Source organism: Tripterygium wilfordii, chromosome 22 (genome assembly GCF_013401445.1).
Source record: "Tripterygium wilfordii isolate XIE 37 chromosome 22, ASM1340144v1, whole genome shotgun sequence".
In the NCBI taxonomy this organism is placed as follows: domain Eukaryota; kingdom Viridiplantae; phylum Streptophyta; class Magnoliopsida; order Celastrales; family Celastraceae; genus Tripterygium; species Tripterygium wilfordii.
In genome coordinates this window covers 7,592,701-7,664,789 of record NC_052253.1, presented here as the reverse complement: position 1 = coordinate 7,664,789, position 72,089 = coordinate 7,592,701, and the positions used below count along the sequence as shown (strand labels likewise).

General features: G+C 37.0%; 1 protein-coding gene, 1 non-coding gene and 1 pseudogene across 2 annotated transcripts; all 3 read left to right on the top strand.

The window, feature by feature from the left end:
* Positions 1 to 14,479: 14,479 nt before the first annotated feature.
* Positions 14,480 to 14,584, top strand: LOC119992346. The gene has a single exon (XR_005466350.1). It is a non-coding gene; the product is annotated as a small nucleolar RNA R71 (small nucleolar RNA).
* A 22,140-nt stretch (positions 14,585 to 36,724) lies between these two features.
* Positions 36,725 to 47,832, top strand: LOC119992009 (annotated as a pseudogene).
* Positions 47,833 to 54,046: 6,214 nt separating this feature from the next.
* LOC119991985 (protein BIG GRAIN 1-like B) lies at positions 54,047 to 55,572 on the top strand. The gene has a single exon (XM_038838553.1). It carries the CDS (start codon positions 54,331 to 54,333, stop codon positions 55,456 to 55,458), a length of 1,128 nt encoding a protein of 375 aa, XP_038694481.1. The 5' UTR covers positions 54,047 to 54,330; the 3' UTR covers positions 55,459 to 55,572.
* Positions 55,573 to 72,089: the final 16,517 nt, after the last annotated feature.

Here is a 72,089-nt window from a genome sequence, read left to right as displayed (position 1 = left end):
GAGACCGGAAGGATAGGCCTAAGGTTGCAAGAATCCATAGAAAACATAAGTTGAATGAACCATAGAAATATAGGTTTATGACTTATGCAATTGTTAAGTGATTTCCATTGATCTTAATGGGTTTACAATGTACTAATCCGAGTGTTAGGAATAACCCGGATTTATATTGAAAACACATTCGATGTATCTAGGAATAGAACATTGAATAGAGTGGGAAATTGATTGTCAACAACTAATTTGAGAATTGAGAGTTAATGAATCAATTGAGTTCAATTGGATGAGAGGTGGTGAAATTAGGAACCCTAGTGCTTAACCTTCTTGGAAATTAAATTGTTATTTGTGGTTGGTTAATTGTTAAAAATTGTTACTTACTTAGTCATCTTTTAAGTACTTGTTAGCATTACATAAACTATAATCAACAATTCGCATTGCCAATTAGTGTAATAGTTGTTTGAATTGACTTTGAATTTGAATTTGTCAAAATATCCTCGTGAGAACGATACTCTACTCATCCTTTATTACTTGTGCGATTTGTCCGCTTGCGAATAATTTCACAACAAAGGGCATATTCAAAAGTGTGCTTTTACTTTATTTTTTTAAATGATGAATCCATCGAACAGTTTCCACACGCTTAAAATCAATGTGTTTATGCTTTTATACACTCTCATTAAAGAATTCTCCATGCCAAAACCATGTGTAATAATGAGAAAAATGTCTCTTATAGTTTATGCCCTTATCTAAAATTTGATTTTGTTTGTTTGTCAACAAGACTGGAGAAGACCATGACTGAAATCGTCGAGTTGTTGAACCAGTCTTAAATGCACTCGCGGCTATAACCAACTACAACCCTAATGACCAGAACGATGATCGAAGCTATGATCCGGATAAGCAAAATAAAAGGCCCACCATAAAAAGATGAAAATCATAAACTCGAGTCCAGAAGAAGAAAGAATAATGATGAATAAGGGACCCCTATACTGAAGGTTAGTAAAAGCAACCCCTAATGTCACCTCGAGAATGCCAGAAAACGTACACATGACTGCATCAAAATATAAGATCACATCAATAAAAATGAGTCTCGAGTAAAGGCTATCGTTCGAGTAGAAACTCGGACATATAATTGGAGGTATCTGAATAAACTACTAAACGACAATTATTGGACTGTAGTTGAAGTCTTATAGTAAAAAATAAATATGGTCAACCCCTCACATGAGTGCCTCAGAAAACTGGTGCAATCACCACCCAAAGGAACAATCAACGGCCGACTCCAGCCCTCAACCTTCAATTAAGCGATTATAAATGCGGTCAAAAGTTTGCAGTCGAAGCAAAATGTAGTATGTCTCTGGCAAAAGTGCATTAGAAAATCGAGACAATATTTAGTCAGAAGTCGATTCTAGTCCATAACATGCAATTCAAGGTACGCTTCCATCCTTTTGCTCTTACATCCCGCATCTCCCTTGTTTCTATTGAACCCTTTCAACATTCTCCAATAACATTCGCCCTTCCGAAAAAGCCTCTAAATTATCTTTCTTACCTCTTCTGCTTCCACTTAGTCAAACATGTATTGGGTGTGTTGGCAATGCTTGTGATTCATTCTTTTTAAGAAAAAAGGGAAAGCGCGATAATAATACTGGCAATAAAAATGCTTTAAGTTCACTAACACAAGTTTGAGGAGTCAAAGAGGCTCCCATAATAACCTATTGTGAAGGAAGAAAGGGGGAATTTTATAGATGAATTTGACAATCCTCGATTGAAGTCAGACACATTGAATGAGGACCCCATTGACGAATTTCCCTCACATTCATACTAGAAGAGGAAGGATATCCTTGGCGCTTACCAGGTACCATTACCCACAAGCACATTTGCATTCACACACGTGTTTGTCGCATTATTATGTTTACTTGTTCTGATGTCGTTAGTTTAGTGGATTAGTAGCGAATTCTATTATTTCTGTGATGGCCTAAGCTTTATCTCTGCGCGGGCTTGTACCTATTTCTTCTCTATCTAATAGAGTCCCAATTCGTTCAAAAATGACGCGCCAAGCCCAAGACAAGGAAAGCTGTTGGTTGCTAAAACTAATTTAGACATGCAGCGGAAGCTTTCTAGGATCGTCTTAGCATAGGTACAAATCAAAATTTTAACGAACGATGCTCTACAAACCATATGTACCCCACGGCCCAAGTATGTTCGCCTAGCATGCTTCTAAAAATTATTTTGTTACAAATAATATTTTTAACATGGCATACAAACATATGAGATCTAGTTTTAATCTTAGTAAATAGTTCTAACATGCTTCTAGGTTTATATCCATATAAAAATAATTCTATATCGAATCACACATTCATGGGATCAAGGGGGTTTAGAAAACTACCAACCTCTTCAATATCAAGATCCTATGCTTTCTTCTTTTCCTGAATGCACGAACCACCGTCTTGTTCTCTACCAATTTGGAACGCCTACGTTGTTTCCTTAATATTCCCCTTAATCTCCGTACGAACAAGCAAAGCAAAGATCACCAATTGGTGGTAAACCAAAAGGATCAAACACACGGTCACCACATGGGATTGTCTCTCGGCCAATACTTTTCTCTCTTTTTAGTTTAACTTAGCCGAGTGTGCCTCATGTGTGCTTCTCAATAGTAGCACATATTTTGAGAGCACAAAGAGTAGTATTTATACTTAAAGAAAACGAGGCTCTTTCTTAGGTTTAGGATTACTAGTCCAATAAGGAATTAGGAAAGAAACAATATTAGATTCCTCTTGTGGAGTAAATTACTACACACTCCAAATGTACAGTTCTAGAAGATTGGCAGCTCCTAGACAAAAGAATCTTATCCAGAAGCAGTTTATCCGACAGTTCAGTTACCGACAGTTATCACGAGCAGTTACAAGGAGAGGTTACCAGAGGCAGTTAAATTGTCTTAAGAATTGTCATAACTGCATCAACTGACAAATCCCAAGCCTACAAATACATATCATTCCACATTTGTAAGAATCATCGAGACTCAACTCTAATGTTGTCACTTTCTTGAATCTTTCTACTTTATACACATTTTATACCTCGGTGTAAATTTAGCATCGACAATTGGCGCGTATGTGGGAATTTTTTTTAATATAAGCCATGTCTCAAGAAGCGGAAGTATCATGACAGGAGGAACTGCCTCATCCAGAAGAGGAGAGGACTCGGCATAGTCATGATGAAATAGAAGAGCAAATTCCAAATGAATTTGAATTGGAATTGGAAGAAGCCCTCCTTAAGGTAGAATAAGATTTGCTAAAGCGACAAGAGCATGCTCAAGCTCTAAGGGAAAGACTCCAAACCATGAGGAGAAAGGGAAAGCGTTTAGCTAGTGAAATCCAGAGTGTTGTCCTAGGCGAAAGGGATGCAGATCCAAAGCGTGTTCGGGAGCAAGATAGTGGGAGCACTGGGAGGTCTCATTGGAGGAGGGGACCAGTTATCGAAAGGAGAAGGCATACTCCATCTCCAAGGGGTGCAAGGAACAAATCCCCGCAACCGTCTAGGAGAATAAGGCGCCGAAGCCTTTCCCCAAGAATTCTAATGAAGAAAGACACTGGGGAGGTCTTATGGAGTGCTCAGAAGAAAGCTGAGCAAAGCCTTAGAAAGATGACTTCACACCCTTTGTGCGGGCTCTACGACTGGAAGATCAACCAAACAAGTTTTCACCCCCAGCGTTTGCAGTCTATGATGGAAAAATAGATCATGTAGTACATATTTCAGCCTACACTCATAAGATGGCTCTTTGGGCAGGACGAGACGGACTCATGTGCAAAATGTTTCCATCAAGCCTCGGGACAACAGCCATGAAATGGTTCCACTAACTTCCAGAGAACTCAGTTTCATCTTAGAGGGAGTTAGCACGGATTTTCGTAGCAAGATTCATAGCAAATAGTCGCGATCCAGCAACATTGGATACGCTGTTTGCTTTACATCTGAGGAGAGGAGAATCACTCAGGGTTTACGCTGCCAGGCATTCAGATACCTATGCGGATATAGAAGATTGTGATGAAAGGACCGCAGTGGCTACTTTTCACCTCGGGCTTCCTCGTGATTATAAATTGCGAGAGAGTTTGACGATGGCTCCGCCCAAGAGTATGAAAGAAGACAAACAGAGGGATCGGCAGTTTGCTTCTCTGGAAGGGACAAAAAAGGAAAGTAAGAAGTTTGAAAAGAAGAAGGGGAACGAAAAAGACTCAAAGAAGGATCCAAAGGGTAAAAACAATATTTAAGGACCCAATTTTCTGAATTCTGCCTCAGATAGCGGACAAGCCGTATTTTTGACGGCCAAATAAGATGTCAGGGGATCCGTCCACTCGAAACCAGTCCAAATGGTGTTCCTATCATAGAGACAAAGGCCATAGGACAGAAGATTGCAGAGAGTTCAAACGACATTTGGAAGAATTGGTTCAGCTGGGGTATCTTAAGGAATTTATTGACAACGAGAAAACCGCTGCCGAAAAGAAAGCAGACACTCAGTCAAAGGAGCGGGGAGAACCTTCACACTACGTGGTTAATTTTATTGATGCAATGGTACCGGATGCACAACTTGGTGATGAGATAAGGCGAACGGAGTATAAGAGGGTCCGACACCAACAAGAGGTAATGCAGATGGACTTTAATCCCCATTTGGGAACCAAGAGACCGAGGGAGGCAACTACAATCACTTTCACCAAGGAAGATGCAACAGGAGTGATCTTTCCTCATAATGATGCTCTTGTGATCTCCCTGCAAATCGGAGCAGCGACAGTGAAGCGAATGATGGTAGACCAAGGAAGTTCCGTAGAGATCATGTATTATTCACTCTTCCAGAAGTTAGGGAAAACTCATGCAGATTTGATTCCTGTTCCGACACATTTGGTGGGACTAATGCAACCCCAGTTTGGCTGCTCGGAATGATAAGAATGCCAGTCACAGCAGGACCAAGAACAGTTGAGGTGGATTTCCTTGTTATAGATCTACCCTCGACGTATAATGCAATCATGGGCAGGACTTGACTTCACTTAATGGAGGTTGTTCCCTCATCTTTTCATCAGATGCTCAAATTCCCCTTCAGGGACAAAGTGGTGGAAATAAGAGGAGACCAAGCTGCCTCAAAAGAGTGTTTTATGACAAAAGCAAAGCAAGCAGGAAGAATAATGATGATGGAAGAAGAGGCTCCAGTCCTAGAGGAAGTTGGAAAGGAGCCGGCAACCAAGTCGATGAAGGAGCTAAGAAGGTTCAAGTTACACCAGAAAATCCTGACAGATACTTTTTGGTTGGGACTAGCTTGCCTATACCAGAGAAGGAATCCTTAATTGGGATGTTAAGGAGAAATATTGGGGTGTTTGCGTGGACTCCCTATAAGATGCCAGGGGTGGATCCGGAATTGGCAATCCATACAGAGGTCGTGATTAAGGAGGTAGAAAACTTGCTGGAAGCTAATGCCATAAGGGAAGTACAATATCCCGAATGGCTCTCAAACATAGTGGTGGTCCGAAAGTAGAATGGAAAATGGAGAGTCTGTGTTGATTTCACTGATTTGAACAAAGCATGTCCAAAGGATTTGTTCCTGCTTCCTAAAATCGATCAATTGGTGGATATGACATCAGGAATGGCAAGGATGAGCTTCCTGGACGCATACCGAGGGGACCATCAAATCCCAATGCATCCGTCTGATCAGGAGAAGACTTCGTTCATCACCCCAAAAGGAATATTCTGTTACCAAGTAATGCCTTTCGGATTAAAAAATGCAGGTGTCACATTTCAGAGGATGGTGACAAAACTCTTTGGACCTTTGATTGGCAAGGCCATGGAAGTTTACATAGATGACATGGTGGTCAAAAGCAAATTTCAACAAGACCATTTGATGCACTTTCAGGAGGTGTTTGATGTTTTAAAGAGAAATAACCTACAGCTCAATGCTGGCAAATGCGCTTTTGGAGTTAGTACGGGTAAATTCCTGGGCCATCTCATTACACAAAGGGGAATTGAGGCCAACCCAGCGTAGATCAAGGCCATTCAATGCTTGGAACGACCCACCAAGGTGAAGGAGATACATAAATTAACTGGAATGGCGGCGGCACTTAACAGGTTGATCAGTATATCCTCAGACAGATTCAGGCCTTTCTTTTGACTGCTTAAGTCAGGGAGAGCTTTCCTATGGGATGATGAATGCAAGGCGACTTTTCTTGGGTTTAAGAGTTACTTGCAAAAACCCCAACTATTAGCAACTCCCAAGGAATGAGACATGCTTCAACTATACATGGCAGTGTCAGATCATGCCATCAGCGTCGTAATCCTGAGAGAAGAAAGGAAGGTCCAGTACCCAATCTACTATGTAAGCAAGATAATGCTAGATGCTGAATCAAGGTACTCGCCCCTGGAAAAGCTTCTCTTGGCATTGGTAATGGCTTCTAGGAAGTTGAACCATTATTTCCAGGCATACCCAGTGGAAGTGGTGACAGAATATCCATCGAAGACCTTATTAGGAAAAGCAGACATGTCTGGAAGGGTTGCCAAATGGTCAGTCGAATTGGCTCAGAATGATTTACAGTTCATCCCAAGAACTGTCATTAAAGCTCAGGTTTTGGCTGATTTTGTTGCTGAGTTCACCACGGAGCAACGGCCTAAAGAAGCCAACCAGATATGGAAAGTACAGGTAACTCCTTCGCATCTTTGGGAGTTGCAGGTTGATGGTTCTTCAACAAGATGAGGATCCGGTGCAGGAATTATGCTCATAGCACCGGAAGGAAAAGTGTTTGAGATGGCTATACGATTAGGGTTCCCAGCAACAAATAATGAAGTAGAGTATGAAGCCCTGTTTCAAGGAGTCCAGAATGCTCTAATACTTGGAGCAAAGGAGTTGGTGATTTATTCAGACTCTCAATTGGTAGTCAATTAACTCACTGGACTCTACAATGCCAGGACAGCAACCATGGCAGCTTACATGGACAAAACTAAACAGTTGCTCGACCAACTTCATGACTATAAGGTAATACAAATTCCAAGGGAACAGAATGACCACGTAGATGCTTTGGCTACCCTTGCGTCGGCCGACCAACTAGGGGTGAAGAGGGTTATCCAAGCACAAGTGCTTGAACAACAAAGCATAGATGAGTTGCCAGAAGAGATATGATGCGCAGAAGAGCAGACGCCTAGTTGGATGGATCCGATCGTTGCTTACTTAAAGGATGGCATTCTTCTCGAAGATAAGAAAGAAGCCAGAAAATTGGCAATCAAAGCAGCGCGCTTTTGGTTGTTTCCTGATCAGAAGCTCTATAAAAAGTCTTTCTCAGGTCCATACTTATTATGTGTTCCCCCAGGAAGAGTGGAGGACCTGTTGTTTGAGATTCATGAAGGCTCTTGTGGAGCACATGCAGTGGGAAGGACACTTGCATTTCAAGCAATCACCCAAGGCTTCTGGTGGCCGTACATGCAGAAGGATGCTTTACAGTATGTAAAAAAGTGTGAGAAGTGTCAAAAATTCGCACCAATCCCCCACCAACCGGCTGGGGATCTTTGTCCTCTTACGAGTCCGTGGCCTTTTGCCCAATGGGGAATGGATATTGTTGGACCGCTTTCGTGAGCTACTGGCAATCGAAGATTCTTAATTATCGCCACTGACTATTTCACGAAATGGATTGAGGCAAAGCCTCTGGCAGCAATCCGAGATATAGAAACAAGGAAGTTTGCTTGGGAAAATATCATAACAAGGTTTGGAATCCCTCATGCCTTGATCAGTGATAACAGAACTCAATTTTCATGTACCAGATTTAAAGAATTTTGTGGCGGATATGGGATAAAGAATCTCTATTCCACTCCTGTCTACCCACAGTGCAATGGTCAGGCAGAGGCATCCAACAAGATCATCTTAGATGGAATTAAGAAAAGGCTGGAGTCTTCCAAAGGAAGGTGGGTAGAAGAACTTCTGTTAGTATTATGGGCATACCGAACCACTCTTCGTAGGTCTACAGGAGAATCCCCATTTGTGCTTGCTTATGGAGTGGAGGCTGTCATTCCCTTGGAAATAGGGCTTCCAACTCTCCGAACGCAAATGTTTAAGGAAGGCAACAATGATCTAGCAATGGAGAGGAACCTGGATTTGCTGCAGGAAAGAAGGGATCAGGCTATGGCCCGTCTGGCTACTTACCAACAAGTGTTGTCCCAATCCTATAATTAAAATGTTAGGGCAAGAAGCTTTGAAATTGGGGACTTCGTTTTACGAAAAGTCTTATCTCAGACTAAAGACTCAACTGATGGAAAGTTGGGTCAGAACTGGGAAGGACCTTTCCAGGTCATAGCACGGGTCGGCCAAAGAGCCTACAAGCTAGTTAGGCAAGATGACAAAAGTGTCCACGGAACTTGGAATATCTCTAACCTAAGGAGATTTTATGTGTAATGCCAATTATGGCTGATTTAAGCCTTCGACAGCATGTCATCAATAAAAGAATAAGTTTCCTCTTCATCTAATTTTGCATTTAGCTACTCCTTGCTACTCCTTTAACTAAATTTACGAAAGTTTTAAGATTCAGCAGTGTAATCTGATTCTTACTCAGGCTTTAATTTTTTAAGAATATTGACTCTTGCTTCCAAGACAAGTTGGGAATCTTAGTCAAAAAATCAATCAAGTGGTTTTCACTAAGAGGCGGTTAGAAATGAGGTTAGAAGTTACTTGCGATTGGAAAAGAGGCTAGAGGTTACTTGCGGTTGGAAAGAGGGCCAGAAGTTACTGCAAAACTATCGTTCAACTGCCTCAGCAGTTATTCCACACGTCTTGGTTGTTATTCATCACAGCTCAACCGTCTTATCACTTCCACCTATAAATAGACATGAGAAAGGCACAGAGAGACGGAGAAAAAGAAAGAAACAACAATTGTTATAACAATGAATTCTTCTTCACGTCCCGCCACCAAAGAAAAGGTCTACGATGGAGAACGAGGAAGATGACGATTTGATCAATCTTAAACATCCAACAGGCGCCTCCCTCTAGAAAAAAGCTAAGTTGGAATATCAGGAGGATGAGGACATAGTCATCCTTGAGCAACCAGTAAATAATCCACCAAATCAGGCAATTGAAATCGAAGATGACGAGGATGATGAAGAATTAAAGGTTCTCGAATCATTCCTAACTAGGAATACGGAAGACCAAGCTGAGGATCTTAAGGAGCAATTACAGTATCTGAAGAGGGAGTTCCAGACTGCTAACAATTGCAACAAGGAGCTCTTAGGCACTCTGCAAACTGTTCAGCACTCACTCATCCAGCTATGTGACATGGCCTGGGTAGCAACAATGGCTCAAGATCCACAAAGGCTCTGGATGTCTCTTTTGGATCTCTCAGCCCGTGTTAAATCTATTTTAGACAGGGCGAGGGTAGTTCTAACAAGTTGGCCCATCTAAAGATTGTAATCTTTTCCCTTTTATGCAATAAATAAGGTACTTTCTGAATAAATACATGCGGAAAAAGGCTATACAAAAACAAAGCCAAAGAGGCTTTATTCAAAGAAACAGACTAAGAAAAGTCTAGGCCCAAAGGTTTTATTCATACAATTAATTAAATATATTCCTATTGTCCACTAGGATCAGTGGCCGAAGTAGTCCCAGGAGCATTGGTACCCAGGCCAATGTCATTTTCACGAAGTTTCTTTAGGCTTGGGCGAGGATGGTTAGGGGCGGGCCACTGGAAGAAGTCCTCCGACCAGGCTTCATGTTATGGAGGAATCTTGAGTGCGAGAAGTGTACAACCACGCCCAAGTCCAAAGTTTTCATTAGATTCAACAGTAAGAGTTTCCGTATATTTCTTGCAGCACTGAGCTATGCTTTCTTCAACCGCTTTCATCTTTTCTATCTCAGCTCTGGACAATTGGTTTTTGGCTTTGGAAAGCTCGCTTCGGGTCTTCTCTATCTCTTCATTGACTTCAGCAAGCTTCTCTTCAAGAATGGATTTCTCTTGCACGATCTTTTCAAACTCAGTTTGCATAGTCTTTGATTTCACTAGCTCTGCCTTTGCTTCAAAGAGTTGATGCTTCAAATCAACTATGTCGTGAAGGCACATTTGAGATCCCTGATTCAAATAAAGAAAAAGAAAAGGTTAGTACGAATTAATCCACATACACACACATATTTAATGAATAAGAGTAAGTAAGAGGAAAACCCCAAGAAGCATCTACAAGCTAAAGTCTTCACCTTGGGGAAGTTTATTAAAGAATTCTTTATCTTTATTGGAGATAGTAGAACAAAGCTTCTCAATGAAGAAAGGTGAATATCCGGCATGAAGAGACATGGGATTATCCACAAAACCTTTAAATATACTGTCGGTATTCCAAGATGAAGGACTCAAGGCGGTTCTGCCAAGAGTATAAGGTGCAAACGTAGAAGAAGAGCCATCGGCACCACTGGATACTCCAAAGGAAGGGAGATTAGGACTAAGACGAGTCCCTGAGGATGGAGAAGACAACCCCGACTTAGCCAAATAAGAGTTGGCAAATAAGGTTGAGGATCCTCCAATAGGCCGAGGAGATCCAAAGATGTTTGCCCAGGGACAAAATTTAGTCTTGGGGAGATCAGGGATGGACACGCTCCTCAGAGCTCCAAAAGACCCGCTCGGAAGAACTTCCGCAATCATATGAAATAAATGGTACGTATATAAAAGTACACATATAAAAAAAATATATATATATATATATATAAAATAATAACTAAATTAAGCAAAGGAAAACATACCTAAAGAGAAGGAATGCTCGCTGGAAGTATCCTGAAGTTCATCATCATCCTGGTCTTCCTCACTCTTACCTTCAGATTCTGATCCAACCATGGTAGGAGAAGAAGTGACGAGAAGAGTAACTGTAGCTGAAGAACACTTCCTCTTACGTTTCAATTGTCGCTGTCGAGCTGGGGGTAACTTGAAGTATTCATACGCTTCTTCAATGGATACACCATGGGGGAAAGGAACAAAACCATGATAAGAGGGTTTACAACAAATAACACTGGGGCAGATCTCCAAAATTTACCACAAGGCTGGAGCTAGCATAAGAATCATCAAGGACCTCTTGCACAGCTTCACTAAGCACATCCGGAAGTGCAGGAATATGACCTGCAATAAAAGGAAATCAATAAAAAAGATATATACATATCATAAGAAAATCACAGATCAGAACAAAGGCATACCTAGGGGTTCCCCTTTAAGAGAGGTAAAGCCGCTCCAATGCCCGGAGACGAACATGTAATCCACGTCTTTATTGGAATTTGGAAGACAATGGATTAATGCAGAATCACACTTTGGAGACAAGTAATACTTGCCATCAGAAATCTTGTTCTTGAGCACTGAATAGCAGCAGAGAAGATCGATAGTAGCAAGTTTTTTCTTCAAGAATGAATTCATTTGTATCACACCACCGATGATCCGATAAGCATTCGGAGCTAATTCTGAAGGATGAAGATCCGTATAAATGAAGAATTCCTGAAAGAGATGCGAGAATGGAATATGGATTTTGCACTCCGATAATAGGAACACGGGAACTTTGATGTACTCAGGATTGTAATCCTTATTGTCATTAAAGGGAACCCGAATGTCGAACGGAGGTAAAATCTGGTGCTTCGCTTTGAATGCAGCTAAGTTCTCTGGAGAATAAATCAAATCCTTGAGCTTACCCATGGCGAAACCTGTAAGATCCCAGATTTATAAATTAAAAAAAAATCTTCACACCATGCAGCTATTTATAGAGGATGCCAAGACTCCTAATCCAACTAGGAGATTACTTGCTGAGAGCATCCTAATCCAACTAGGAAACTACTTCCTGATAAACATGAAAAAGTCTTTAAATTTACCTTAAAATTATTTAGGTAAATAAAAGGCTGGGGGTATTTATGGAGTAAATTACTACACACTCCGAATGTACAGTTCTAGAAGATTGGCAGCTCCTAGACAAAAGAATCTTAGCCAGAAGCAGTTTATCCGACAGTTTAGTTATCGACAGGTACCACGAGCAGTTACAAGGAGAGGCTACCAGAGGCAGTTAAATCGTCTTAAGAACTGTCATAACCGCATCAACTGACAAATCTCAAGCCTATAAATACATATCATTCCACATTTGTAAGAATCATCGAGACTCAACTCCAATAAAAGATCAGACTCCATGGACATAGGCAAGTTGCCGAACCACGTAAATTCTGTGTTGTCACTTTCTTGAATCTTTCTACTTTATACACATTTTATACCTCGGTGCAAATTTAGTATCGACACCTCTAATATTGCACAAGCCACTATCAATATTAATTGTAATCGGTGCCTCCATTGCTATCCTAATGGGTCGGTAATGTCTTGCATGCATGGTTTTGGGCCTAGCTAGGAGCAATATGCAACCCTTAGGATCCATCAAACCTTATAGGACCTCTAGGTTTCCCTTAGGTCCAATCTTTCAAGAATTCAAGGCTCAAATATTATTTTGGTCCTTGGTCCATTCTTGATTTAATTTCGACTAATGTAAAATTATTTATTTTACAATCCAAATCGAAATTCCGAGACTTGTTATTTGTATTTAACAAAAATAATTTTATCTTAGGGTTATCTTTGGAAAACCAAAATCCAATAAAATTATATCTATTTGTTATACAAATTCTATTCTTATAAATATCCCAATAACCGTTGTGCTATGCTGAATTTTGCCGATCTTCTTTGAATAAGACAAGAGACTAAAATAGAGCTACCAAGGGGACTCCGTAGTACATACAAATCTAGACTCCCGAAATATTATTCTATACCTCCAAGCCCTATGACTAGGAATAATATTTCAATCCAATGTTCGTCTGACACCACCTAAACTATGGATGAACTCCCATAGATGTACGATTCTTACATCGAGGTTTTTATATTAGAAACCTTTCCCTGACCTATGAGATGTGTACGAATATATCCTCCATGCAACACCCGGTAAGTTGGAGTAAGAGTTTGTGTACTATCAAACACTCCAAAGTTCATATTTCCCCTGAGCTCTTGGTTCCTTTGTATCTATCCACTAAGCATATTAGATTGACTCGTCGATCAATCTAAATATCAACGCTTGATCTATAAGGATCACTGTGCACAGTTTTTGGGTAGATTGCACCACGGGGTTGTGAAACTTTCCGGATCATCTTGCTTGATTGGGAGCTTTCTTTGCACAATGGCACTGTATTCTTCAGTCAATTGTATCTTTTCATACTCTTTCAACCTCCACTTCTTGGATAGGATATTCTTCATGAATTTGGCATAGCTAGGAATTTGCTCTAAGGCCTCGACAAAGGGAAGGTTTACTCGAAGCTTTCTGAATACCTCCAAAAACTTGGAGAATTGATCATCCTTTTTATTGATGTTCTTTGACCTTTGAGGAAATAGAATTGGAGGCACATAAGCTTTCACTGGAGGTGTAGGAAGAGAACTATCGGGCCAATCAAGCTCAATAGTATACCGTGTCCGCACACTCTGGTCATTTTTAGACTTTTCCTCATTGACTGCATCTGGCCGATCGATCGGATTTTGCCTTGGGTGACTTTTCATCAAGGTGGTCTGATCGATCGGGAACCCCATCCGATCGATCGAAAATGGCATCTGGACAGTTTTAAACTTCTTTCTCCCCTGTTTACCTGCACTCCTCCTCCTACTACAAAATTTTTGCCTTTTCGGCATCAAGTTCAACAGCATTTTTAACGATAGTTCCATTCCTAAGAGTAATGGCAAAACATTGCTCCTTGCCTTTAGGATTTACTTTCGGTTGACTAGGCAAACCACCCTTCTCCCTAGATGAGAGGGCATTAGCAAGTTGCCTCATTTGCACCTCAAGATTCCTTATAAAACTCCTTGATTTTGAGAAATTGTGGCTTGATTTTGCAAGGTAAGATTCGTCTTTCTCATATAACGGGAAGTTTGAGTTGTAAGAGCTTCAAGACCATCGACTAGTTTACCAAGAATCTCATCAAGATCCTGCTTCTTCTCTTGGGGTTGCACTTGATGTTGAGGATTTTGCACATTTTGAGTATTGCTCCAAGAGAAGTTGAGATGATTCCTAAATCCCGGATTGTAGAAATTGGAATAAGGATCGTTGTAGGGTCAATTAAAGTTACCTCCACCAATGGCATTCACTTGCTCACTAGAGTTAGATGAAGAAGCAATAAGACACTTCCCTGTAGGACGGCGTCCACAACAATAATTGCAAGAAATGTAGGAAGATGCTTTGCATAGCATGTACCCCTTGAACTTGATTTAAAGTCAATGCATCAATCTTTTTAGCCATAATAGCCAAGGTAGACATCATCATTTCTATAGCTCCTTGCTTTGGGTTCCCCCTCACCGAGGACCAAAAGTTAGTAGTCTTCGCCACTTTATCAAGTAATTCTCGAGTCTCATCTTGATTTTTAGTCATAAATGAACCTCCAGCAGCTGCATCAATAGTTTCCTTGGTATGCATACTCAACCCATTATAGAAGGCTTGATACACCACTCATTCCAGAAGTCCATGGTTTGGGCAACTTCTAATAATGCTTTTAAAGCGCTCCCAAGCCTCATAAATGATTCAAGATCTTTTTGAGAAAAGGACATGATATCCGTCCTAATTTGCATAGCCTTGGCCGGAGGAAAGAATTTTATCAAGAATTACTCCGCCATCTCATCCCAAGTGGTGATAGAATTGGGAGGTAAGGACATCAACCACCCTTTAGCCTTATCCCTCAAAGAGAATGGGAATGACCTCAACAAGATAGCATCCTTCGAAGTTCCGTTAATCCCAAAAGTAGTGCACACATGTAAGAAAGAGCAAAGATGAACATTGGGCTCTTCATTAGGAAGACTATAGAAAACCACAGAATTAGAGATAATGTTGATGATAGCCAGCTTAATCTCAAAATTAGTGGCATTGATAGGAGGATATCGGATGCTTGAGTGAGATGTATCCCAAGTAGGTCTGGCACAATCCTTAAAAGAGCGAGGATCAAATTGTCTAGGAGGGTTTTCCACCTCTTCGCCACCGTTTCTTCCATTAGCACCTCTACCATTACCATTGCCTTCATTCACATTTAAGCCTTGCCGGGCTCACCAACATTCCTCCTTGCTTAATTGTCGCCCATGCCTTCCACTAGATTATTACTAGGCTCCTGCCTAAGATTGTGAAGTGTCCTCTTAATTTCCAAATCAAAATTAATGAATTCTGAATTGAGAGTATGTCTCCCCAAGCTCCTATAAGAGAAAGAATTTTTGCAAGAAAATAAAAACCAATTAGCACAATTTAAAACTTAATTTGACACAAACCAATTGCTTTAATCCCTGGCAACGGCGTGAAAAAATTGATATGAAATATTCGCAAGCGCACAAGTAATAAAGTGATGAGAGAGTATCGTTTCACTAGGGATGTGTTGGCAATCAAAATAAATGTCAAATTAAATAACAACTATGTAAATTGGGTACAAAGGATTTGTGGTTGGTTTTGTTTTCAACTAATCTAAATCAAATAGCAAAAGAGCAATTAAGAAGGCAATTAAGAAAACACAATTCAACACAATTGTAAACCAAGGAAGGAGAACACTAGGATACTTAATTTCACCGCACCTTATCCAATTCGACTCACTTGGTCCCTTAATCCCTAATTACTATCTCTCAATTGACAATCGGTTTCCCTAACCTCTCCAATACTCCATGTCTGGTCATACCGGAAGTGTCTCTATCTCTAATCCCTGTTATGTTTAACAATTGAACTCAAAAGACAAAGATCCATTAAGATTTATGGATTAACCATTTAACGATTGCATAGGTCATGCCCCTATATTTCTATGGTTCATGCAACCTATGTCGTCTTTGGCTAGAGGTAAATCTTAGAAATCTCCTTTCGGTTTCAATCTAGGCAACAAATCATTTAGATGGTGATCAAACATCTAAAAGCATTAAGCACACCCATAAAATTCAATAAGATAGAGAAATCAAGTAATAAGGAAGCCAAATTTATTAAATGATCAAGGTTTGACTACATTAAGACCCTAGCAAGAGAATCTAGGCACTCATGGCAAGTAAATACATCATCAAATCAAATATGGCAGTCATTGAATACAAGATAGAGAAGAAAGAAGAGAAAATCCCTGAAATCCCTTTTGTCTTGCTCCAATGGCTGCTGTCAAGAGAGAGAAAGCTCCAACCCTAGGCTCCAAGTGTGTGAATCCCCCCTCCAAAACCCTAAAAATGATTCTTTTATACCCCCTAAACCCCTAGACTGTTTCTAATACAAGTTGGTATCGTTTTGAGCTGGTCCCACACGTGTTTGGGGCGTCTTTGGGGAAGTTGATTGGACATCCTCTCTGGAAAGTTTTGAAATAAGACTAGCTGATTGATCGGATCTGGGGTCCGATCGATCGGAATTCTTCTCTGTCATTTTCTTCAAGTTCTTCAATCTTTGATCCAATTTAACTCCTTTTCATCCGATATGCTCCTATGCACCTGTAATGTGCAAATATACATTTCTTAGGCAGCATCAATCACATAATGACTCTAAACGATACACGGTTGCATGTAAAATGATGTATAATTATATGTATATAATTAGAACATCAGTCTCTCACAATAAAACATCACTGGAACAAAGCCATGATATTATTGATATTATGCAATAGATTAATAAATGGAAAACGGTTAATGGTGCAACTAAATAATGATTAAACGTCAAACAATATCCGAAAAAAACAAAAACAAAAACACCTTGCATGCAAAGCACACCAAAATGAATCATCATTAAACTTCAAGTTACATACCCAATATAATTATCATGACTTCAAGTGATAGAAATAGTATGCTAAAGGTCATTATTTTATGTAATATTCAAACTCGATTTATTTATTTGAATAAAATATATTTAACATTTAATATGAGAAAAGACATATTGGCATAAGTGTCTTTTATTCTATATGGTATATGAATTTGTGTGTGGAGTATAAGCTTGCACATAGAAGATCAATTCATAAGTTCCTATCGAATATAAGTAATCGATCACAGCTAAGACGGAATTGGACAAACCGTCGGCTTGGCTGTGGTATAGTATTTCAGTATACCTATCTTGGTTACGGAGAGCGACAAAGCTTGAACTTGCTATATCAGTACACGCGGAGTGTATTGATCAGGACTACATGTAAGTCAATTTTCTCGGTCTGACTATATGGAAAATTGTACACTCACACAGACGTTATAGAATTGTTCATATTCTTAATTTATTAAAGATTATTAGTACATGTGCATTTAATGTATGAGACTCTGATTTAATGCTTATAGGATTTGAGATTGTGTCAAAACCCTACAGGTGGATTTTAATTAATCCGACACATTCAAATAAGTTAAGCGGTAAGCTCAATGACATATTTAAAGATGTCAATTAAATATTATATGTCAGTGACATATTTAATTAACAGGTATCTGTAACTTAACGTGAGGAATTTTATGAACAAGTATAACGAAAGACTCAGATTTAATTTGAGATAAAACGGAGAGTGCAATTAGAATATTTTAGTGGAATATATTATAATTTATGAATTATAATTATGTTCATGGGTTTGGGCTGATAATTAAATTCATAGGAAGCCTATGTTTTATTTTTCCTAGTTGGTCCATATTGTAGCCCAGAAGCCCCATACTAGAAGATACAGAAAAACCAAAACGGATCGGAATTAGAAGAAGGAGAAAACCCTAGGTGTGGCCGACCCCATAAATACACACATAGTGCGTGTTTTGTTGACACAAGTTTTGAGACACCAGTTGGTCTCTATACTCTCTAATTGTCTCCACTAGTTTTTGGTTTGTGTTCTTCAGGTTCTTGGAATAAAGAGATCACCCTCTCAATTCAAGTTTGGGAATTGGTGTATACGGTGGAAGATCCACAGGTTTAAGTTTAATATCAAACTCGCTGGCTCCATCGTTCGTTCTTGATTATTAGAGATCAATTCAAAAAGATCTCAAGGTAAGTAATCTATGTGCAATTAATTGATATATGGTTTATGCTATGATGATTAAAATTGATAAGAAATTTTTTGAAACCTGTCTAGCTATCATTTATGTCTATGAGGTCCTTATACGCTTCCGCGAGTGGCATATTTCCAACATCAAGAACTATGAAGTTTTTTTTTTCTATCTAATGCACAATATAAAAATTAAGAATATCCCACAAAATAAACAATCTCAAAATTAAGAATATCCTATGAAACAAACAATCTTAAGTCTTAACATTTCTCAAAATATTTGGAATCATTTTGAATGGGGATACATATATTGCTCCAAAGATTGATGCAGATGTACCAATGCAGCAATCTTTCCGAGAACTATAATGTAACGTATTCATAATATTCATAAAACAAATGGAGAAGGAATGGCAATTCCTTTTTCTGTCACTAGGTACGAATAACAGTAACATGCTTACATATAGAAAACACTGCACTTGTTCTTACTCCCTTAATGCGCATTAAAAGTTATATATAAACAAAAGATTAGATTTTGTTATCTTATAAATATGTAAAACTTTGTGCTATATATATATATATATATATATATATATATATATATATATATATATATATATATATGTATATATAATTTTAAATATGTTCACAGCATTAAGTATAAGATATCAAAGTCACAATTTCTTCCGACTTTATAGCGCCAAAGTCAGAGGACTAAACATACCATTCATGAAACTAAGCATACCATCAACTCCTTGAAGCTCTGAACCACAGAAGATCCTGCTATTGCTTTCTATCTCCCCTACTTACAATTTATCAACAAAACTCGTTAAACCTCGTGCTTTCTACCAATAAATCTAACTACTTGCCTTCCTATTTTACTTCTTTCGAAAACCATAATTCAATCATATGACTGAAAAAATATTTTCTAAACCAAAATATTGAGAAAAGAACAATTTCAAAATTTAACTCTGTAATCTAAGCCTAGACAAAAACTCTCAGAATGACACATAAATAGAGTAATAGCATCCCTTGAACTTCCCTTGTTTTCGATCGCTTCTTTAGCAACTGAGAATACAATATTCCTTTCCCAAGATTGTTAGTCAATGTAATATGAAATCAATGTGGAAAATAAACAAATAAGAATACCACAAATTTAACGAGGAAACCCAGACTGGGAGAAAATCTCGGGTCTATGAGCGACCATCCTGTCAAAGCAATCCACTATGTGAAGAAAAGCTTACAATGTATCGTTACCTACGACTCGATCATACAACTTGACTCAGTGTATGCTTTAACCCCAAATCAACACACCAATGATGATTTGCAATTGCTCTTGGCACCTCCAAGAGACTTTGTACTCAAGAACGATCCAGGTAACTTCTGAGGTAGCCTGCATAGATTACTTCAAAACAGTGCAGTCTTGCTCTTCTTCTTCCTCTTATGGATCAGTTAGAGAAATCATCAGAGCAGCGCTCAAACACAAAACTTACACTCGCTCATAATGAATACAAACATGAATCACTCATCAGAACATCTAAGAGAGTGGAAAAACAAAACAAACAAAAACAGACTCAAAGCACAAATTATTTCTCTCAAGGTTTTTCTCTCTCAAAGCTTCGATCTTCTTCACTCCATGTTAATGTGCTTTATATAGACACCACGAACCACTTCTGATAATCTCATATGTTGATCAGGTGTTTATCTTGAAGATAATTGCTGCACGTGATTAAGATAAATACCAACACATATATATCCAATTAATAGACATTAGTTCTTATCCAACAACTAACAAACAAGGAGTCCATATCAACTTCAACTAATCCACAAAGAGTCCATATCAACTTCAATACTTTTTTCCTATCACATCTCCCGTATTAGATAATATCCAGATCAATTTTATCTACATAAAAACGTGTGCCAAATCAATACAGAGATAGAGTTCAAGCAAAACAAAAACTATAGATTCAGATCTGGTAACCTCTGAAGCTTACCAAAAGTTTACCTCAAGATTATTTCAAGTGAAGTTTAACTTATCATACAAGTGTCATATCAGTATAGGATTTTTAATCCCAACAATCTCCCCCTTGACACTTGTGTGATCAAAACACCTGCATAAACAACAAACTACCAGACAAAAAACACTTGATTGAAAACCCCCTTTATATTTGAACTCCCCCTTAATGGAACAACTCTCCCTTAAGAGGTGAACTCCCCATTAATGTAACAACCTGCAATAAACAGTGAACCAAGCAACAAGCAATAACAAAACACCAGACATCAAACCTGCAGACATATATATGCAATGCAAGAAACCACAAGCCAAACCAAAAAAACAAAATTTCAAACAAAAACAATCAAACAACCTTCAATCAACCACCAAATTCAATGTATCGAGCAAAATAACCCAAAAGAACCCAAAATTCTCCCAAATTCTCCCCCTGTTTTGGTTACACAAGGGTCAACGTTTCTCCCTATTTTGAAAAGCATGAAGAATATCAACACATTCAGCAACTTCCCTTTGTAAAGTTTTCAACTTGTGACGCGTGTCAACATGGTGATTCCCTTCACGCTCAATTCCAAAATCCACGCGCTCCATGACGTAGTCTAGATTTGAAGCAAGAACATGTTTGGATTCTGAAAGTTCAGTTAACCTGGAGGAAACAGTGGCATTCACAACATCCATAGCAGATTCGACCTTAGAGGTAACCAGAGCTTGGAGATTCTTAAATAGAGAGTTCAGTTTGGTAACCTGCTCTGTGAGCGAGGTAACCTATGTTGTTAGGAAGTAACCTGCATTGTCAGAGTCAAAATCTCTGCAGAAACCTTTGTAGATTCTGGAGCAACTAATGTAGGTACTGAAGCAGTATGAGAATCAAACACTCGAGACATCTGAGATTGACTTCTCAAAATGGTATTTGTAGTGATTGGAGGCCTAAGTGGCAGAAAATCAAGTGACATAATCACACTTTCAGACTCAAAGATATTGGTCAAAATGGCCCCATAAGGCAGTTTATAGGATCGGTTCCTATTTGACTTCACAAACATGATTTGATTGAAAATCAGGGTAGGCAAACAAATGGTTTTTCCAGTGAGAATTGCATGAAGCAAACTACAATATCTCTCTGTTAACTCACCATGATGTTTAGTAGGCAACAATGTAGAGCAGACAAACATATTCAGAAGTCTATGATTGGGTCTAAGAAACCTATGAGGTAACTTATCATTAACTATCTCAAAACCTCCTTCGCACAAATATTGATGAATGTCATTCAAAGGTGGGTCAGTAAGAGGATCAAAAACATCAAACTCAGCATCAAGAATAAGACGAATGTTCAATATCTCAGAAATTGTGACTTTTGAATGTAACACCCTGAACAAAACCAGAAATTACACCTAATTCCTCATCATCAAGTTCCCTATCTAACATATTTGCATAAAACTCCCTAACTAACAGAGGACTGGCCATACCTGTTAAGTCAGCAATGGGAGACCATGAATGAGATTCGAAGACATGGAACAAATCAGGGTCATCTAACTCAGAGAAAAGAAATTTTCATTCAGTACTAAGAGCACAGGACTCGAAGTGAGCATCAAAGAAGGCTTCGGTATCAATGGTGGAAAACCTTTCCATGGGTGGTTCTCATGGCTTCTTTGACTTCTTCGGCTTCTTCAGAGATCTCTTCGATTTTGCTGATGAAGAAGACTCTGGAATCTCCCGTTTTCTTTTGGTCATGGAACTCAACAGAAAATAGGGATTTAGCACTTGAACGGAAGAGAGATAGAGATGAAATAAGAGTGGGACAGAGAAACCAAATGGTAACTTGCTATTTGAGAGAGAGTAGGAAACTGAAAGATATATCTCTTCAATGAAACCCATTCCCACGTAACTCCTCGTTGTAGGAAACCGTGAAAGATGTATCTATTCAATGAAACTCACCCATTCCATGGACGGATTAGCCATTTAACAATAAACATATGAAAAGGTAACATCAAACAATCAATGCTATAATCATCAATTAAGAATTAAATCACATATCCCACATACTTGTTACCTCAAGCTTACTTGGAAAATCTATTCTATTTTGATCACCCCTAGTGCTTTTCTTAGGAACAAAAACCTTTGCGTGTCTAGAGGTTTTGTAAAAATGTCGACCAATTGATTTTCAGTAGCAATGTACTCAAGTTTCACACAATTGCTTTCAACAAGGTCTCGAATGAAATGATGACGAATGTCAATATGCTTAGTCCTAGAATGTTGAACAGGATTTTTAGAAATGTTAATAGCACTCATATTATCACAAAATATGGTCATACTTTCCTGTTCCAATCCGTAGTCAACGAGCATTTGTTTCATCCAAAGCAATTGAGTATAACAACTTCCAGCAGCTATGTATTCTGCTTCAGCTGTGGAGAGGGAGATGGCATTCTGCTTTTTGCTATGCCAAGCTACCAAGTTTGTACCTAAGTAGAAACATCCACCTGAAGTGCTCTTTCTATCATCGCTGCAACCTGCCCAGTCAGCATCCGAGTAACCTACTAATGACGCATTAGTATTCTTTGAATAGAAAATTTCAAAGTCTAGTGTACCATTGATGTACTTCAAGATCCTTTTCACTGCTGAAAGGTGAGATTCCTTGGGATAAGCTTGGCACCAAGCACACACGCAAACACTAAATGCAATGTCAGGCCTACTTGCAGTCAAGTAAAGTAAGCTTCCTATGATACTTCTATACAAAGTTTGATCCACAAACTTTTCAATTGTATCCTTGCTTAGCTTAATGCTCAGGCTCATAGGAGTTGGAGCTGGTTTGCTCAAGGCTACATTGAATTTCTTCACCAAGTTGCTTGCATACTTGGTTTGAGAAATGAATATCCCTTCTTGAGATTGTTTCACCTGAAAACCTAGAAAATAGGTTAAGTCACCCATCATACTCATCTCAAATTCAGATTTCATTAACTCACCAAACTCTTGTAACAAAGAAACAGAAGTGGATCCAAACACAATATCATCGATGTATATTTGAGCAACCAAAATGTGTTTGTGATCTTTCTTGACAAAGAGTGTCTTGTCAGCTGTTCCTCTTGAAAATCCTCATTTTGAAGTTGCCTTCTTGTCTTCATGGGGGCGGTTATTTCTCCAAGAATAAGATCTTGTGGATGGTTCTTCTTTACTCTTTTAGAAGGCTCAAGAACGTCTAGGGTAGACTGCTTCACTGCTTGTGTTGATGTAGGCTTTTCCAAGGTTACTTCAGTGGTTACAGTAGGTTCTGCTTGTGGAGAGGTAGCCTGCTATGAAGTTACATCAGTATCTTCAGAATCCTTTTCAACACTTGTACTTAGCTCATCATTTGACAGTTGAAATACATTTTCCTGTCCAACATCACTTTCAAACACATCATCATGTATAATAACATTTGCAGATTCCATCATCGTTTTGGTTTTGGTATTGAAAACATGATAAGCTCGACTAGTAAAGGAATATCCCATGAAAATACCTTCGTCACTTCTAGTGTCAAACTTACCAATGCTTTCCCTATCTCGAAGGATAAAGCACTTACTTTCAAATACTTTTAAAGTGTTTCACCATGGGCTTCTTTCCTTCCCAGAGTTCATAACACGTGAGTTTTGTTCCAGATCTCACATGAACTCAATTTGAGATATAGCATGAAATGTTTACTGCTTCAGCCCAAAACCTTTGTGCAACATTCTTTGCGTGTAGCATAGTTCTTGCCATTTCTTGAAGTACCCGATTCTTTCTCTCTGCAACACCATTTTACTGAAGAGTCTTTGGGGCAGAGAACTCGTGTTTGATTCCAAAATTTCTACAAAAGGCATCAAATTTAGCATTTTCAAACTCAGTTCCATGATCTGTCCTAATTTTAGTGAAATTAAAACCATCATCTCTCTTTTCATTTTCCAATAGTAGATACAAATCATAGAAGGATTCAAATGTTTCAGTTTTGTCACGCAAAAACCTTACCCAAGAGTATCTTGAAAAGTCATCTACCACAACAAGAATATACTTCTTACTTTCGAGACTTTCCACTTGGTTAGGTCCCATAAGGTCCATGTGAAGTATTTCAAAAGGTCTTGAAGAGTTTACAATACTTACCCTTTTGTGTGGTACCTTGGTTTGCTTACCTTGTTGGCATGGACCACACACACATTTTGTTGAGCCAATCCTTGGCATTCCTCGTACTACCTCCTTATTTGACAGTTTCTTCAAGTCTTGATAGTTGAGGTGCCCAAGTCTTTAATGCCACAACCTGTCTGTGGTAGAAACAACAAAAGAATTGAATGCAAAATCGCTTTGTGAACAAGGCAGAGTATTTTGAAACACACAAATGACTAATGCTGATTAAGTTGGCTTTGAGACCTTTAACATACGGAACATTTTTTAAGATGCATTCATCAGAAGCTCTTATCATGCCCTTACCTTTTATTTCAGCTTGACTACCATCACCAAAAGTTACCTTTCCACCATCGAAAAACTCAAAAGAGGTGAAAAATGATTTTTTATCGCTCATGTGTCGTGAACAGCCACTGTCCAAGGTACCAGGAATTAATTTTGAATGTAGCTAACACTGTCTGGACAAATATGCACCTTGATTCTGAACTCTTGACCCACTGTTTATTAGCTTGAGATACTTGTGTAGGCTATTTTGCTTCAGGTAGCTTCAGGGTAACCTATCCTGAGTTATATCTTCAGCTAGCGGTTGACACCTATTAAAGAAATTTTCCTTCCGTTGCACAACATTAGTCCTTCTAGACGTGTATGACATAGGTATTCCATACAATTTATGACAGTGTGGACGAATATGTCCCTTGATTCCACAATAATGACAAATGGGAATAAACCTACCTTGATCATACCTTTGTGAAAGTTGCCTCCTGTAGAAAGATTGAGGATAGAATGGTTGAGCTGTGCGACCAAATCGATAAGAATTTTCATACCTTAATGGAGGAGGTGCTCTTCCAGTTTTAGCATTCACCATATTTGGTCTATTGCACGTTTGATTTTCCTGCTCCAGGGTCCTAGAGGTGGAAGGAACAAACTTCACAAATTTTGGAGTCTTGTTTTGTGTACCCATTTGTGAACTTTCATCTATTTCGTATCCAAGTCCAAACGTCTCATTACTTGTCCTTTGCAATCAAGTATGTTCTGCAAATGATTAGAACCAGATTAAAATTTATTAACATTAGAACAAACCTTTTTCGGCATGCTTTTTCTTTTTGCTTTGGCCTCTGTAAAGTAGGCTATATCAGAGGTTACATCAAGTTTCTTCAAAGCCTCCAGCTCAGCTATTTCTTCTTTCAACTCTATGATTTCCTTTCTGGCTTCAGCTAGTTCTTGCACTAGAAGTTCCTTCTCTTTAATAGCTGTGTGTCTTTCATTTTTAGCCTTGATACCTTCCTCAACCATGTCTTCATCGGCACTCCGAAGCTCACATATATCAACAATCGAATCATCTTCTTCTGAGCTTGTTTCGGATCTTTGGTCGCTCAATGTTATTGGAAAGGCTACTGGAGTATTCTTTTCATTCTCTGATTCAGCATCAGATTCTTCTTCTATATCATCGCTCCAAGTGGTCTGATAAGCCTTCGGCTTCTTTTTCCGATTTGCACACTCTTGAGCAAAATGTCCAAATCATTTACACTCAAAGCATTGCGAAGACTTTGGATCTTTACTTTTCTTTTCAGCTTTGTACGATGAAGATTCCTCCTTCTGAAATCCTTGGAGTTCCTGTTCTTCATGAATTTCTTAAAACTCTTTGTTGACAGCAATAATTCATTAGCAGTATCATTAGAATCATTAATAGAGAGATAAGCAACATCTTTTGATTTTTTAGGTTTTAGAAAACTTGCCTCAAAAGTTTGTAGTGAGCCAACTAATTCTTCTACCTTTATTTTATCAATGTCTTTGCTTTCTTCAATTGCTGCCACCTTCATTATGAATCTTTCAGGTAGAGATCTGAGAATCTTCCTTACCACTTTGCTTGATTCAATAGGTTCTCCAAGAGTAAATGATGTATTGACAATATCACTCAACTTTGTATAGAAGTCATCAAATACCTCATTCTCCTCCATCCTTAAATTTTCGAACATAGCGGTAAGTTGTTGAAGCTTTGACCTTTTAACTGTATTGGTTCCTTTGTGTGTCACCTCCAACAGATCCTAAGCTTCTTTTGCCTTCTCACAATGTGAGATCCTGCGAAACTCAGAAATACTCAAACCAGAAAATAAAGCATTTATGGCCTTACTGTTCCAACCTGCATTTTTATGGTCGGCCTTAGTCCAATTCTCAGAAGGTTTAAGAATTTTGTTACCCTCGTCATCAATGGACTCAGGTACACTATACCCTGTCACAACTGACATCCAAACTCAATGGACTTCAAATATGCCCTCACGCGGGCTTTCCAATATGAGTAGTTTGATCCATCAAACTGTGGTACCTGATTTGTTGATCTAGATTCCATTGTTGACACCTGCTCCGATACCAATTGAGAATACAATATTCATTTCCCAAGATTGTTAGTCAATGTAATATGAAATCAATGCGGAAAATAAACAAATAAGAACACCACAAATTTAACGAGGAAACCCGGACTGAGAGAAAACTTTGGGTCTATGAGCGACCATCCTGTCAAAGCAATCCACTATGTGAAGAAAAGCTTACAATCTATCGTTACCTACGACTCGATCATACAACTTGACTCAACGTATGCTTTCACCCCAAATCAACACACCAATGATGATTTACAATTGCTCTTGGCACCTCCAAGAGACTTTGTACTCAAGAACGATCCAGGTAACTTATGAGGTAGCCTACGTAGGTTACTTCGAAACAGTGTAGTCTTGCTCTTCTTCTTCCTCTTATGGATCAATCAGAGAAATCATCAGAACAGCACTCAAACACAAAACTCACACTCTCTCATAATGAATACAGACATGAATCACTCATCAGAACATCTAAGAGAGTGGAAAAACAAAACATACTCGAAGCACAAATTATTTCTCTCAAGGTTTTTCTCTCTTAAAGCTTTGATCTTCTTCACTCCATATTAATGTGCTTTATATAGACACCACGAACCACTTCTGATAATCTCAAATGTTGATAAGGTGTTTATCTTGAAGATAATTGCTGCACATGATTAAGATAACAACCAACACATATATATCCAATTAATAGACATTAGTTCTTATCCAACAACTAACAAACAAGGAGTTCATATCAACTTCAACTAATCCACAAAGAGTCCATATCAACTTCAATACTTTGTTCCTATCACATCTCCTGTATTAGATAATATCCAGATCAATTTTATCTGAATAAAAACGTGTGCCAAATCAATACAGAGATAAAGTTCAAGCAAAACAAGAACTGTAGATTCAGATCTGGTAACCTCTGAAGCTTACCTCAAGACTATTTCAAGTGAAGTTTAACTTATCATACAAGTGTCATATCAGTATAGGATTTTTAATCTCAACAGCAACATTTGCTCTTGCCCTTTATGTTGTTCTCTTTCAATATATTCTATCTTTTCATCGTCTTCGTCATTGCCGTACATGTTTTTACCTAAATAAGAGTTGAAGATGTAGTATGTATTTACTTAAAATGTGATTTCCACCTAAGAAGGGTATATGAAAATAATTGGCCAAAAACAAAAAAAAAGGATATACCCAGGAATTAAAGCAATTGATACATCCTCACAGCATAAACAGATAGGAGGCTGTCTTAAATCGTTAAGGAAGGTGGTTTTTTTTGGCCGTAGAAGAAGAATCAGAGAACTCACCGAAGACAACATAGAGAAATTGTGAAAGAAAACAACTGCTAAAAAATATGAGCCATATTGAAACCTGTGTTTGGATTTACACCTGGGAGCTCGAAGATTACAACCTTCGTCCTTTGATTTCAATGAAAGGAAGTCAATCGTCACGAATCAGCTGCAGAATTATGAAAGAAAACTATGAGCCAAATTGAAATGTATGTTTAGATTTACACCCATGAGCTTGAAGATTATGACCTTCTTCCTCTGATTTCAATGAAAGGAAGCTGATCATCATGAATCAGTTGCAAAGTTAAACAAACCAGTAAAATCTACCACATTAAAAATAAAATCCAAAACATTTCCTCAATTACACACCTCTATACCATGTCTCCCACTATTTATCTTGTTCCGCTCCAGATCCTCAGCATTTCCACCAAAACAGGGTTAATACAAAGGAAACTAATCAAATGATAAAGAGATTGTTAAAGTTTCTACAATTATTGCAAGCATCTGCATCTGCTCCACGTTAAACCAAAGCAGGGTAAACCACAGAGTATGATAATCAAATGATAAAGGGATAGATTAAATGAATATTAAATTCAGAGTGCAACTTGTTTTGAATTAGGAAGAGTAAAGGAATAAATCATTCCGTTGAAGAGAATCAACATATCTAAAATGCCTTTTCGTTCCATCTCCGACTTCTATATCTGGCGAACAGTCACAAAGATTAGATGCGCCAATCGAAATGAGATGCTTTGGATTCTTCATTTTTGGAACTTGGCAAAGCAGCGTATCTACCCATTCAATCTGTAATTGAGTGCGTGAAGAGGAAGACGAAGCAAACTACCATTCTTAGGGAATACATTTTGTAATTAATATCTATAATTTTTTAATTCTTTGGTTTGCCTATGTAAATACGTAATGTTATTAATATGCTATTTTTATTTTTTTGGTTTTGCCTTTAATCCATGTGATTATACAAAACAAATATTTATCCAAGTGGCATTCTTTCAATTATTTTGAATGCTGATGTGGCATCATGAGGTTACTTTTTTACCTCCTTTGGGGTTCTACTTTATGGTATACTAAATGTGCACCCGTGTTTTTCTACGATTTTCCTAAAATTTGTATTGTGCAAAAGAGTCTGTTCAAAAATAAAACCAACAACAATAACAAAGTGATCATTTTATTTGGACCTCTAAATGAGCTTCCAGAGCTTAAAAGCCCTCAAATCTTTCAATTATCAAGTCCTATATCATATCCATCACTTTACCCATCAGATCACCGATTAAAGCATCTGTGTGTACTGAGAAGTTGAGGATCAAATACAATGAATTTAGACTATGATAAAGTTGTATCCATCGACCTAATATATAAAATCTGCGTTGCAAATTACAACTAAGCTTGTCGAATAGAAATTATTCCTCATCACCAACACCACAATGTTCATTCATGTTTCAACTTGAAAATACTTTTTTAAACTTGTAATGAAAAGCAAGTGTATCATAACAATACAACCCCAAACATATACAGGAATAAACATTGACAATAATATCATTATAGGTTTTGATATGAAAATATATCCACATTAATATCTTGAGGGGGGAACCAGTACACTAATCTATCGATCATTAGTACTGTTCACATTTTAGTCGTTGGATGCTTTTAAAACAATCGGATGGTTCATATTTAATGTCAAAACAAGAGATTAGCTGAAGAAAAAAATCAAAATAAAGTTTTGGTTTATCCTGGTTCTTCCCTCTTTCTTCAGGGTGAGAGATTGACCATTCTTTCTCCATTTGTATACATCTTCCCAAATGATCAACCTTACTCTTTATCATAAATGTGAATCTCGGTTCTCTCAGTCCCTTCTGATTTGTTTTATTTGCCTTCAACCTGTACATGCACACAAAACAACCCCAAACACACAAAACCATCAAATCCTCCAAAGTCCCAAACTTAACACATAAAACTCATTTGTATCTTTCAATCAATTATAACCAAAATCAAAATCGATATATTCCTTTGATTTTGGTTTATGACTTTTCTCATAGCTCCATATCCATATCGGACAATCAGTAGTCTATCTCCGATCTTGATTGTTGAACAACACGATACTGTCAGCCAATTTGATTTTGTTTTATAACTTCTTGAATCGATTTCCTCTTCGACAGGTCTTTTTGGTTTGTCATATTGTGATTTCCTGCTGCTAATCCTCGTATGGAACCCTTAGCTACTCGAGAGGAAACAAAGGTAAAGCAAGGCTTGACAAAAGAGAGGAGAGAGGAGGGTACAAATGATAAGATAATTATAGTCGTCGGATCTGTTTCTTGTGATATGAAGATCTGACGGTTAAAACATGAACAGTACTAATGACCGGTACATTAGTGTACTGGTTCCCTTCAATCTCCTGTTACAACCTTTTGTGAACTTTCAAGATCAAGATTATGCACACAAAGCAATCAATGAGAACAATGTGGGCAATCAAATGCTCCACAATATGGGGCTAAGCTGACTTCTCGGCTTAAGCATTCTTTTCCAAGGCCTACATTAAACTAGTGATAGCATTCCATGAGACTTAATAATATCATATGAACAAACGACAACATGTTTTAAGTAATTCACTACTTCATGGGTAATGTATGTACTAAAATGAATTAACAACCATAGGGCAAGGTAAAGAAAAGACAATACCTTCTAATATGCCAATCCATTAAAGTTTGAGTAAAACTTGAAATAGTAGACAAATAAAAAAATGAACTTTCAGGTTGGCCAAGTCCTACTGCTTCCATAAGGATTTGAAGTTCAACATTATGAATCTGTTGGCCAAGCTTTTGTAACACAACCCTAAGCTCCTCAAAGTTAGTAATGCCACTGTTACCAGTGCTCGTCATATTAAGGCATCATTTAAGCCAACCACTTCCTCCACTGATAAATGCTCAGCTATCACTAGGAGATTGAATTCCACAAAATTCAGTCATTAAAAGTTTCAATTGTGCAAAACCAAGGCCAATTTTGCCAAAATAAACCATTTCTCTCCAACTATTCTACAATAATTTTGGAAAATACAAAACCTAAACAGTGAGAGAAAAAATTTACCCTTAAAGCTCTTTTCTTTAGCTTGTTCATCACAAAATTTGTTTTAGTCATGCTCTCATAGTCTCACTCAGTGAGTCATTTGGAGCCTTCTTAGCATTTTGTAGCCGAGGATGGTCTGAAAATAAGAGTCATGACTATTTGTAAAGGAGGAGCAATGAATCTATATACAAAAAAATGTCAGTTCAAAATATCAAATGTTACTAAGGGACTTCCTAAGCTAATAGCCATCGCTGAAGCTCTTCAAGCTTCTTTTTCTTTAGGCTCTTAGCATTATCATATACTTTTGGCCATGGGTCCCTCTTGAAATGCAATGGGGTGGGATATGCTCAAACTCTTAATACAAATATGCATTGCAATACCTAGTTTAATGCATGCAGACAACCCAAATATCATAACTATTTATCTGTTCCATGTAACGCCCCGACCCGGAATGCGTTATTTTTGGTATCGTCTAAATCAAACCACAAATTAATTCAATCATCACACCACCGAAAATTTTTGATAGCACCTCCCCGTATTACGGAAGATGCCAACCTAGAGTAAACGCGCAACAATATCATAAATATATTCACAACCTAGGCAAGGCCTCAGGCCATCTAACAATTCATATCACAGATAAATTCTCAAGTCTAAGCAGGGCCTCAGGCCACCTAACAATCAAATATACATTCTCCACACACAATAACATATATAATCAACAACCAACGCAAGGAGCAATCCTGCAAGCATAAGCAATCATTAGGACACAAAGTCTACAAACCCGGTCCAGGAGTCCCGATCACACGGAACACCCTCCCAACCGTCCATCCAACCATCTAATTGGGGTATCACACAACATGTCTCAACCAAGAAAATAGGTACGACAAAATACTAATAACCTAATCAAATTTTTAGAGCCATCTAGTCCTATTACTCTCCAGGGGTCTATCCATGTCACGCACGCTCCTCCTAATCTACAACCCTGGTACCGGAACTAGACTCACCTACGAGGAGGGAATAAGGAACAGAAAAGGGTGAGCGAAAGGCTAGTAGGGAATAATAAAGAGTGAGTGAATAATATAAGACTGAAATATTAAAGAAAGACACAAATGCAATAATATGATATCTAACATCATGTACACCAAAAGACAAATAGATAACCATGCCATACGAGACCCTAACTTGGCCCACCGGCATCCCTATATATATCAGGACCTGAACAGCCCAACGACATCATCGCATGGTGCTTTGAGCACATATGGAATCCTGACTCGACCCACCGACATTCCTGTACTCATATGAACCCTGAACAGCCCATCGGCATTCCACATTTTACATCAATCAAACCTTGGAGATATATGGGTCCATACCAGACATCTACCATACAACTACAATGCATGTTCAACATGGCTATGCAATAGGGTATACATACAACCTATATATATATACTACTACATGATGTATGTTCAAGAATAATTCATGCTTAATGGAAGATTGAACAAGTAGGGTACGCAATATAACTCAAGTCATACAACAAAGAAATCACAAAGTGGGGTTGCTCTCCCTTAGGTGCAATTAAGGCGAGAACGAAATCATAATGAACAATGAGAAAAGGTAAACGTTCTTAATAGCAAGACATATTTAAGAAAATAGCAAAGGGGTGAAATTTCCCCGCCTCGCACTCCCAAAATTAGCTATGTAAATCAATACTCAACCTTGAATTCTCCAGCGTCAATCAACCTATTATTCGGTAAGCCCATCCTCCAATCAATATACAAACAACTTCAATTTCACATATCTAACACAAATTAACCCAATAAATCAAGAAACCATTACCTTCTCTTACCCAAAACTTTTCAAGTTCTTGAGCTTCACCTACTCAAGCTTGCTACTCAAATCAACAATAGAATCTAGAAATACAACCATAAACAAGTCTAAATCAACCCATTAAATCACTAATTTCATCTAATTTAAAGATTTTCCCCCAAATCTACAAAACCCATAAAACCCTAGAATCCCAAATCACCCAATCTCTAGATACTAGCTGTTAGGTTTAAGAAAACTTATCAAGGTTGTAGAGACAAGTAAAAGGAAGGGATTCAAGCTTCCTTTACGCCTCAAATGATGTAGGAACTCATGAATTTGAGTTTGGGTTCAAACCTTGCAAGATTAGAACAAAGAGAGAAATTTAGGAATATGTAATCTAGAGAGAGAATTCTTAGTCCATCTTGAAATCAACTTGAAAGAGGACAATCTTACCTTGGTTGATGATCTTAGATTGATGGGAGGGAGGAAATTTGAGAGAAAATGGGGTTTAGGGTTTGTTTAGATCGGGTATTTGAGGAGAGATCACGAAATGGATGTTTTTAAAACCATTCATGGGCTGATTTTTAAAGAGGTGTCCAGACACCCTGGATGGCTGTCCGGACACCTCTGCCTATTTGGCAGATTTGCACCATTTTACCATGGCTGTCCGGACAGCTTTAAAAAGCTGTCTGGACAGTTACACCTGCAACCCAAATTTTCAGTTTTTAAACCACTTGTATACTCCCAACTCACTCGGTATTTATTTCTAATGGTTTTAAATATATATATACTCAACACATGTTGATCCTACCTAATTTCTAAAAGAAAAAGAAGTTCGGGGTATTACATTCCAAGTATCCAGAAAATCCAATGAAATATTGTGAAAAAACATTAAGCACTTCATAAAGACATATCAATTACATAAATGGAGTCCCAAATATTATAACCATCTATATGTTCCAAGCATCCAATAATCCAATGAAACATTGTACAAATGCCATTAAGTACTTTAGAAAAATACATCAGAAACATAGATAGAGTATCTCTTCTCATTGCACAACCCCTACTTCGCATATGTATCAAATCTGAAGTCAGTTAGAATCAATACATCGAATGGCTCAGAATTTCCCATAGCCCTCACCTACGATCCTCGATTATTTTTTGACTAATTTTATCGTATTCTCTAATAATCGCTTGAAACCGCAAAGCTTTGGAGAAGTACAAACACCAACTAAGCGATAACCCAATCACCTGCGAACGAGGTTTAATTCATGGTGGAAAACCAAAACCAAATAAATTAATCACTGGATATGTTGTAAGCAAAAAAAATTTCAATCACCAGTAGATGCATGCATCGATTCCATGATAAAGCCAAATCGAAGTCGTACTGATTACTCTTTATCGTAGAAGAACTGAATCGACGATGATGATTTATCTCTTGTTTCCCTTCATGGATGACGGGAGGAAGAGAGAAGATTTCAATCCATAGAGATATATGAACGTGTCGAGTAGAAGAGTCGTGTAGGAGAACGATGCGCATGAATTTGTGGAATCAATTGCCAGCAAAATAATTAAAGGAATCGTATTTGAACCATAAAGAGACGTCCATTCATTAACCAAGAAATTCAACTGAAGAAATGTCATTTTCTTCGCCCCAATGAACCACGGGAGATGTATGAATTGTGGAGAGGAAGAGACGTTCAAATTCAATCATCAAGGGGGATGCATGGAGATGAAGAGGCGTTCATAGGGACGTGTCCTTATTTGATTTTATTAAAGAATTGTCCATATGAGGTTTCCACGTGGCATGTAAACATAGACCCATGTTGCCTATGTGGCTTCACTAAAACACAGGAATACCTTCTCTCAGATTCAGCTTTATATAACACTCTAGTATTCTTTATCTCTATTTTAGACGCTCAATATTTGTCCAATAAAAACCTCACGTTGAACATTTCTCTGTCTTCTTCGTATCACAGCGATTTCAGTTTTCTTACACCCACTGCCCATAATCAATGCCCATTAAAAGCACTTCTAATGCCCTTCTCGAGTGAGAGTTCAGCAGCTTATGAGCCTTTCCTCATCCCTTTCTGAATCTCCATCCGCAGCTGAATCCACATCTTCATCTTTAGTTGTACCCGTATCATCATCTCCAATAGCTGCCCTCGAACCCTTGCCCAGATCAGAAATGGGAGCTTTGGTTCAGTCAAATCTTTCAGTTTGATGCTTTGAATCCTTGCTATTGTCCTTGGTCTCCTAACTTCAATCTCGGACAAGGAATACCTTCTCTCATATTCAACTTTATCGAAGCCGTACTGATTACTCTTTATCGTAGAAGAACTGAATCGACGATGACGATTTATCTCTTGTTTCCCTTCATGGATGACGGGAGGAAGAGAGAAGATTTCAATCCACAGAGATATATGAGCGTGTCGAGTAGAAGAGCCGTGTAGGAGAACGATGCGCATGAATTCGTGGAATCAATTGCTAGCAAAATAATTAAAGGAATCGTATTTGAACCATGAAGAGACGTCCATTCATTAACCAAGAAATTCAACTGAAGAAATATCATTTTCTTCGCCCCAATGAACCACGGGAGATGTATGAATTGTGGAGAGGAAGAGACGTTCAAATTCAATCATCAAGGGGGATGCATGGAGATGAAGAGGAGTTCATAGGGAAGTGTCCTTATTTGATTTTATTAAAGAATTGTCCATACGAGGTTTCCACGTGGCATGTAAACATAGACCCATGTTGCCTATGTGGCTTCACTAAAACACAGGAATACCTTCTCTCAGATTCAGCTTTGTATAATTGTATAGATAGATAGATAGATAGATTTTTAAAAGAAATTTGGAAGTATTTTGCAGGCCAGTTCGGTTTGCAAGAACCGGCTGGTCAAATGGTCAATCAAGAATCGGTCGATTCTCTAAATTCACCAATCTTTCAGACGTCGGTTCTTACACCCTAGACCGAACTAGATTGGATTGAAGGCCGATCCGATCCGGTCTTTTTTTTTTTTTTTTTTTTGGGAAAATTAAAGATTAGTCCCTTATAGAAGAGTTTTGTTCCAAGAAGAACACTCTTAAAAGTATTATTCCATAAAATCCATTTAGTTTGAACTAATATTCCAAGAAAGATAAAAAAAATTAAAATATATGGTTTTATTGTCTAAAATACCATGATCTTCATCCTCAAATATGATACATGCCTCCTGCACATGATTCATCTCAGAGCTTCGTCGGAAGCTTCATCTCCTCCCCTCATGCATTATTCGAGAGTTCTATGTCATTTTTTAGTGACTTTTCATTCTGATTTTTGTTGTATTCGAACTAGATCTACTCATACTTACCACAGAACCCATAGACCTTGTTGTTTTCCTTCGATTTGTCATCACATCATTATTTTCGGCATTTTCTGTGGTGATTTTCATGGTTTTTTGGGATCTACAAACTACAGACGATATGTTATCTACTTTGATTAATTTGATATCTATCATAATGTTATCTGTCTTGCCAAATGTTATCTGTCTTGTTAAAATGTTATCTGTCTTTAATGAAATGTTATATGTTTGAAGTTTCAAAACAGATAACATATCAGAACAGATCCGAAACAGATATTATATCTGCAGATTCAGATATGATTTCAGAAGAAAAAAAAGAGTTCGAAAAAGCAATAAAACCTCATAGGTGATGCGCCTTGGTCCGTGGAGTTCATTGAGGGCGTTGATAGTCGTCGACGTTGGTCATATTGGCCAGATCTAGCTATTTTTCAAACGATGGTTGTGATTTTACGAAACTTTTTTGACGACTCAAGTGATAATCGACTGTGGATGATGGCTGGGCTTTGATCGGGCTAACCTAGAGGTTCATTTTCGTAGTTGACTCGTTGAAAACGATGGACGAACGATCAACTTCCGATATGATGTAGCAAGGAAGGAGGAGGAAGGAGGAGGAAGGAAGAAGGAGAAGGAGGGTATTTTTGTAAGTATGTAGATTTTATCCCTGTTTTTAAAAGTTTTTTTTTAAATTATCCTTATTTGATTATAACTTCTGATTTTTATCCTTATGAGTAAAAACCCTATTTTTTTTAAGGAAAGGTCCGGTCTTATTGAAATCTTGCCAATTTTAAGAAGGGTAGGAACCAACACTATCAAACCCTCTCTCCTTAAAACACTAGTTTTCGTCTTCTCGGTTCGAGGCGCATGTACCTAAATATAAATTGTCGGCGGAGTGGGTCTTCGTTGATAAAATATTACTGTGGTTCTTGAGATGGTCTCCATTGACAGTGGGTCTCGAGTGGAGGGAACTACGCAGGCACTGTCAGCAAGAGTGCGCAAGACCATCCAGTCCATCCAGGACACTCTGATGCTGATATTTACGTTGCCCTAAAAGAGACAAACATGGATCCTAATGAAACCGCCCAGAAGCTGCTTTACCAAGGTCTGGTCTTTTGCTCTTTGTTCGTCTCATCTCTATTTTTACTACCTATCAGTTGATAGGTGTGCCTTTCTAAAAGTTATTATTGGGTTTTTGAGGTGTTCAATCGGGTGCTTTTGGGTTACATTTAGCTTCTGTTTTTTTTTCTTAGCTTTATAATTAGTTGCATATTTTGGTTAGTTTGATTGTCATAGTCTGCGGGTTGTCTAAGTTAGTGGATGTTGTATGCCGTCTCTGGTGCAATTTATTGCTAATCCACAATTGGTCTTGACTTTATTTATTTTGCTCCTTTTGCTTCTAGAGGTTTTAGCTGCCTTGCAATAATGAGGTTTTGCTATTTTATTTTGATTTAGAATCCATGCAGTTTGCTCTCAGAGTGTTTATTGTGATTTTATTTTATTCTCTATTTCTTTTTTAAATGTAAGTTTACATTATTTTTCCGTGTTGATTTGTATTTTCACTAGTGGATCTTTGGTTCTCTTGTGCTGATTTTTGAGTCTACAAGTTCAGAAATGATTGTTGAGCTTTTGTTTGAACCAGTCTGTGAATGCAATGGGTTTGATCAATTCCAGTGAAAAATCAATGTTACTTAGAATGTATACTTGAACATATACCATTTTTGATTAGTGTTGAGCTTGATTGTATAAAAACATCAAATACACTGGTCTTATTGTTTTATTTTCTTTTGTTTTCTTGTATGCCTCTGTTTACTTAACATCAAGATGGTGGGTTTCGGAAATGTTTTGGGGACAGCTGTTTGGAGCAAAATCGCATCAGTTCTTTGAAATAAAATTTCTAGTGGGTTGTGCATGAATAGTCTGTAACAATGTGATGAATTCGTTCAGCAAATTCAGAAATTCGGGTTCTTATGCTGGTGCAAATTGTGTTGGGTTCTATCTGTTGCGCATGATTTGATCCAAGAAGGTACAAATAAATTGTGTTTACAACCCTTGGGATTCAAAGCTGAACTAGTTTTTTTTTTGGGGCATAAATGAGATGGTGTGATTGATGCATAGCTTGTGAGTATAACGCCTTGTTTGTGCTTGACTAGGAATGTAATGAGCAATTTAAGCATGACTTTTGAGGTTTGTATAGTAAACCAGTCAATCTCCTTGGCACATTGAATATGGTTTTAGTGACCAGACTCATTTAATCTCTCATGGACACGCTCATGCACACACAGTGACACTTGGCTGTGTGTTAATGAATTGATTTGACTATTTTCCCCTGAACGAGTTTAATCGTGCATTCATCAACAGTCCGAACTACTTGTTCTTGAATGATTTAAATTTTAGACAGAAATTGGGATTGATGTATTTAATCGTTATTCATTAGTTAGGATTTTCCATGAATGAGCTGGTTTCTAGTGGATGAGCTGATTAATGTGCTCGACCGAGAGCTTGGAAATGAGCTAGAAGTTTAGCTTGTTAATTATCATGCAAATGAGCTTGCTTGTTGTCAATGAGGAGTTGAAAATGAGCCCAAGCTCGATTTTTTTATAATAAAAAGCTCGCACATATTAGACTTCAACTAAGTTGGTGCGTTTTTATGTACTTGGTGCCTTGATTTAGTGGCTTGACTACTTTAAGGTGCAAGTGTACATATATTGCCTCTTTTGGCACTTTACTTACCAATTACGCTCATTTGTTCTTGCTCAGATCCTTTTCATTTGGTGAAGAGAAAAAGAGACAAGAAGAAAGAGGTATGCGCTTGTACTTATCTTTGGTTCTTTATAGGAAATGTTAGGTGAATTACTTGTTCATGAGTAAAAAAAGATAAACAACACCCATGTACAAGACTCCGTTTGTGGGCGGCGTCGGGGACAAGCAAGATGTACGCAGACCTTTCCTCCATATAATATGTGGAGAGACCATTTACAAGAACTGAACATGTGACTTCTAGGCTGCACCCCTGCAAATCTACTACTGGGTCATATGTTCGCCTGTAAAGGTAAACAACTCTCGTTTACAATGCCCCCGCAGTGGGCGGGGTCGGGGACAGACATGATATATGCGGACCTTATCCCCACATAATATGTGGAGAGACTGTTTTCTAGAATTGAACTAGGGACCTCTAGGTTGCACCCATGCCACTCTACCACTAAGCCACATGTACACCTGTAAAGGTTACAACACCCATGGACAAGTCTCCGGCAGTGGGCAGGGTTAGGGACTTGCAAGATCTACATTGACCTTACCCCACATAATATGTGGAGAGCCTGTTTCCAGGAATTGAACCTTTGACCTTAGGTCCCACACCCCCCACATTTGGTTGCCAAATCTTGGGTGTGGTGGGTGTTTTCCGGGGCAACTGGGATTTTAGAAGCAAAGGCCTTTTTCTGAAAATTGTCTTGTTTTTGTGCCATTGTGTAAACTATGATGAGATTTACTTCAAAGAAAGGTAGTAACTTTAGTGTTTGAGTGATTTTCCAAATATTCTTGTTGTATGCTTCAATGTATGCTAATATGGCTAATATGCAAAGATTTAGTTAGAGAATGGTTAACTAGTTTGTTTATCTTGTATAAATTAGTTATGAGATTCAAAAACAGACATTATTGGATCACTTTCATCAATCTCTTGCCACTGCAATTTGTATCTTGAATATGACCTGTAAAACTTGAGAGGATCAACGCAGATGGTAGAAATGTAATTGTTAATATTGTGTGCACTCATTGGAGAAGAAAAATGGAAGCGGGGAAAAAATTATGCTACACTCAACCTGTCTTTCAGTTGTCTCTAAGATTACGAATTTCTTCCGACATTTGTGAGAAGGTTATTAATTGAACGTTTTAATTAATGATACATATGTTTGGGAGCCAAGGTGGGTTTAAGATGCCCATTGTTTTTCACTCTAAACTTGGATGTCCAACAAAACTCGTTATCACCAACTTGCATGTTCAATAAAACTCTTCATCTGTTAAGTTTTTTATAAAGTAGCTTGCCTCCCTCTGTATATTTGATAGGTCCAGTGTATGTGCCATTTTGAACGCGATGAAAAGATTGAAATTATCATTTAATTCAAGAGTGTATAAGTATAATTACCTGGCTGCAGAGCATAGCGTACAATGGTTTCACAGATCGAAGGAAACATAATGTTGTTGGCCAAGGGATGAAATCTGAGAATGTTGTCGGTCAAGGAATGAAATCTAAGAATGGTTTTTGGCAAGGGATCAAAACTCATTCGTTCTCTGATCGGATTGCTCGAAGGGGAGGTTAAGCTCGATACCTGGTATGCCTGTTTATTATCAGTTCATCTCTTTAGTCCATATGGGTCGTTTTGTCTTGATATTTGTTTGCTGGGTCTTTAAACCAAGTATCATTCAATTAGAAATCCTAAATAACACAACTGAAGCATTGTCAATAATATCTATTGCGTTGCCGCGTCACATTGAATGTTTATCTGGTGCAAGGTGGGTATTGAATTGTGGAGTAAGGCAAAAAAGTTGATAGCTATGTGTTTTTCTTATGATGCTTAACTATTTGAAGGGCTTTCTTAATTTACAGTGCATTTCACAATTTTTGGCTTCTTTGAATAATAAACATTGAGCTGTGCTGGTTGATGTCTTGATGACTTAGCATACCAAAGTTGCAAGTTTAATTTTAATTGCTATCCAGTTTAGATTAGTTTTTTACTTTTTTAGTTGATGACTTTGCATGGACTTTTTTTAACCATAGGCCATAGCTATAGGCTTAATGGCTTATATTGTTTCATGAGCTGATTATTCTTTACATTTACTGGCCCTTCTGAATCAACCAATATCTCCAGTTGCCATCATCTCAAGGACTCAGCCTCTCCTACTTGACAAATTATATATTTAAAGCCATATGTACTTTAGTTTATGGCCATTTATTTTGACCTATGTAGAGGACCTTAATACAGTTAAATTGTTTAATTGTTTTGGTATTTGCTGTTTTCCCATTACTCAGATTTTCTCTTCCTTTGTAGTTTCTTATTCTTATGGGTTGTTGATATCTAAATGGAAGATTAGAAATTTGTTCAGAATTTTTTACTGACTTCCTATCATCATGCGTGTTGATGGTCCTGCTCATTGACTAGTGGATTCTTGAATGTTGTAGGAATCAACAGAGAATTTTGGGTAGTGAGAGACAACCGTATTAATCGAAATACAAGTAGAGAAGGGAAGCCTGCTTCACAGCAGGATCCAATATCTGCCAATGAACAGTTTGTTGTCAATGACATTAAAATAAGGTGTGTTTATCTCCCCCTTTCAACAAAGAAAAGTAATAGAAAAGAAAAAACCATTGCCTTCTGTGCACAACTAACATTTGTTCTTTACTTTAATTTTGTATATTATTCAAAGATGTACGTGGGTGGTTGCGATAATCTTGTAGGAAAGAAACACTGACAATGAACTACTTTCTGCAACTCCTTGGAACAGTAAAAGCGGTCTTTATAACCAGCATTGCGCATGATTTAGCTACATTAACTGAAAAGGGAGAATAAACTACTATAAGAGCTGTAATAGGAAAACATTATTATAAATACAAAGATAACAACTACCATTTTTTTCCTTGAATTTTAGTAAATTTTGTTGAATAAGGCACCAAGGCCTTGACAACCAATGATAAATGAACTGAAGAGAACTCTGTAGTGAGTAAATATTAAACATTGAATGGCATATTGCTTTGTTAGCTTTAGCATCCTCAGTGGACCAAACCTATGTAGCACGGACACTCTGTTTTGGTCAGAGTGTCGGTGTCCGACACGGATATGTGCGGACACGCTCAAAATACGTCTGGGATACATGACATTGAGTATTTGATTTTTTTTTTTTTATTTTAATTATTGGACACGTTCTAGATACGCTTGGATACATTATTGGACACGCTGCAACCCTAGCTGCCCCAACCTTCCCAAACAGAGACCAACACGAGACCAAACAGAGGATCGTGTATCGGCAACCTTCTTCACTGATGACCAAACAGAGATCGCCGAAGGCCAACAGAAATGAGAAGAACCAACGAACCTCTTCGATTTCTGACCTCCGATTGACATAAAGTGAAGAACTTTTAGCAGAGTCAGAAATAGAGTGAGTGACAAAGAAGCTGGAGATAGAAGAAGAAGTGAGGAGAAGAATTTAGATTCTATTCACTTGATCAGTGTACACCAACCTCTTCGTCTCTGATTGCTTGGTCTCTCTAGCTTGACTGCCTTCTCTCGAACCTTCTATCTCTGTCCCTAGTGCCCTAGTGGGGCTGCTGTCTAATCAATATAGTCTTGGGCCTTCAGATCAGTCTTCGTGGGCTTTTATACATTTGGGCCTCCAGTGAAGATAAATGCTAAGTTTTAGTATTGGGTTTCATTCTTTTGGGCCTCCAGTAAAGATCAGTGATACATATATAATATATATATATATATATATATATATATATAGACACACACACATATATACATATATATATATTATTGAACGTGTCCGCGTGTCCGTGTCGTGTCGTATCCGTGTCCCGTGTCCGTGTCCGTGTCCGTGCTACATAGGACCAAACCAAACTGTTTCCCGTCATCTACGTTTGAGGGTTTTCATTGCTGTTTCCTCCCCCTATATTCCTTTTTTTCAAGGTTGGTGGACCATTCGTAAGAGGAATCGCATTTTCCAGTTATATTAGTTTCTTTGAGTTACTCGTGAGTTTCCATATCTTGAGTTCCTTTCTAGTTATTATTTTTGTCGTGGTGTCATAGGAGCTCCCAAATGCCTTTGCTCATTTGCGTTGTAGACTTGTAGTGGATAATATATTGTGCTTCTGTTACCATTTTGGACTAGGAACATATGTTGACAATGTAGACACCTCTTTTTTAGATTCTCAAAAGTATTATCAAATCGCAGCCAAGTTGCCTACCTAGCAAAGAAAACTACTTACAGAGCCTTTGGCTTCAAAATCTCATCATGCGGGATTTTCTTTTCATTCTCGTTTTGAGGAGAGAGATTGTATTGTTTCACTGTGAATTTTCTACATTAGAGTCTTTCCGTGCCATGTGGTCATTCCTCCTTAGGTCGATGATGGCTTTGCGAAGTTTCAGAGAAGACCGTAAATGCTTGTATACCTCCTACTGCATGTTGTTGCTTCAAAATTGCACCTCCCAATTTGATATTTCGTTGTAATTGGCATCTCTATGAAATTGCACTTCCCATTTTGATTTTGAATTTTTTTTGTTGTTGTTGGCATCTCTATGAAATGGCACCTCCCAATTCATTGTTTTATTAATGTTATTCAAGGCGCCCCCCATTATGATAGCCCTTGTGTGTTTTAGATCATACAAATCCAGGGAAAGGGGGGTAGAGTGTAGACAAACATCATGCCAATCTCACGCTTTCCATGCTTCCTTCCACCTAGTAGCATGTTTTGCTTATCCACTGTAGTTGCGATGCATTTGACAGGATTCTTGTGTCTCTTTTGGCAGCATAACAGGGACTTCAAGCGGTTTAAAGCCCTCTGGCAGCAAAAATTCATCGGAAGCTTCTGATGGGTCAAATGGACCACAACCTAGACATGCCCGAGATGCTAATTCAAATGTGTCTGATGGGAAACTATTGATGGAAAAGCGGCCTGTGGTCAATATTCCTGTGTCTCGGTCTTCTAAAGTTGTGAAACTTGGTAATTTGAAACAATATTCGGCTACATTGGCATCAACAGATACTGTTAATGTTCCATCTCCAGATTCCAGAACAGCTGCTGCTGTAGGTGCTATTAAGTGTGACGTTGGGGTTGTGGGTGGTCGGTGGCAGTCTGCTGATGCTGTTAAAGATTCATCTGCATCAAGTAGTTCGTTTACAAATGCATTATCAGGGTGAGAGAATTCTTCTGAAACATTTTGACCTTTTCATGCAATTTCTAAAAGTGGAAAACTTAGTCAAAGTTCTGTAAGTGAAACTGTTATTCCCAGCATTTCTGCTACTAGATCATTCTTAAACAATCGGTATGGTGGCAGGCCCCATCAACAAGTTGTTGGTCATCAAAAAGGTTTATTTTCTCATTAAAATACTTCAGATGGATTTATTTCTACAATGGGCATCCAAATCTTTATTATGAAACCTGCGTATGACTTTTTAAAGAAAAAAAAGGTTATTTAAAGAGTCTTTGTTTATTTTGGCAATTTGGAGCATTGTGATTTTAAGTGCCTTCCCTATGAAAGTCAAAATGGTATTTAACATGCTAGCAAATCTTGCATTTGTAAGATATCAGTGTGTATTATGAGAAGGGTGTTTCATTTCCTCTCTAAAATAAGGATGGCAACTTGAAGCTTCCTAAATGTGATAATTGTTGGATTATACCTTTTTATGGAATGCACACGTCAGTCTACCTCACGGAATCCTTCTTCTTTGGGTTTTCCATTCTTTTAATAATTTTTGTTTGATGTTATCATAGTTAGTTATGCGAATGACTAGAAAAATAACAATTTTTAGTGGGTATTTGGAAGTTATATTTTTAGGACAATATTGACCATCCACTTTTCATTCAGTTCCTCATGCCAATAAGGAGTGGAAACCAAAATCTAGCCAGAAATCTGCTGCTATTAGCCCTGGGGTTATTGGAACTCCTACAAAATCTACTCCTGATAAATCAAAGGGCTTTGAATCAAAAGTAGCTGAGTTGCAGGACAGTTTTTCACGAGTACAGATTTTTGAGAAACAGAATGTAATTATTGCACAGCATATCCAAGTTCCTGAGACTGATCGCTGTCAGGTTACCTTTGGCAGCTTTGTGGTGGACATCAATTCTTCAAGGAATTTTGAATCTGGATTGGCAGATGGAGTTACAGAAGAATCTCCCGGGACTCAGCTGTTAGGTTCGTTTTCCTCTATATCATGGATGATTGTGTTGTACTTCGTACTTCTTGATTTAGTAATTCCGGTAGAAATGCAGTTAGAGAATTTTGTTTGATTGATTGATTGTACTTTGTTGTTCATCTGGTATTGATGTTTTTAGAACCACGCTGTAGATTTCTAAAGGAGTTTAGGAAAAGTGCTTCTTGTATGATTACTTTTAGTTAACTCTAACAAGTTGCTTGACAATGGCAGCTTGTCAGCATCTTCTCGAGCGGCTTCAGGTGATTATTCTTCTGCCTACAAGCATGAAGAGTTTCTTGATGATCAAGTTAGAAGCTCTGCATCTGAGACCCCATCATTAAATGGAGCATCTGAGACTCAATTGTTGGATAAGAATGAGTCATCAAGTCCTCAGAATTTGGACAACTATGCAGATATTAGGCTGGTCAGGGACAACTGTCCTGCCTATGCTCCAGAATCTAGACCGCAGCAAGAAACTCCTGAATTTCCAAGCTTTCTGGTGAGTTCAGTCTTCAATTTTTTTAAAAGAGTTCTTATTATTAATAATTTTGAATCCTCGTGGCCACCTTTTGAAGCTGTTAATTCTCAATTTGTCCGCATGGTCTTTGAAAACTCTTGAATGCTTATTTTGATAGAACTAATATTATTGTTATTGGACATTTACTGACGTGCATTGGTGTGCATCAGGCATATGATCCCCAGACTGGTTATGGTATACCATACTTCAGACCTACAGTAGATGACACTATACGAGGACAGGGCTTACCATCTCCTCAGGAGGTACTTATTAGTATTAGGGATAATTTATACTATTTACAGGCGAACATGTCGCCCAGTGGTAGTCAAGGTGCAACCTAGAGGTCACATGTTTAATTCCTGGAAACAGTTTCTCCACATAATATGTGAGAGTAAAGTCTGCATACATCCTGTCGGTCTCGAACCTCACCCACTGCGGGAGCCTTGTGCACGGGAGTTGTTTACCTTTTATAATTTATACCATTTGGTTAAACTCTCTCTCTCTAACTCTCTCTCTCTCTCTCTCTCTCATATAAGAGAGATCCATGAAAGTTTCAGGCTGTTATGATGTCCATTGTCTTGAGCTTGGCAGGGTTGTTTTATGATCCTGTGTAAGGATTATGGGATTATTGTTTTCTACCTTTGTTAGTTTTATAAAGATATAAAGACTGGGTTAATAGGGTTATGAAGATATCTGATCTTAAAGAAGAATAGTACGGTTAATTTTGGGTCATTTTTGTACATAGAATTTATCGAGAAGTAATGCTACAGTCAGTTAGCAAAATTAAAGGATTGGTATCTGCTCTGTGACCGATTTTATGCACACAAAAAGATGCATATGGTAAATGAAACATGGATTAAGGGGGCTTTATGGTGTTAACACTTTCTATTAAAGGTTTTGCATGGGACTTCTTTTGGTGATTGTTTCGTTTTAGTAATTTTGTAATTTTCCTGCGATTCAAATGTTATATGGAACAATGCTCCGGAAGTTCTGAAACAATACAAAGTTTAAGTTTTAACAAATATAATATATAAAATTAATTTTCAAAAGTATTATAGTAGCAGAATTATAATCAAGTTAGTAAAAGGTAGTATTACCATATATATGTTTATAGAGTTCAAATACAACCACCATACAAATCAAATAGATTGCTATTTTTCTAATTTTTAGTAAAAAAATTTATTATTGGCTATCATTACATGGTGCAACTTATAAGTTTTAAGCGTTTTAACTTTTAAGTATTTTATATAGATGAGAATTGCAATAACTGTTTCTCTGTCTATGAATATGATTGTTTATAATATAATTTTATGATTACAGGTTTTAAGATCACACATGGCCAATAGCATACCTGCATCAACAATAGCCATGGTTCAGCAGCAGCGGCAACAACCATTGATGGCCCAGATGTACCCTCAAGTTCACGTTCCCCATTTCTCGAATCTTATGCCATATCGCCAGGACATCTCTCCAGTTTTTGTCCCTCAGATGACTGTGCCTGGCTACTCTAACAATCCTGGTTATACACGCCCATCAAATGGCGGCAGTTATTTGCTAATGCCTGGGGGTGGTACCCACCTTAGAGCCAATGGCCTCAAGTATGGAATTCAGCAGTTCAAGCCAGTTCCTGCAGGCAGTCCCACAGGGTTTGAAAATTTCCCTAACCCGACAGGGTATGCTGTTAATGAAACTGGTGTTGTTGGGAGTGCAACTGTGCTTGAAGATTCATCTCGAATCAAGTATAAAGAGAGCAATCTGTACGTTCCTAATCCTCAGGTAAGAGATTAAACCCGTATCTGGCACTTAGTACTAATTTTATAACTTGCTAGTGCCTCGTAGTAAGATTCTTCATTATTAATAGAGTGTCGATTCCTGAATTTCTTAATCCTTGGACTTCAAATTAGAACTTATTTGAACAATTTGTGATTGACTGCGCACTTCATTTATGGGTCAGGCAGATTTTCGTAACAATGTCTTCGTTGGACTGTGATGTTCTATGTTCAAAATGACAGGCGAAAACATCTGAAGTCTGGGCTTGCAGTCGGCTCCATTCTATAACGTGCCTGGGCAAACACCATATGCTACTTTTTTCCATCGCATACGGGTCCAGCTTCATACAACGCAGCTGCAGCACGATCTTCTCACATGCAGTTTCCAGGCTTATTTCATCCCTCCACAACCTGCTGCAATGGCCAATCCACACCACTTGGGCCCTTCTATGGGAGGTAATGTTGGAGTCGGGGTGGCACCAGGGGCACAAGTGGGTGCTTATCAGCAACCCCAACTTGGTCACCTCAACTGGGCATCGAACTTCTAAATTCAAATGTCAACCTATAACATCTCCCCCCCTCCCTCTTCTTCTGAGGGACCAAGTAGATATAAGGGGGCCTGAATTCTTTGCAAGACATGTTACTTGTCATATATCATATTCAAATATATTCAATGCATAATGTTGCAGTTAATTTCATTCTCTGCTTCTACTTCTAACTTTCTTTACATTGCTCTAAATATATTCATTAAGCAGTAGGTTTAGCAGTAATCTTCTGGTGGTGCCAAAAAAAAAGTACAATTAGGGTTTCAGCGCTATAAATTTAGCATATGTTACCAAAATTTAATGCATTTGTTACTCATCTTCCTTCTGATAGTGAATGGCAGCTAGAGGCATTAGAGAAGTGGAATGGTACTTAAAAGCTATGGGTCTCATTATGCAGTCCTTTCATTCTATCACAAGGTTAGTAAACTTTTCGGTCAACTATTTTCTGTAATGGAGTTTTAACTATTGATCTTGTAAAAGCATTGTTATGGAACTGTGAATTTGATGACTTGGAAGACAAGTTCTTCTGTTCTTGAAAGAAAGTCGATGTATACTTGTTCCCACGCCCCCCGGCTTTCCTTTGGTGGCAGATAGCAGAAACCCATGTGTGTACGTGCCTTTTTATCTTTCTCTTTTAGCTTTCTCTTTTATCTTTAATACATGATTTTGGAGTTATGTTATGCAAATGCATGTTGTGCATGGAGATTGCTTCCTTTGTCAGAACAGAATTCTCTTTAAAGAGATGCTATTGCTTGGGGTGTGCTTTTCTTCCTCGGGATTGCCAAAACCTTCCTTTTCGTGTTTCTATCATTCCTCTGCCTTTAGCCAAAGCGGAAAACACCCCTCTTTGTTTCCAATGTGTAATCAGACTCTTATGTCCTGTATCATACTTTTTCAGCTTGTTTGGATATGTTTTTGAGAGGAAAGGTGCTTGTGTGCTAAAGTTTGTTTCTTTGGATCAATCAAAGTAATATGAGTACGGAAATCAATAGAATATTAGACCTAAGACTAAGATTGTTGTCAGGGATTTCTAAACATTACTTTCATAGATTTAATAAATCAAGTCCATGTTTTCTTTAGTTGGCGGGAATGTCATTTGATCGTTGGAAATTTAAATACTGGAACCCATATGTGGACCAAATTTACAGGTGCTACCATAGTTTCTGAGCGTTATTGTTCTCTCTGGCAACAGAGAGATCAGGATTAACATTAAAAAAAATTCGGAGTGACTAATTATTGAAAAGGAAATGAGCCAGTCCACTGTGATGAAGCAAACCCAGAACTGGATCTTTGAAAGGGAAAATCTCTCAAGAACTATTATGGGATTGCACCTCATTATCATCATAACTGAATGCGTGCAAAAGATTAGTTGTGAGTTGTCCTGGATTGTCAAGTTTCTTTATGCTAATCTTGGTTTCGCCATTGATGAAATCATCAAGTATAGGCAAAGACAACCGAGAAGTTTCAACTTTTACACAGACCGAGTGATCCACCAATTGAAACCAATTTTAATGTAACACGTTATGGGACAAAGCGACGTATTAGGAATTTTACATGGAGCCAAAGGCACACCGTTAATTTATTAAGATATTGATAATGGATGCCCTAAGGGCACTTGTTAAGAATTGATTACATATCATAGTATGTCATGTGTTATGAATACTCTCTCACTTTATTTTTTAAACTTAAAATATATATATTTTTCATATTCCAATGTAACTTTTTCATCGTTATCTAGTGCCCTAAGAATATTAATTCTCACTTTCCATCTTATTAAGAGAAAATAATAAAAAAAGGGCGTAAATCACTTGGACGGATCCGGGGAGGAGCGTTGCACTTAGCACCGGTTCCCAATCAGTGCACTAAAAAAATTTTAAAAATTTCAAAAAAATTGATTAATAGAAAATATAAGTGATTTCAATTGTTAAATTTTAAATTTATCTTAAAAATTACAAAAAAAAAATTACTTAAATTTCATATGACCATTCATATTTGATACTAAATTTTTCGATGGATTTAATTGTTTTTAAAGAAAAAAATACATGATTGTATTCATAATGTTAAAATACATCTATTTATGATTTTCCAAAATTTTTAAAAAATATTTTGGTGCATCGGTTGGGATACCGAATCTAAGTGCGCCAGACCTACCCCACAATCATACTAGGACATAGCAAGTCACTAGGTCCCTCGCCCTCAGTATTTAACAAGAGTACATTATTTCATAGTTTGTCTACGGAAGTCAAATTTCAGTTATAACATCTCATGTGGAAGCATACATAAACATGAATGACCAAAGTAGAGTGTGTTTGTTGTAGTAGCTAATGCTCCTTATTTAGTTAAAGTCACTAATGCTCTCTCGAGTTGTATGCCATTTTGTGGTAAACACAAACAAGAAATGGAAATTCTGTATTGTGTCAAATCTAGTACTAGTGCTGGTGGTTAGTGGAGGGTGGACTAGCTGGAGTCTACATCCACTGCCCCAACACATGTATACATGATCTCTCTTTTCATACACTCTTTAGGTGGATTAGTGGGAACATTGGCCCTATTTGTAGCTCTCCAATTTGTAAACACACTTAGTAGGAAATTAAGATTATTATTGGATCTGAATGGAATCTACCAGCTACCCTCCTCTTCCCATCAAATCCTTTCCTATGTATGATCTGAAAGGAATCTTCCTTACCTTTCTACAAACACAATATTGGGTGTGCTGAATTTTATTCCAGGCCACTTATCATTTTCTCCAATAATGTACCATAATGGGTAGGCAATTTTGTTTTTTTGTTGTAATTACTCATTGACTTGGAAAGGAAATCAAGATTGTCTAGATTGATTTTGATTTAATTATTCATGGATTCCTAGGTAATTTGTTTGCAATAAAAAATTCAAAAAATGAATGACCAAATTAAGTAGACTATAGAGAGTTTTGTTTCCATGAATTATCATGTGTTTTATAAAGAAATAAATGACACAAAAGTCTTATGAGATCTGAGCTTATTTATAGATTAATGGCATTTTTAAAAAAAAAATAAAATTCATAACCATGAAAACACCTCAATTTATAAAAAAACACTAAAACGTCAGAGACAGACATACTCCATGGCCATTGGTGACTCCGCAATTATTCCACTACCTCTAATATCTAATATGGATTGATGTGTTGACCCCCAAGGAAAAAAAGAAAAGAAAAAAACCCATAGTCCACTAAACTAAGATCCTCATAATATTGACATGCTCAACTTCTCTATTCCCCAATAATCTGAATTCTTGGGTCCGTCAATGAAACGTCCTGTAAAACCGATGAGGTTACCCAAACATGATCTCTCCATGAACATATATATATATATTTCAAAACACAAAACACCCTAGAACTTATGTAAAGTAAACTAATAAAAAAAAATAGGGCATACGTGAGGTTGAAGGGAATATATATAATTAAGAGAAAAAGAGAGGATTAGTGTGCATGCGAGGAAACTCGATCGATCGTATCTGCTTTAGCATGTTAGTTTTAATAAATTAGGCTTAATTATATATAGTGTTAGTCTATTGTTGCTTTATGATCAGTAGAACTGATCCTAATCCTTTCACACACACACACATAATATATATATATATATTAATCAAATCACATCACTTTATATAATCTTAGCCTTCTTGGTAGTCTTTTTGACAAACTCAGCTTGTAGTGCCGATCCTTTCTTTTCTTTTCTTTTTTAATTTAAATATTCTTTTGTTCTTTGTTGTAAACTCTTCAAAAAGTTTGGGAGCCACGAGTGCAATCATTGCGCTAATAAGCACCACCCACCACAACACATGCTCACACGTGCATATAAATAAAAAGATTTTAGAGGAATTGGAGGGTATGTGAATGTGTATTACTCTATATTTATAAGCCCATGTTAATTCTTACATAATTAGTTATTTAGGGTTTAGTCCTCTGAAAGGGGTTGAACGAGGAAAAACTGATAATTATATTCTACCTAAAGGCTTAATCTTTTTGCCTTAGCGACCGATACGATCTCTAACAATTGGTATTAGAGTGAGACTCAATTGGCGTTAGAGCGAGAATAATCGTTCTATGACTAATTGTTGTCATAGAGTCCCACATGAGATAAGTGTTGAATTGTTCATGAGTTTACTCATGTGATGTTAAATCTGAGGAATTCATTTGCATGTTGTTTGGATTACGTACTAGAAAGAAAAACAGTATATATTGACCCAACTCCTTAATAATTGCCATCCTTAAAAAAATAGTACATGTAATCATGAAGTTCCAAATTTATATTAGTACTACATACTTATCAGTAATAGTGGCGGATCTGAAATCCGAACTCACTGAAGGCACAATTAAACAATAGTGGTCAAATCAGAAAATTTTTTTGAGTTATTTATATAACATGAAGATAATGGATAGTGAATAATAATAGTTTCAAATAATAAAAAGTTACATGTTTATTTATCACAATCATTTTCTTTCGCAATCTAAAAATGTTCTATTTTAACATCATTAGTGATAGTGCGAGCACACTCTTAGACCCTTCCTACGTGGTAAATACTAGGGGTGTCCATTCGGTTTTCAGTTCGGTTTTTAACCATAACCGAAATGTCCACATCGATTCGGTTATGATATTTTAGAATCCATAACCGAACCATATAGTTCGGTTAACCAAACCAAAACAACCATATTTTTCAATTCGGATCTGATTGGTTTTCGATTTTTGAAGAAATGAAAAAGTATGAATAAACCTCAAATAGAGTGAGAAAATAACTATGATCGATTCCAACTCCATCTAACAAAGTTTGATAAAAATTCATGATAATGATAATAAATATATTATTTCATCACAATTAAAGAAAAATAAATTTACAAGACCGAGAGAAATAATATGACCAAGAAAAAAAGAAGAAAACATACATTAAAATGTCTCCCCACTTTCACTTTAGCAATAATCAATCTTTATTTGTATGAATTTTAAAATGATAAGGTCACCATGAGTTTCAACTAATCAATCTTAATTTATAATTTATGTAATGATTAGGTTAATTGATATCTAAATTTATAATTTGTTATAAAGATACAATCATAGTTTTAATCTAAATATGTAACTTATCTATATATATAATGTATATAATGTTTGGATATTTATATAATATATATAAATATTTTTTCGGTTTTTTCGTTTATAACCGTAACCGTAACCGAAATAACATAACCGAAAAATATCCGAAATTTTACTAAAATCATAATCATATCCGAAACCGTAACCGAAAATCAAATAACCACGATTATGGATCGATTTTGGGTTTATGGATCGATTGTGGACACTCCTACTAATAAATACTTCTCCAATGAGATTTGAACCTCGTGCACGTAATGTATCCCTCATTCACTCATCCCTGAGACAACCGTTAGATAGTTGTTAGTACATATCTCACCCGCCTCTTGAAAAAGAGAAATCCAAAAGTCAAATGAACTTTTATTCAATTCAATTCCTACACCCCCTATACAGGACAGCTCAGTACAATTGTCGTGTGTATATATATATATATATATATATATATATATATATATATATATATATGCAATAGTGGACTGTGCAAGACAAGCAAATTACATGTACCCTCAAGCCATGATGGTTCATAATTTTTGGTACCAAATCATAATAGTGTTCCAAACCCTCTTTCCATAGTGCTCTGCCTCTCATGCTGGGAATGAGGGACTGGGCCGAGCTAGAAGTGAGCCGATCAATTTTTAATAAGTAAAAAAATATAAAATCAAAAAAATTTCATAGCAAAACTGAACCGTTGATATAAGGGTCAAAAGCAATTCAACCGTTGAGATATTGTATATATACTTTCAATTTCTTATTTTTTTAAAAAAATGTTTTTTATGAGCCAACTAAGGCTCACTTCCCACTGCCAGAGGAGCCCCTCCAGCCCTGATGGGGTACCACAGTTAATTAGTTAATTAACCTCTACTCACCTAATCAAAACAAAATCTTACTTTAAGAGTAACTTTGTCTTCTTGTGTAGTAATTACCATACACAAGATAAATTATATGATGTGTTTACTTAAACAAAAGAATTAATCAACTCATATCTGGACCCATAACAAGATTTGTATCAATTAACCATATCTGTAATCCGCAATCATGCGCATTAATTAGTAATTAACTTATCTATCTTTGCTTTAATCCTCTCTTTTTTTTATGTTTAGTAAAAGTAAGGATCTTATGTCACTTTCACAAGGTAATTAACTTACATATTAATAGTGCAACAGTAAAAAAGGGGTAAAATTTAGAATAATTGATATCTATGAACATGCCACATCATCATCATTTTCCAACCTGTGAATGGGCCCCACTGCTTTGTGGGCTTATAAGAGCATGTGAAATAGAGAATCACAAAGAACTCTCTCTCTCTCACACAAATCATCTCTTGCGTTTGCTTCTCTCTTCCTCCTCAGGCGTGGCTTTTGGCTTTCAATTACTCTCTCTCAACCCATCAATGACCATATCTGCTTTATTTTCTTGTCTTTTATACATTCACTCACAGTGAGACAGAGAGAAGAAGACATTACACAACACATACTGTGTGTGCTTAATTTGTCTTGTTACTCTATTCCTGTTCGTATATAAAATCATGGATGTTAGATGGGAGAAGACATTAAGAGATCAAGATCATCGTAACCGACACAACCCATCTTTCTCTTCTACTCTTCTTGATGCAATCTATCGTTCAATAGACGAGCCAGCTGCCAACGACAACGACAACAACAACAACAACAAACGAGACCATGAAAACATGATCTTCTACAAAGAATCCATCACAAGAAAGAAGCATTTCGTCGAGAAGAAGAATGTGAGCTCCGAAAAAGTTGTTCTCCGGAGGAAATCCATGGAGGATTTGGACAAGAAAGTGAAACATCAGAGAAATTTGGAATCGGTGCTGTTGAATTCGAGCTCCACTTCCTCCGATTCAAGCTACGGCGGGGGGTTTTCGTCGTCCGAGTCTGAATCATTTTCGAGGCGAAAGCCTATCAGAACAAGCGTTTCGAGTAGTACTACTCGGCCTGAAATGATGCATAAGGGAGTTAGTTTTGGTAACAAGACTAAAACGAAGGCGTTGAAGATATATGGTGATCTCAACAAGAAGGTGAAGCAGCCAATTTCACCGGGGGGTCGCCTGGCGACCTTTTTGAATTCAATTTTCACTGCAGGAAATGCGAAGAAGGCAAAGATTAAATCGAAGTCGTCAGACAAGGCATCATCGTTGTCTAGTACTTGTTCTTCAGCTTCTTCGTTCTCGAGATCTTGTTTGAGCAACACACCTTCTTCGAGAGGTACTAATGGAGTAAAGAGATCGGTGAGGTTTTGTCCAGTGAGTGTGATTGTTGATGAGGAGTGTAGGCCTTGTGGACACAAAGCACTGTATGAGAACAAAGAGACTAGTTGTAATAGTACAAGTGCTTTAATGGCTGTTGTGAAGAAGAGCAATACCACAATCAATGAAGAGCTTAGGCTTCATATTATGAGCGAAAATCATCGCGTCAAGGAAGTTGCAAGGGATCTTTTGAAGAATTATCGAAAGATTGATCATGATTCTGATGACGATGATGATGATGATGCAGCCAGTTATTCAAGCTCGGATTTGTTCGAATTGGATAATTTGTCCGCGATTGGGATCGAAAGGTATCGAGAAGAATTGCCCGTCTACGAAACGACACATCTTGATACCAATCTAGCTATTGCTAATGGTCTGATTATGTAATTGTTGATGAACTAATTTTCCTTTTTCTTTTAATTAATATTAATGAATGGTTTGGGGGTTTACATCAAAGAAGAATAAGACTTGTCTTTCTTTAATCATACTTTAACTTATGTTTTTGAATATATATTTTTATCTTTAATTTTGTGGGTTTAATTATTTTATAAAAAAGAGTGAGAGACAAATCTTCAAAGAGAAGAAGTGGGAGATCTTGAAAAATGCTTTCACACAAAATTATTAAAAAAAATTTTAAAAAAAAAGGTAAAGGGAGGTTAAGGATCGACTAGAAGGGGTGGGTTAAAGCAAGGCAGATTTTCCACTCTATCAATCAATGGCAAGAGAGAAAAAGAAACAACCTATGGCTACCTTTTCTTTTTCTTACTCATATCACCATATGCATATGCATGGTGTGGGGTCTTCAAGTTTGGTTGCTTCAACTTAACACTAGACCATAATAAATACCCCAAACTTCATCACTACTCAAATAAAACGTGAGGCCCCCCATGGCCATGGGATTGCCTTAGCGGTCAATTAAGGCCAGTTTGAAATTCCATTGATAAGCTACATGGTCTTGAGTCTGATTATCTACCAAAATTAGTGGTAAAGGATACTTTTGGTCCCTCATAAATGGGTTGTATAACTACTCAATCCCTCACATTCTAAACGTAACAATGAATCATTGGTCTTTGTAGACTGTAACTCGGTTAGATTTGGGGCAAATCCGGTCAATCAACATGCTGACCTGTCACGTTGACCAAACAAAAAATAATTAATAGATGAGCTGTCATATTGACCAAAACCCAATAGGCTTGGCCTGAAGAACAACGAAGGTGCGCCACCACTCGGCAATAGAGGGGGAAGGTTCAGCTGGTGAAGAGATTGATAGGATGAAGTCCTTGATGAGGAGTTGCTGAGGAGCATTCTATTCGTTGTTGTAATACCCCAAACTTCTTTTTCTTTTAGAAATTAAGTAGGATCAACATGTGTTGAGTATATATATATGTATAAAATCATTAGAAATTAATACCGAGTGATTTGGGGGTGTAAGAGTGGTTTTAAAACTGAAATTTTTTACTACAAAGATAACCGTCCGGACAATTTTTAAAAGCCGTACAGACAGTTATAGAAGAAACTGAAACAGGGTGATTTTAGGCATAGGTGTCCGGACACCTATAGAGGTGTTCGGACACCTCCCTAAAATCTACACCCCGAGAATCGTTTTAAACACCCATTTTGGCAATTTCTTTCAAAATACCTGACCTAAACAAACCCTAAACCTCATTTTCTCTCAAATTTCCTCCCTCCCATCAACCTAAGATCATCAATCAAGGTAAGATTGTCCTCTTTCAAGTTGTTTCAAGTTGGATTCATGACTTCTCTCTCTAGCTTACATATTCTTAAATTCCTCTCTTTGCTCTAATCTTTCAAGGTTTGAACCCAAACCCCAACCCATGAGTTCCTACATCATTTGAGGCCTAAAGGAAGTTTAAATCTCTTCCTTCTACTTGTTTCTACAACCTTGGTAATTTTCTTAAACCTAAAAGCTAGTATTTAGAGATTGGGTGATTTGGGATTCTAGGGTTTTGTGGGTTTTGTAGATTTGGGGAAATCTTTAAATTAGATGAAATTAGTGATTTAATAGGTTGATTTAGACTTGTTTATGGTTGTATTGCTAGATTCTATTGTTGATTGGAGTAGCAAGCTTGAGTAGGTGACTTGGAAAGTTTTGGGTAAGAGAAGGTAAGGGTTTTCTTGATTTATTGGGTTAATTTGTGTTAGATATGTGAAATTGAAGTTGTTTGTATATTGATTGGAGGATGGGCTTATCGAATAATAGGTTGATTGAGGCCGGAGAATTCAAGGTTGAGTATTGATTTACATAGCTAATTTTTGGAGTGCGAGGTAGGAAAATTCCACCTTTGTTGTTCTCTTGAATATGTTATCCTATTACGAATGTTTCTCTTTCCCAATGTTCATTAAAATTGGTTCTCGCCTTAATTGTGCCTAAGGGAGAATAACCCCACTTTGTGATATCCTTATTGTATGAATTGAATTATATTACATACCCTACTCGTTCAATCTTCCATTGAGCATGAATTACTCTTGAACATGCAATCATGTAGTAGTATATATATATATATATATTTAGGTTGTATGTATACCCTATTGCATAACCATGTTGGACATGCATTGTAATTGCATGGAAGATGTCGGGTATGGACCCGTATATCTCCTAGTTGTGATTGATGTGAAATGTGGAATGTTGTTGGGCCGTTCAGGGTTCCCATGAGTACGGGAATGTCGTGGGCTGGATCAGGATTCCATATGTGCTCGAAACACCATGCGATGATGCCGTTGGGTTGTTCAGGGTCCCGATATGTGTAGGGATGCCGGTGGGCCAAGTTAGGATCTCGTATGGTGTGGTTATCTACTTGTGTTTGGTGTACATGATGTTAGCTATCATACTGTTGCATTTGTGTCTTTCTTTAATATTTCAGCCTTGTGTTATTCACTTACTCTTTATTATTCCCTACTGGGCCTTTCGCTCGCCCTTTTCTTTCTCCTATTCCCTCCTCGCAGGTGAGTCTAGTTCCGGTACCAGGGTCGCGGATCAGGAGGAGGGTGGGTGACATGGATGGACCCCTGGAGTGTGATAGGACTCGATAGTTCTAAACTTGATTTATGTTATTACTATTTTGGTCCTATCTATATTTTTTAGTTGAGACGTTGTGCGATATCCCTATTCTTAACTGTGGGATGGACAGTAGAGAGGGTGCTTCGTGTGATCGGGACTCCCGAACCTGGTTTGTGGACTTTGTGTCCTGACGATTTATTTGTTTACTGGATTGCTATTTGCGTTGGATGCTGATTATATATGCTGTTGTGTGGAGAAATTGTGTGTGACTGTTAGGTGGCCTGAGGCCCTGCTTAGAATTGAGAATTTAACTGTGATATGAATTGTTAGATGGCCGGAGGCCCTACCTAGGTTATGATTATATTAGTGATTTTGCTGCGTATTATGGGGAGGTGCTGTCGAAATTTTGGGTGGTGTGATGATTGAATTTATTATGGTTTGATTTAGATGGTACCAAAAGTAACGTATTTCGGGTCGGGGCGTTACAGTCGTACCATATAAGGTAAATGTTGATCGGAGAGGAAGAAAGGATGGGACCCATGTGGTATCTGAGGTCGACGAGGTTGGAGGAGCCTGATGAGTATCCCACATCGAAAAAATAGGGCTACCAACTCTAGTTTATAAGGATCTAAGGCACCCTCACCTGGTAAGCCGGTTTTCTGGGTTGTAGTTCTACCTTGGGCCTTATGGGCCAGGGTGGGTATTCATCATTGGTGCTTTCATTGAGAGAGTCACGTTTGCGGAGAGGGCTGTCGTCTAAAGGGCGAGCGTAGTCGCCAGGCGAGCGTAGCCGCCGTGGACGTCGGCTGTCCAAGGGGGGTGGTTTGATGAGTATCCCACATCGAAAAAATAGGGCTACCAACTCTAGTTTATAAGGATCTAAGGCACCCTCACCTGGTAAGCCGGTTTTCTGGGTTGTAGTTCTACCTTGGGCCTTATGGGCCGGTGTGGGTATTCATCAGAGCCCTCGAACTTCTAGTTGGAGGAGAGGGTTTTGGGTGGGAGTTTTGGGTTGAAGAAAGATTCAAGTTTTATGTTAAAGGTCTGAGCTTTATTGGAGGAGATAGTTGCAGAAGAGGAGGAGGAGGGAGAGGGAGAGGGAGAGGGAGAGAGGGGAGTATATATAAAGGAAGGGTGGGGAATGGAGAGTGGGGGAGTTGGGCTGGAGACGGTTGTCACTGGGCATGGCCTTGGTGGCAAAGGTGGCGCCTGTGTTGGGGAATAAGAAGCTTCTAGGGTTTTCTCGGATTCCAACCAGAGAGACCAATAGTTAAAGAAGACTAGGTTTTTCGTTACAATTTGTTTACTTTTCATAAAGTGCCATGTTTAATTTTCAAATAAAAAATTTTCACATATGCAAATGTCAATTAAAAAAGGTTTTTTAAAAACTTTTTGATTCCATGTCAGATGATTTTGACGGTATATGTTAGGTCAACGTGATAGGTCAGCAAATTGACTGATCGGATTTCCCCAAATTTGATTGAGTTACAATCGACAAAGACCAATGACCTAATTGTTACATTTGGAACATGAGGGACTGAATTGTTATATAACCCATCTGTGAGGGACCAAAAGTATCCTTTACCCTACAACTTCTTCTCAAAATAGATTATATGAGTTCAGATTTTACTCGGAAGGTGATTCCTCGTATAAAAATAAAGTATTATAATATAATATCGTTCTCGATTGCCAAAACAAAAAACCCACTCTACTTAGTGTGGATACCAATTTCACTAACGACGTATATTAATAGCTTGTTATGTCTCTAGTGCTTAGGAGAATTTGGCAATTTCAATATTACTCGGAAACAATAATGTGTGGTTATCTTATTAAAAAAAATAAAAACATAAAATGCGACATTAATTTTGGTTCTCATAATTTTATTAATTAGTGTATATTTATATCAAAAATATTAATAATGGGGTTGAAGCAGATGTTTGTTTCAGTGGCAATGTGATATTGATGGATGAAGTAGTTAGTGGGATTGAAAAGGAGATGACGTATGCATGGTCTCCAAAGACGTAGACAAAAAAAATCTCATGTTTGATCGTGTCAGTAATCTTGACTCTCCAATGTCAATTTTGGTTGGCTCTTTTATACTGCAATTTTGTTTAATTATTAATGTTTTTAAATTAAATTTCACCAATCATATTCAGCTGATAATTTTCATAAGAAGATCAACTTAATTATTCTAAACCAAACTTGAGTAGCTAACATTTGATAACGGGCTAGTTTTGTTCTCCTTGTTTTCAACTATTGAATGTTGTGCACTAGATTTCTGATATGATGTCACATCGCTTAGATATGAAAACTTAGTACAAAATATAATTGAGCACAAATTTCTTAACTAGTAATAATCGATTTCTTGAGCTTTATACTAATATGGGTTAGAGTGAGTTTGAGAGGATAAAACTATGCGGTTTCAATCTAAAACGGACAACTAAACTACCTCAGCCACCATTGTTTTCTATCTAGTATCTAGGTCTAGAGAGGGTACATAGTGTTTTTTTTTTTAATTACGTAAATAAAATCAAGTAGCTCTCAAGACAGACTAAATTAGTTAAAAGAGGGAACCATAAAAATAACTAAAAGAAAGGACCACTAAATCATAACAGTGTTATATGCTAATTAAGTTATCATTAAACATTGTTAACTATCATTATTTTATAGCTAAAAAATAAAAAAAAATTAAGTTTAACTTGGACTATAGGAAAAGAAAAGCCTAATCTATTATCAAAAGTATACTAGCTAGGCTTGAATTGCCTACTGTATACATTATCTCAAAAGTATGGTAGGCTTTGAGTGCCCTACTACATGCATGCGAGTATTTTACACATAGATTCACACACACACATAGATAAACTTAGATAAACTTGTCCATAGCACGTTAGAAATCCAATCCTAAACGCATCAATTATATTGCCCGTTCTTAATCATGGACTCGTACAAATTTGTTCTTCTTTGGCTGTCACTATTGATTCTTAGATCTAGAAAATCTTTGTGTAAAATGTGCAAGACTTTTACTTATATATTATTCGGTTGGGTTATGTCATTCTGATGTAAGATATTAATATCGTTAGATAATGAATCATTCCGACTCTGTCATGATAGATGTACACAATATATTATTGGTCGAACCTTGTAAATACTCTCTTTCAATTTAATTATTTATGTTAGATTTAAAATTCTTGAAGGTTAGTGTCATAATTACAATAACAAACTAATAGTTAAATATTGGAAATACATATAAATTGTCTTTATAAAATCTGTGTATACATATTATTAATCAATCAATCAATTAATTCATAGTGATATTCAAAATGATGATCCTTTAAAAAGGAAAAATAATGATAATTGAAATTCTTTAAAGTAATGGTGAGTTTCAACAGACCTCACGCAGGAGGCACAAATCAAGCCCACGCAGGGGCAGACTAAGCCCACGCATATCCTTATAAATATTCAGAAAGAGGTGAGACTAGAACCTATGACCTGAAGTCAGAGACATGCAAAGTTATTGTCACTCAACCAATGGCTCAATTGCGGATTGAATTATTCTTATCATTTATACAATGTCTAGATTATCATGTTGGATAAAGATTTGATATTATCTTAATCATATGGATATATCATGAATTATCTGTTTATTAAGATAAAAATTAAATCTCTTGTTTTATCTCTCTTAAGTGATAGAGGTTATATCTTAAGTGATAGAGGTTATATCTTAGATATTGTATTTATCAAATGCTAAATCAACAAATGTCAAGAGATTAAAACAATAGTTCCATAAATTTTGGCTCGTTTTGGAGTTTAGTTTTTTAATACCAGTAGCAAATCCTAATCGATCATTATCGATCGGGGTTTGATGGGAAAAACTTCTATAAATTCAAAATTTCCAAGGGTTTTCGATCTAACTTGGTTCAACTTGGTTTTGGAGCGCCGTCTTGAGAGAAAAACAGAGAGAGAGAGCACTTACAAAGGAGAAACACTTGAGAGAAAGTGGGATCCAAGATAGCATCTTTTGGGGTTTCGATTGCCTTGTGGGTAAGTGGGTTTCTTGTCTTTGTTTGCTTCTCCATTGGTTTTCTTGTTGAGAGAGCTTGTAGGAACAATATAGCACATGGGTTGGGCTTGTTCTACTTGTATTGGGTAGTCTCTCTAGGTTTGTAATATTCTCCATATAGTGAAATTGGATTCTCTGCTGCCCAAGGACGTTGGCAAATTTGTGCCAAACCTTGCAAAATTGCTTGTATTGTCTCTTTACTGCTTTGATTTGCTTGGATATTGTTTATTGATTGATTCTCTGCATACTTGGATTGGATTAATTGGTTTAGTCAATCGAATTCAGTGCTATTGAATTGTGGATATTGGTGATTTTAGCACAACAATTGGTATCAGAGCCTAGGTTTGTGATTCTTGGATTGATTTGGGATTTCTACTTTATTGTGGTTAATCGTTGGTTGTTTCATGACCTAGGTCTTGTTTTCGCTTTGCTATTGACTGAATAGTGTTGGGTAGAATATGAGTGAAGTTTTGGATAGGTCTAAGGAGGAAGCTCCATCAGTGCTGGGTTCTTCATGGTCTTCTATGCCGATGCCTTCCTATGGAAAGACTATCTTCAATGCTAAGTTTGAAGTGGAGAAATTTGATGGTAAAGAGAACTTTGGTATGTGGCAATATGAGGTTTTGGATTTGGTGTATCAACATGATCTAGATGTCACACTGGGTGACAAACCTACTAATATTTCGGATGACCTTTGGGAGAAGTTGAATAGGCAGGCGTGCAACTCTATTCATTTGTGTTTGGAAAAGATATTGAAGTACTTAGAGTGTGTTTGGATTGAGGGATTTGGGGCGAATGGAAGAGAATGGAAAGGGAAGGAAGAGAAGGGAAGAGAATGGAAGTGAAAGTACATTTTCCTCTCTCATGTTTGGATGGATAAAAGAAAAGAAAGGAAAGAAAAGTAGTTTAATTTACTAGTTTATCCTTATTTTTTATGTTTAAGTGTTATGTTCAAGGGTAAAATAGGTTTTAAACTTCTAAGTAACTTAATTAGTAATCTCTTCCCTCCAAATGACTCCATTTTGGGAGGAAAGAATTTTGACAAAAATTTAATGAAATTTTCCTCCCAAATCCCCTCAAATCACTCCCTTCAATTTTTTATAAACTATCCAAACAAGGGAATTGGAAGGAAACTCTCTATCCCTTCTCTTCCCTTCCCTTCCCTTCAAATCCCTCAATCCAAACACACTCTTAGTGATGAATTAGACTAGGGCGAAGGACTTGTGGCAGAAACTGGTGGGCAATTTCAAGACGGAAGAGTATTGAAATTAGTATTGAAATCAGGCTCTATTTGAAGAAGTTGTTTCGGTTTCAGTATTCGGCTGGTAGCACTATGTCAGATCACTTGAGTGAGCATGAGAAGATATTGGTTGATTTGGAGAACTTGGAAGTCAAAATCCAAGAGGAGGATAAAGCTCTACTACTCCTAAATTCCTTGCTAGACTCTTACTACCACTTAGTCACTACTTTTCTTTATGGGAAGAGGGAGATTAAGTATGAAGATATTTTCAATGCATTGAACAATAATGAGGTTAGAAAGAGAGACAAGGAAGTTCACAGTGGTGGCTCTACTGAGCATTGACCGTTAGAGGAAGGCCAGAGAGTGAGAAGAGTGAGAAATCCAGAAAGAATGGCAAGCCTCTCTCCAAATCAAAAAATGAAAGACTTGCTAAGGATGAATGTGCTTACTATCGTGAAAGGGGGCATTGGAGAAAGGATTTTCCTGAGTTAAAAAATAAGGACAAGGTGGATTCAAAGGCCAATGTTGCTTGTGATAGTGACGAAGATTCTGATGCGTTGTTGGTTCAGCACTGATTGGCCACATTGATGAGTGGGTACTTGATTCTAGATGCACCTAGCACATGTGTCCTCGCAGGGATTGGTTTTCCACATTCGAGAAATTGGATGGTGGGGTTGTCTACATGAGTGATGGTCAGTCATGTAGGATTGTCGGGATAGGGAGTATCAGCCTGAGGCTTCATGATGGAGTCACTAGAGTGCTGCATGGTGTCAGGTATGTTCCTGAATTGAAAAGGAATCTTATCTCTTTGGGCACTTTGGATGCCATGGGTTGTAAAATCACTTTAGAGGGTGGAGCCTTGAAGGTGGTTTCTGGGTCACTTGTCTTGATGAGAGGAAGTGAGAAAGATGGTTTATATTTCCTTAGAGACAGTACATTGGTTGGTAATGTAGTTTTATCATTGGCCAATATGGTGAAGACTGCCTTTGGATCTTCTCATATTGGGCATAGTACTTTTGGACACAGCTGTTTGGAGACTTCAGTGGGATTGGTGGATCGTTGGTGCCGTAGTGTGCAAGCTTGGTTTTATTTTTGGTAATCATGGTGTATTGGGCAACAAGAAGACTAGGGTTCGATTATGAAGCTTTCGAGGCTCTAGCATTGGTGCATAGTGAGACTTGGGAGGGCCTATGGTGGCCCCAACTTGGGAGGTAAGTTGAATCTTGGAAGCCATTTTGTTTTTGACTTATCTGAGCACTATTGTATTTGGGCTTCGTTGGTGTTGTGAACTTTGTTTGCTTGGTGTGTTATTTGGTTACTTTCGATGGTGGAGTATACACTTGTTTACTGGCGCATATACTTCCTTTGAGTTCGACATTGTGGTTCACAATTTTGTAGTCCCTATTGGTTGGTTGGTCGGACGTTTGGGCTACGTAGTTGGGTACTTGGTTACTTGGGATCAAGGTCTAGTATGCTAGAGACATGATCTACTTGGTTTGTTCTTGGCTTGGGCATTGCGATGCCATTTGGAGGCAACGGAGTTTGTTTGGTTGGAGAAGTTGTTTCCTTGTTGGCGTTCTTAGTGGTTGTTCTGACTTGGTGGAGTCGTTTACTTGTTTGAAACTCGCCAAGGTGGAAATTGGTGAAGTTTTGGCTCATTTTGGAGTTCAATTTTTTAATACCAGTAGCAAGTCCCGATCGATCGAGACCCAGTCCGATCGATCGGGGTCTGACGAGAAAAAATTCTATAAATTCAAAATTTGCAAGGGTTTTCGATCTAACTTGATTCAACTAGGTTTTGGGGCTCCGTCTTGAGAGAAAAAGAGAGAGAGAGCACTTACAGAGGGGAAACACTGGAGAATGGTGGGATCCAAGAGAGCGTCTTTTGGGATTCCGATTGCCTTGTGGGTAAATGGGTTTCTTGTCTTTGTTAGTTTCTCCATTGGTTTTCTTGTTGAGAGAGCTAGTAGGAACAAGATAGCACATAGGGTGGGCTTGTTCTACTTATATTGGATAGTCTCTCTAGGTTTGTAATCTTCTCCATATAGTGAAATTTGATTCTCTACTGCCCAAGGACATAGGCAAATTTGTGTTGAATCTTGTAAAATCGCTTGTCTTGTCTCTTTACTACTTTGATTTGCTTGGATATTGTTTATTGATTGATTCTCTGCATACTTGGGATTGGATTAATTGGTTTAGTCAATCAAATTCGGTGTTATTGAATTGTGGGTATTGGTGATTTTAGCACAACATCAATCACATTATTTTCAGATGGTTTATTTAAACATGTTCTATATATGCATGTCTTCCTCCCTCCAAGACGATATCGAAGAAATTGAAGAAAAGCACTAGATATTGTCAGAGCTTCGAGTTTCTATTTCATTGTTGTCTCTCATGTCTTTGAGTGTTAGAATGAATATATATAGGTGATTGAGAGATTATTTGAGTGTGAGAGAAAATAACAAATCCTTTGTGAGATTCTTTAGTGGACTCCACAAGTCTAAACGGTCACCTGAAGACCCTTGGTAGACTCTAAGGTTGGTTTGAGTTAGGTGGATTCCCAACAAGATTGTCTCTTTACAAATACTTGGTGGATTCTGAGGTATAATTCAGCTAAGGTGGGTTTCTACTATGTGAAATATACGTTAGGCAAGGTGGATTGTAACAGAAGTCAAGTACTATTATTTGTAAACCTTTTTCATATATAATAGATTGTTTCAAGATTAATCACTTTATATACTCGAGATTTTCTCGTAAAAATTGCGCAGTTCACATAGTTTTTATTATTTCACAAATTTTCCTAAGTGTTGATTAAATGGCTAGTGTGAGCACACGAATTTTTATAATTCTATTACCTTTAGTACAATAATATAATATACTTAACAATATTTAAAAGGAAAAAATAATAGCAATTTATTAGAGCTACATCTATTTTAGGAAAAATTTTAAAATGATTTAATTGGAGCTTTATTACTTTAAATATACTTAGCACTTAAGAATATTTAAAATAAAAATGATTAATGATTAAATTAGAGTTATATTACTCTAAATATGACAATATATATAATTATGCTACACGACACTTAATAAAACGGAAATATTATAATAGATAATGATAATGATAATTCAATTAGAATTATTTTCCTAGAAATATAATGATAGAGTATTTTAGAAATAGTTTAATTAAAAATCTAACCATTATTAACAATAAAAATTTTAATAATGTAGGTATAATATATTTATTAATAAGCAAGTAAAAAAAGAATAAACTCTCCACATCAACACTCTGTAACTTATCACTTGGATAGAATTTGACGATCTAAATATTCGAGATTTACGTAGGTCAAAAGAATTGTATAAATTAATTTATATTTGAAATGTAGGCTTAGAGATGACTATTATTTTAATTCTCTCAATTGATATTGTGTTGTGTTATTTGTGGAGGAAAAAAGTAGAGTGAACTTACTTGACCATCCTTAAGTGAATTAACTAACAAATTACAAATATAATTACTAATATATACATACGAAATATTTGAGTAATCCTTAAGACGTGATTGATTATGGAGTTTGGGATTAATTTGAAGAGTCATTGTCACAATGTCCACTGGGTTCAACATTATCATTTATTGTGAATGAAACAATTCAAGAAAGATGGTTAATAACATTAGACATTAATTAATTAATGTTCGCCAATAAATCCAAATTATATATATATATATATATATATATATATATATATATATATATATATATATATATATATATATATATATATATATATATATATATATATATATATATATATATATATATCCAATATCCTTAGTGTTGTTTGCGGGGTAGTGATGTTACTCACCGACCCTGCATTAGTGAGGTAGCCATTGCCACATATTTGTAGAAGCAAAGCATGCAACAAATATGTATGTGTGCCACAAATGGCTTCATCATTGGCTCTCTTGTGTCCATATGTGAGGGAGCATGATGGGTCAACCAAACGCACCATATTAGCTATGTAATAGTGTTGCTGCTGTATTGCATCTATCAGAAGATGTGATCCTCATATATATATTTATATCTAACAATAATTCCCTCTCATGAAAATGGTAACACGTCTGCAGATAGAATATTCAAGCTTATACATATTATAAGTTGTCAAATTTGGCTCTTCTAAATCAACTTTTTCCCACAGCCATTTCCTTTGCCAACCATATATCTAACTATAGTTTATGTATATATATTGATTATTTTTACTTTTTTAGGTTTTTATATAATTCTCTTTGAATTTATTTTTTCTCACTCGGACTTTTTTACCAACTTATCAAATCCATATATAGATGGATCTTTTAAATCCGGTCCATAACACGTATCACACACTCACATACACGCAGGTAAACTTTTGCTCCGATACTAATGGTAACAATATCTTGATACTCCTTCACTAAAATGATCTATTAGTGGTGGGCGAGGATGTCCATTATGCAATCCTTTGTTATGCAAGACAAATAATTTAGAGTATGCGTCAAACCCTAAGATTAGATTTTTTTTTTCTTTTTTAAGAGACTGAAAGGAAATCGAACCTTGTAACTCTTTATGGATTTTGTATCATCCCATGTGCTTGTTTTTCTTTTCTTCTTTTAAAATCAAACTTTTGGAATAAGTGGTTTTAAAATCAAACCCTGTAACTTTTTTTTTTAATTTTTATATAAAATAATAGCTTTCGAAAAATTATTAATTAAGTGAGGTACTAATTAATTAATAAAGGTTTTAATTGATCGATTAATTAATAAACTATGCATTTATGGAAGTAAATAACCTCCACAAAATAATAGCTTTGGAATCAAGAAAAATTATTAATTAATTAATAAATTAATAAGGTTTTAATTAATAAAGTATTAATTTATGGAAGTAACTATATTTCATGAGCAATAATTTTTATCTAGGTCCATATATTTCTTTAACCAAATAAAGTTCATGAATATATTTATTATTTTTATATACTTTGTTTAATTTATTACATTATTATACACATTTATAAACAAGAATCTATTTAAATAAACAAAGATTATATGATGCAGTAGCTTGAACTCATGAAACCCAAGCAATAAATAAGACCCAAGGCATTTGATAAAACCCAAACAATATTGTGTACATTGCGTTGCTCATTTGGTTAAAAGAAGGATTTGAAGAAGTAAGTGAAAGTGTTTTATTTTTTTATGTTGATAAATGAAAATTAAGTTTAAAAGGGAGTGTTGGGTTAGCATTATTATCAAGCCTTGTTGGATTGTCAGTAAACTTAATTTGTGATTGCAAATTAAAGTCAGTTTGTATGGTGTACGCATTAAAGTTCAATGTGTAGTGTGAGTTGAAAGTGTAATTTGTGGCTTGAAATTAAAGGTGTACAATACATGGTGTAATTTGAGCTTAATGCCTATAAATATCCATGGTTGTAATGAAGTAACTGTATCATCAATTCATTTGAAACTGAATAAACTTTAGTATAATTTCGACATTTTCCTTTCAATTTGCTTATAATCTCTTTCTTATTTTTTTTTTTTAGAGTGATGGTATTTAAAAGTGAAGATTATTTCTAACATCTTTCAGAGAGAGAGAGAGAGCAAAATCTTCTTGGGATCGCCAAAAATTCTCCCCCCAACTCTCTTTTTTATTGTTTAATATCAACACACAAACTTTGTTTTTCTTTCTTTTGTTAAAGCCGACCCTGTCCCCTCTTAACTTTCTCTTCCAAAAATACCCTAATATCAAAACGCAAATCCATGTAAGTTCAATGGGTAAAGAAGTAATTGGACAAAATAGGTGGAGAGTGACCGCATGTAAAAAAAAATACATTATAGAAAAATTAATAATAATTCTCTAATTTCTAATAATTTATTAAATTTATAAAAAAAAAACTTGATTTTTGCCAATCGCAATTGCTGACTTGTTATCTTTCTGTATCAATATCGCCAGAACTCCATGTGAGAGCAATAGGAAGAAAACAAAGCTAGAAGTACTCTTTGGCTCATCCATATCTCCAACCCAATCACTATCGATCGCAGTATCCAACTGGACTGAAAATCAAGAGATCTCATCGTTTATTGTACTTTTAAATAATGGCAGGCCTTGTGAAAGATTCGCGTCTTCACTGTTGTCATTGGTGTTCTTCGTTGGCTCGTATTTTGCCCTAGGTCTTCTTGAAGACTTAAGAGACTGGCCCTATTCTATTCTTCTAGGCCTAGTTTTATTCAAGGCTTTGGGTTTGATTTATTATCATTTGTATTGGGCTGGACATGTATTCAAGCCCGGAGCTTAGTCAATCTAATTCAAACTATTGTTTTAGTCATTTAGTCTCTAGTCACTTTCAATAGAGCTGTTGGCTCTGTTCTTGTATATGATATATTGTGTAAAAACCCAAACTTCTAATAATAACTAAAATACCTAAACCTACATATATTTATACCCTTCATTCTCCCTTTTATTCTACAAAACCTAAAGAGAATACAAATGCCCGCACAAAGGGACAAGTTTATTGGTGATCTAGAAGAAGCACCATCTTGCACCATGGTGGAGCTACCGGAGGATACGAACACGGGATGAGTTCTATCCCCAATTAAATACATCTCTAATTGCTTGTGGATTTTGTTAGAAAGAAGGCTCATAATTTTGTGAACTATTGCTGGCCAACTAGTGACACCAATGGGGTTATGGACGATCACCGGTGACGTGAATCATGTTACCAACTCAAAGGGGGCTGCCCGAAGCCGACTTGAAAGGGTGAGTTTTTTTTTCCCCTTTAGACTCTACTGCTACAATGGCAGCTAGTCTTAGATTGCCGCAGGGATGGAGGGGCATCACCAGAGTGATGCCTACTGTCCCATAAATTCTTTGTATTCGGGCGGTTGGAAAACTCGGGTGGAGTCATCGAGTTGCTTGAGATGATATGAATCAATTGTCACCAACCCAAACGGGCTTTTGCCCACTTTAAATGTTTCTTTGACCCAATGGTCTTTTGACAGATGGCCCAAAGGAGGTTTTACTAAAGGACTCACATTTATTTGATAAATGGACCCGTGAGGTAAAAATGGCCCTAAAAGAGAAATATATTAACCCATATTTTCTTGAGGAATTTTATTTACACACCATAAAAATACTATCTTTATATCATTTTTTAATTTTGTATGGTTTACGTAAATATCCTTGTATAGAATGACATATTAACCCTTAAACTAAAATTTTAAGATAAATAATTTTTACATATTTAATTTAAAAGAAACTTAGATGATCACAACCATTCATTCAATCCAATGATCTTACCATGGACACCACAACATAGTAAAATTACTTTTTTATCCACTTTTTCACATTTTGTTTTAACATTCTTACTTCTCCTTTTCTTATACCTTTTTCGTGCTTCTCCCCTGCTCCTCTTTTTAGTCCATAAGTTCAGTTTATCTGTGCAGCAAACTCCGATGACAAACACAATAACAAATCCAAGTGCGTAGATCGTGTGATGGACAAGCCTTCTTCGCCAAATCCTTGATATCGTTGCTCTCGATCCCAAATCTACGCTTCTTAACCTCCGGTTAATCAACACTATTCACCGAATCAGAAAGCTAGTCCCTGGCTCGTCCATCCTTCTCCGATTAATGGGCGAAAGTGATCAAGAGATGAATTACAAAATCTATCGGCGATCAAGAGACGACGGGGGCTTAGTCGATCTCATACGAAGTCAAATTACAGAGGTCTAAAACTTTCGATCCAGTAACCAGTCTTAGAGGATGTAACTGGATATAAGAACTTTTTCATAAGAGGAGAGGCGGGGGTAACACCCGTAGCATGTAAATTTAACAATAGTATTTTTAATATTTTACACATCAAGAGTAAATTGGTCTTTTCACTACAATTTTGTGGGTAGATTTATAATTTTTTGGTGTAAATTATCATGTTCAAAAAGTGATGTAAAAATAGTGTTTTTGTGATGTGTAGATAAAATTTCCCTATTTTATTTTGAGCCTGACCAATTATGTATGTACTACGTATTAGCTTTTCCTATGGTTGACCTGCATGTTTGATCAAATAAATAAATGCGTCGATGGCCCAATTGGGCATGCCTAGTGAGACAGTTTAGTAATTTACTTTAGACAATTTAATAATCTACTATACGCCAATAATTTTATAAGGGATCGAGGAGATACGATAGATGCGTAGTTGGTTGTGCATTGCTATCAAGGGCGGACCCAGCCTCCTGAGCACATAGGGTCGAGTTTATATAGGAAGTCGAAAAAAATTATTTACGGGGGTTTGGGGACAGTGCCCCCGAAAATTTTTTGAGGTTATTTATTAATTATGTCTTCAAAAATATAGAAAAATACTAAAAATCAAAAATATTATAGGACAAAAGTAACTAATAATTGAAAATTGATCTATAAACGTCACCGACTAATCATCAATTTATATATATATAACTAAGGATCCACAAGGTTTCTCCTTAATTCAAGGTGTTACGTGGACGTCTTTACAAAAAAGTCTACATAGACAAAAGAAAATTTTAAAATATATTAGAAAACTTTAAGAACCACAACCACACATATAAATATATTGCAAAACTTTAATACCCACAACTACATTCATACACTTTAGGACCCACAACCACACTCATACAGTTAATAGTATTCAAATAATTTTAAAATTATATTGAAT

Excerpts from the sequence above, each read along its gene's own strand:
- LOC119991985 (XM_038838553.1), top strand. The coding sequence starts at position 54,331 with ATGGATGTTAGATGGGAGAAGACATTAAGAGATCAAGATCATCGTAAC.